We start from the raw sequence: 72,089 nt of genomic DNA on the forward strand, positions 1-72,089 counted from the left end.
GGCTTATGGCTATACTCTGCCCTGTCAATCCTGGGATGACAACCCAGTTCTTACAGGCTTATGGCTATATTCTGCCCTGTCAATCCCGGGATGTGAACCCAGTTCCTACAGGCTTATGGCTATTGTCTGCCCTGTCAATCCCGGGATGTGAACCCAGTTCCTACAGGCTTATGGCTATTGTCTGCCCTGTCAATCCCGGGATGTGAACCCAGTTCCTACAGGCTTATGGCTATACTCTGCCCTGTCAATCCCGGGATGTGAACCCAGTTCCTACAGGTTTATTGCTATACTCTACCCTGCCAGTACTGGAATACAAACCGGGTCCTACAGGCTTATGGCTTATTCCTTGCCAGTCCTGATATATAAACCACTTCCTACCACTGAACAATTGAGACTGGGAAAAAAAATAGCTAATATAATAGTAGTAGTTTACTTTCTTAGTTGATTGTTTTGTTGCCGAGTCAAAGTTATTAGAGAAGCAATGGTACTGTGTGTGAGCAACATCTGTAATTATTAAATCTAGAACTAAACAAATGAGCCCGATCACACATTACACATTTAATCAAATAATCATGTATTGTCAAAATTGTCTTAGTTGAACTCGTTTCAAGATCAGACACAAAGTAATGCATTTAATAATGCACATATTTAATAAAAATTATAGTTTTGTAAAATTCTAAATTAGGACAGCCCATATGTAATTTTACATAAGGGCTGTCCTAATTTTGAATTATACAAACCTTCAATTTGCTGTTAATCATACAGCATTCTACCACATCTTATTTGTTTTGGATGATAAAAAAAGACATCTGAATTAATTATTTATTGAAATAATATAAATTCCAGAATTTTTCAGGAGTCTAAATAATTTATCAGGAGGAAAATCTAAGCTCTGTCAAAGGTGAACTCGGCCTCTAAGCATTGCCCATGATTTTGCAAGATGCTGCAAACACCGGTAATGACTAAATCACAAGATGAGAAGAGATCCTAAGAGAAGCCATCATCAATTGTTGATGAATGATCTGAGATCACAGAGACTCGACGTGTAGAGGTCGGGGAGAGAACCGGGATCAACTCTAGCGAGGTCCTGTTCCGTGGTCACTCCAGAGAGAACCAGCAGGGATTTGAGCTTGCAGCACTTGGCCAGACCTATATCTGTGTTTATTCTACAAACAAAATAAAACAATAAAATAAAACAACAGTGTTTTCACCAGACCTATATATGTATCTGTATTTATTTTTCAAAGAAAAACAACAACATTTTACCAGACCTATATTCAAACACAAATAATGCTTTGCCACACCTATAATATACATGCATGCTTATCCTACAAACCAAAGAATATCAATTTGCCAGAATTATATCAGCGTTTTACCAGACCTATATCTGTGTTTATTCTACAAACAAACAAAACCCACAATAATTTTACCAGATATACATGTATGTCCATCCGTGTTTATTCTACACAAAAAAAACAAAGAGTGTTTTACCAGACCTATATCTGTGGTTATTCTACAAAACAAAAACAAAGAGTGTTTTACCAGACCTATATCTGTGGTTATTCTACAAAACAAAAACAAAGAGTGTTTTACCAGACCTATATCTGTGGTTATTCTACAAAACAAAAACAAAGAGTGTTTTACCAGACCTATATCCGTGTTTATTCTACAAAACAAAAACAAAGAGTGTTTTACCAGACCCATATCTGTGTTTATTCTACAAAACAAAAACAAACAGTGTTTTACCAGACCCATATGTGTGTTTATTCTACAAAACAAAAACAAACAGTGTTTTACCAGACCCATATCTGTGTTTATTCTGCAAAAAAAAAAAAAAACCTGGACCATGACTCAAGATTAACATGGACCTCAATGCACAACATTGACCTTGACGCACAACATGTACCTTGACTCAATACTGTCATGGCTTTTGACTCATCACTAACATGAACCTTGACTCACCACAAGTGTTATCTCTGTATTGCCTTATAACAATGGACTTTGGCTCACAATAAGGGCTTTGACTCACCACTCAAATGGACTTAAAGACTCACCACAATAACGGACCTTGACTCAGCACACGACTCGGCACACGACTCACCTGTCTCCTACAAGACAACATCGACTTGGATTCAGATTGTGAGTTTCTCGAAGAACTTCAAACATTGGTTTCTCAGGTTTACCAAGAATGATGGGATCTCTCCTCGCAGGAATCTTCACAGCATTCACCATCGTCCCTGTCCCTGTGTGGGGTACAATGTAATCTTATCTTATATCTCAAAGGTAAAAACATTTTACAGTTAAGTAAAAAGCTAAATAAATGGACCAATAATATTTTGCACAGCTCAGTTAATAAAAAAAATTGTAATATCAGTTCAAACAGCAGCTGATTACAAACAGAATGGGTTGTTTTAATGTGGGGAGTTTTTGGATGGGTAAAATCAACAACAGAAAACAGACAGGCAGTTTATTAAGTAAGAAGGTCATAGACCTATAATACAATCAGAAACCTGTTATTCATCGAACAGAAAACATCAATTCTATGATCTGTTGTGAGATAAAAGCGAGCATCCTATCACTGAGTGAGATGGGACACAGCCTAATAGTAAAGTGCTCGCTTGATACACGGTTGGTTTGGGTTCGATCCCTGATGGTGGGCCCATGGGCTATTTCTCATTCCAGCCAGTGCACCACGACTGGTATATCAAAGGTGGTGGTATGTGCTATCCTGACTGTGGGATGGTGCATATAAAAGATCCCTTGCTACTAATGGAAAAATGTAGCGGGTTTCCTCTCTATGACTATATGTCAAAATTACCAAATGTTTGACATCCAATAGCCGATGATTAATAATTAATGTGCTCTAGTGGTGTCATTAAACAAAACAAACTGTTGTGAGATAAAAGCGAGCATCCTCTCACTGAGTGAGGTGGGACACAGCCTAATGGTAAAGCATTCACCCAATTTACGATCGATCTAGGTTTAATCCCCATCAGTGGGCCCATTGGGCTATTTCTCGTTCCAACCTGGGCTTCACAACTGGTCTAACAAAGGCTGTGGTATAAATACTCAGGGAACACTTTGTTTTCAAAATCTTGATTAGTGATATTTCTAGTCAATTGAAAATTGATTAGCAATTACTGTTTAATGCTTTACAATTGTATAGCAATCTCTGCAAGTTGTGTAACAATCTAGATGCAATACTGAACAAAATGTTCCATGATACTATCCTGTCTTTGGGATGATGCATATAAAAGATTCCTTGCTGCTAATCAAAAAAGAGTAGCCTATGGAGTGGCTGAAGTGGGTTTCCTCTCTCCAAAAACAAAAATGGCATAGTGATGAGTGCATCATTAAATAACTGTACATGATAAAGCTATACACAAAACAACAGCTCAATATCTCAAGGCATGCTATCCGAAAACCTATACAATGTATGTGGGACATACGGGCGGACGGACGGACAGACAGAAGGATGGAGGTGAAACCTATAGTCCCTTCCAGTTGGACCAGTTGGGCACTAATAATAATGTTTTCGTTCTATCTCAATTAAAAGACAACATTATTACTTTACCTGGCACAACTATTTTGCTGCCCGCCACAGGCAGGTGTGAATCTTCGTTAGTGGCTAGAAACAGTACATCAGGATTCTGTAGATAGCTGGCTGCCTTGGAGATTTTAGCTACGTTCAAATACATATCATAACCTACCAACACGCAGGTGACCTGGAACAAAATATCAAAGACAGTACAAATGTTTTTATTATAAGAAAATTACTTATCAAAGGAACACAAATCTGTACCTGACAAATAAAGTTAACCTTGCAATCTCAAGTACATAATTTGTTTTATTATATATATGTGTGTGTGTGTGTGTGTGTGTGTGTGTGTGTGTGTGTGTGTGTTTTTAACCATTTAGAACATGTCTAAGGGGTGGACCTTAAACCTGGTCATTATATGATGTACATGAACAGACAAAAACATGCTTAATGTAGATATAGGGTTGATTTTTTATATATCCCTCTAGACCTGTATGTGTTTGATTTGGGGTTATTTTGCAGTTCGGTGCAGTTTGAGGTGGAGAGTGAATGTCTTAAGACTTTAAAATGGAACAAATTTATAGGATTCTGATAATATTAGGGGGTTCGTTCAACTCTATGGGTACGTAAATAGATCATTAATATAAATTTTCTAAGTGAAAACAGTATTAACTGCCACTGCTTCAACTAACAACAAGAAGAGTTTTGTCCAATTATTAGGGAAGGGGAAGGAGGGTTTTGTCAAAGTGATTTTTGTCCAGGGGTGATCTGACTTGTTACCAGTAAATGCTAATGAATGTGTGTGGTAAATATCTATAATTAGTGTTTGAAAACAAACCTCATCATCAAGTTTCATCTGTAACATACTGGTGATTTCAGACGTGTCAAAAGTATCAGGCTGAAAACAGCACACACAGTTTACAATTACAAACATTTTTAATTTTCTAATCATTAAAATTAACACAATGCGTACCAATTAACTGACATACTGCTAAAAATAATTGTGTCTTACAGCAAACAACTGTTAGTTTTAAGAAAAGAAAGGAATGTTTGACAAAAGCACATTTTAGCTAGGATAATTTTTCGTATAAGGGAGGTAACTCACTTGTACCAGATAGGCTATTCTTTGAAGACAATATCTCTGCTCCAGATCTGGCCACAAGCCATGCCAGAGACAGGACCTTGGACAGACGTACCCGAAACCATAGTAGTATAGAGACACATTAATAGACTTCCAAGTCAGAGTCTGCATAATAGCTTGATAGGAATATAGAGAGACCCATTAATAGACTTCCAAGTCAGAGTCTGCATAACAGCTTGATAGGAGTATAGAGACACATTAATAGACTTCCAAGTCAGAGTCTGCATAATAGCTTGATAGGAGTATAGAGACCCATTAATAGACTTCCAAGTCAGAGTCTGCATAATAGCTTGATAGGAGTATAGAGACTCATAAATAGACTTCCAAGTCAGAGTCTGCATAACAGCTTGATAGGAGTATAGAGACACATCAATAGACTTCCAAGTCAAGAGTCTGCATAACAGCTTGATAGGAGTATAGAGACACATCAATAGACTTCCAAGTTAGAGTCTGCATAACAGCTCGATAGGAGTATAGAGCAGACCTGTCAACCTTTAGTCAAGAGAAAGCAGGAGGTGTGTGTTGAAAAAGCAGGCGATTTTGTCAAAAAGCAGGAGATTTTTTAAATTCACACAATTTAACCCAAAATCACAAGATTTAAAAAAAACATTATTACAATAAGTTATATGAATACTATATAATGTCATATATACTTCTTAACCTTAGATCTTGGCATTAATTTTTTTTTATAGTTTATAGTTTGCATAATAGTTTGATAGGAGTATAGAGACACATTAATAGACTTCCAAGTCAGTCTGCATAACAGCTTGATAGGAGTATAGAGACACATTAATAGACTTCCAAGTCAGAGTCTGCATAATAGCTTGTGGTCTTTTATATGTACAGTGAAACTCCTCTAAACCGGACACCCTCGGGACCAAGTAAAACGTCCAGTTTTAAGAGGTATCTGGTTTTGAGAGGTTATCTTCAGTACAGATATTTAAAAAGGGACCATGAAAAATATTCGGTTTTGAAGGGATTCTGGTTTACAGAGGGTCTGGTTTACAGAGGTTTCACTGTACATGCATTTTCCAACAGACATTCTTTGGTATATTAGTCACGGGACACTGGGTGGTACGAGGGGGTGAGGGGGTTACAGTCTATGAGCGATCATACCTCAGTCTCTACCACAGCACATATCTCAGTTCTGATGTTCTATAAAAACTTTAAAAGTTTGTTTCAGCTACTGCATGTGAAACAGTTTGGTAATTCTGATACATAGTCTTCAGTGAAAACATGACACAATTTTCAGTTAAAACCAAGGGATCTTTTGTACACTTTCCTGTAGACAGGACAGCACATACCATGAACTTTGATATAACAGTATTTGGGCACTGGTTAGTATGGAAAGACCAAATGCATCCTCCAAGGACATTTAATCCTATGACCCGAGCACCTCAGGCCCTACGCTCTACCAACTGAGCTAGCTAAATCGCAGAACTTGGTATTCTAAGGAAGACCAAGACCTCATCATAATCAAGCCAAATGAACCTACCTACCACTAGAGCCCAACGTATTCAAATTATGCAAATTACACATGCTGCAAAAGTAAGTACGCTTCTATGCTTTTTAATCAAAGTAAACAAACATCGATACTGTAAATGGTTAATTAAACCGACGTACACCGATACCAAAATGTTTGATGTTTAACTTGTCGAGTTCCACTCCCATGGATGGGTTCCCCACGACATACACTTTCCCTTTGAACTTGATGTTGTGGAGATACAGAGCTGCTATATAAGCTGTACAGGCAATCTCTTCCTAAAACAACAGAACAAAAAAAATCAAAGAAACAGAAAACAATATTAGAGTTTTACGGAAGTAATAACTAGTTGATTAATGGTAAACCCAATGCTCACCCTGTCCATTGCTAAATTAGCCAAATGCTAATTTGTATACAATTAGTCTTTGGCTAATAAAATATTTCTTAAATTAACCACATTTTCAAGGAAATACTCTACATTAGAGCTGAAACGATTCACTCATGTATTCAGTGCACCAAATACAGGCTATCCGTGATACATATTCGTTATTTGGTACCCAAAGAATCAAACATATTTATGGGTTTTATTTTTATTTTTTTGTATCTTTATTATTATTATTATTATTAATTATTTAAATTTAGAAAGACTAAAGTTTGCAAGCTGTATGTACACACATAAGTATTTTAAGCAGTCTACTATCCTCTACCCAATGTACTCACAATGGCCAATTTATGTTAGTCAACGATAACGATAACTGGTACATCCTCTGTGTATTGTTGTTAATCAACCGGCCTCGGTGGCGTCATGGCAGGCCATCGGTCTACAGGCTGGTAGGTACTGGGTTCGGATCCCAGTCGAGGCATGGGATTTTTAATCCAGATACCAACTCCAAACCCTGAGTGAGTGCCCCGCAAGGCTCAATGGGTAGGTGTAAACCACTTGCACCCACCAGTGATCCATAACTGGTTCAACAAAGGCCATGGTTTGTGCTATCCTGCCTGTGGGAAGCGCAAATAAAAGATCCCTTGCTGCCAATCGGAAGAGTATCCCATGTAGTGGCGACAGCGGGTTTCCTCTCAAAATCTGTGTGGTCCTTAACCATATGTCTGATGCCATATAACCGTAAATATAAATGTGTTGAGTGTGTCGTTAAATAAAACATTTCTTTCTTTCTTGTTGTTAATCATTATTAACAACGTGAGAAATAAAGTAACATGCGATAGTATACACGGCAGATATTAATAATAATAATTTGTTAAATCGTTCGTCATTGCTGTGTCTTAAACGCCGGCAATATGGGGGTTTTGAAAATACTTCAACCAACTATTTATGAAGAACGAATCCCACCTCTAAAAAACACACAAAAAACAAACAAACAAACAAACAAACAACAACACTTCTGAAACTTTCGCAAATAATAAAAATTATGCACTTTGTCGTTAAACATTTTGTAATAACATGATGGAAGAGTAATTATTATAATTATATTATTATCAATGGTCAAACTAGCTATACACATCAAAAAAGGTCGCGACATGTTATATCTAGGTAATCATATAACCTGCGGGAGAATTCTTCAACAGCAGTTACTGTAACAGCCTAAATTAATGTAGTCTAAATAACATATAAAATTTAGTTCGGCAAAACAATGTGCAATGCTCAATGAAATAAGAGTTAACTGTCTAATGCAACCTTTAAAATTTAGCATTCATTATTCTTATAAAAAAAAATAAAAAATCCAACATAATTTTGAAGATTTTACCATGTGTTTATCAGACTTTAGCCATATTAGTCATGGACTAATTTTTACAATTTGGAAAAGGTACCAGCTATCAAATTTTTATTTGGAAAAAAAAAGGAAATGAAAGAAAACCAACACAGTCCACAAACATCCATGCACATCTATATTGTGTATGTTCCATAATTTTATTGATAGTGAAATGCTAACAAATATTTTTTTTTTTTATTTTGGAGAGGGTGTTCAGCACAGCAGGAGATGTGGTCACTGCCTAAAGAGCCTCTGTTTCTTCTAGACAGTGTTTACATGCTGGTTTTGTTTTTGCGTCTTGTTAATTTTCTTTATATTATAATTTTGTTTTTATAACCAACATTTAATTATTTAATTTTCAACATCTAACATTCCAAAGTTTAATGTTAAACACATCCTACTATTTAAATGCTATTTTTGACAGTTTATGTTCACTGGTGGGTTACTTCATTCAGCAAGTCAGTAGTACAGTATTGATAGATTCACTGTAATTATTGGTATTCATGATACGTATCATATTCTGAGACCCCATATTTGTGATATGTATCGTATTCGCCAGCTCTAATCTACATATCTGAAAACTGGCTAAATCAAAATCTAAACCTTTTTACTGCTAACATCCAGACAACAGGGGACAACATATTTCAAAATGTTAGGTAACAGGAAATCAGTTCACATGATTTCTACCTAGACAACAGATTGCTCGTTTAGGTGAATTATATTGTGTAAACTAATTCATTACCTAAAACATACATTGAACTTACACTTTTTTGACAGAAAATTGATACTTAAGTTTAATCAAAATAAACTATAAAATAATTTTTATTATGGCAAATCATTAATGAACAGTTTTTTTTTTACAATATCTAAATGGTTCACCATGTAACCAACTGATAGTTTGTGTCAGTTTAAAGTTTAAAAAAATTATCTGTGTGATATACAGATGGATGGATGGATGGATGGATGGATGGATGGATACATGAATGTGTGGACAGATGGACAGATGTATGAATGGGTTTGGGTAGGAGGATGGATGGATGGATGGATGGATTGATGGATGGATGATCTGTAGGTGGATGGACGGACAGATGGATGGATGGACGGATGGATGGATGGATGGACGAACAGACGGACGGACAGACGGTTTCGGTGGGTGGGAGGATGTTTAGGAAGATTGATGGATGTGTGGATTGATGAATGGATAGATGGATGGATGGATGGATGGATGGATGGATGGATGGGTGGGTTTTTGGGTGAGGGATGGATGGATGGGTTTTGAATGGATGGATGGTTAGGTAGGTTTAGGGTGGATGGGTGGCCAGGTTTGATGGATATTGTAAAATGAAAATTGAATTCTGTTTTTATGATGAACATTAGAGAATGACATTGAGGAACATGTATTTGAAATATTGAAAATGCATTTATTATTATAAAATTAAAAATGTATTTATTACTACAAAACGAGGACTATTATCATTTCATTTCCAGCATTCCAATATATATATATTCATATTATCACTGTGCAGTGACTGAATTACAGTATGAATCTATAAGAAACACGGCATAATGCCAAGAAAGGATTAACTTAAAAGAAGGACGTTCAAACTGATTGTCCGGACATACTGTCTGTGCCGGGTACCCAAACTTGTGACACTTCTTCACGTAATTATCTCTCGTGTTTGTGCTGTTGTTTGTTACATAGAACACACGCTTTCCCTGCAATAAACAAAATGTTTTTAGGGCTAGCTCTGGGTTAGCAAAACAAATCGGCAAATTATCTTTAAATATGCAAAATCCACTGTTATTTTTCAACAGAATACCAATTATTACATGAAATGTTTTCACCAAATCAAAATAAAATTCACCAATTGTTCCTGAAATTCGCAATTGGCGAATTTGGCGAGTGGCAGAACTAGCCCTGGTTTTAAAAATCAATTAATAAACAAATCGGTAAACTACAGTGTATTAAGAAGCAATTAATAAACAAATCGGTAAACTACAGTGTATTAAGAAGCAATTAATAAACAAATCGGTAAACTACAGTGTATTAAGAAGCAATTAATAAACAAATCGGTAAACTACAGTGTATTAAGAAGCAATTTTATCGTTACAATTCTCATAAAATTTGACAATCACTTTTTTCAATTATACACTTAAAAATTATTATTTTATTAGTTTTACAACAAAGAAAGGAAGTCAAAATTGAAAAATAGGGGGGTGGGGGTTGTCATCTTCTTAATAACTGTAAATTATGATGAATGATAGTCTTAAGATCTACATGTAATTTGCATATGTTGAAAACTTAGTAACTGTCATATGCATATGAAAGCTCAGTTCTGATTAGTTAATATAAGCAAGCTGTCTTATCAATAAAAATATTATTAAAAAAGTAAAATTATGCCTGTCTTCAGCTTTACGACCATCATAAACAAGCTCGTTTATATGCCCTTACCATGGATAAAAGTTTCTGTATGGTTTCCAGACTTCCATCAATTGCACCTTTTCCATCCCACAATACTCCTAAAAAGAAAATCACAGATCAGTTGTTTTAGCTAGCACTAAACCAAATAACTTCCAGTTGGGTCAAAGTTTGAGGTGCACCGAACTTTTGATGGAGAAGTTAACACCACAAGTCCTGTGATTGGTTATAAATGTGAGTGTGTTGGTTGCAAAAAAAAAATTAGTTTTATCTGGGCTTAAAATGTATGCAATTTTATTTCATCTAGTACCACTGTGTCAAGTAGCCCTGTGCTTAAAACATGTATGAGGTACCTGTAAAACAAAAACATCTGGTTATACCAAAAATAAGCCATGAAAGGTACCATTTTCTGCAGTTAATACTTTGAGGTAGGGGTTATAGTACTGATATTTATGGGTCATAGTTTGGTTGATATATAGTGTTTTTAAGCACAAACGTTAAAATGGTCGCCTATGGGATTTTATTTGATATTTTACAACCTATAGAATGAGTGGATGGATGGATGGATGGATGGATGCATGGATGCATGGATGGATGGATGGGTGGGTGGGTGGGGTGGGTGGGTGAGTGGATGGGTAGATCCATAAAAGCCCCCTAATAACTTGCCCTGGGCAGCAGTTGGTCCAATATGTGTAGTCAATTCACTCCTTAAAAGTTACAAATGTCCAAGTGTTTCGGTCAAACGGATTGATTGGTCAACTTGTCCTAATCCTTTGTTTTTGCTTACAGATCGTTTCAACCAGTGCACCACAACTGGTCAAAGGCCATAGTATGTGCTTTCCTGTCTGTGGGAAAGTACATATAAAAGATCCTTTTCTGCATTAGGAAAAATGTAGTTGGTTTCATCTGATGACTTGTGTCAGACTAACTAAATGTTTGACAACCAATAGCTGATGATTAATTAATCAATCAATATGCTCTAATGGTGTCGTTAAACATGCCTACAATGTCAGGGCCGTCCCCTCCAGAACATAGCATACACATCTCAGAGTTTAATTTGTAAAGTGTTTCATTTGTTTATAAAAAGTAGTGCCCCCTCCCCCCCCCCCCCCCCCCCCCTCTTCCCCCAGGTATTTTGATCAGGGTACGGCCCTGAATGCAGATGTAAAAACCAAAATATAATCATCACTGGTGTAGGAAGCAAGGGGGTGGGAAGGGCGCATGTGCATCCCCACTTTTCAGATATTTTGCTTTATAATAGTGTAAAAGTGTGTAAATATAAAAATGTGGCCCCCCACACACACACACTTTTTGGCACCTTCCTACGCCACTGATCATGGTGCCCATATAGTGGCACAAGATAACCAAGCATTGGTGTGAGTTAGTAACTTTTCTAGGGCATGTTGACTGCAGGTTCTAATAGATCAAATCAATTCCTATTGCCGATAATGTTATAGTTTACTAATAAAACTGATTAATACACCCAGGAAGTACAGGATTAAAAAGTGTGGCACCTCACATCTAATTTACCTGTAACAAAATGGGGGGGGGGGGGGGGGGGGGGGGTGTGGTCACATACCATTTAAGAAATTTAATTAATGTTTTTAAATAGCAACCATAATTTTTGCTGAAAATTGCAGTTCCATTTTTGGGGGTACCCCGCATTAGTTTCAACCTCTGGTTTATACTGCATAACAACTGTATAACAAATAAAAGTGTATTTATTTATTGTCAATGGAAAGAAATGTGTTATTTAACGACGCACTCAACACATTTTATTTACGGTTATATGGCGTCAGACATATGGTTAAAGACAACACAGATTTTGAGAGGAAACCCGCTGTCGCCACTACATGGGATACTCTTTCCGATTAGCAGCAAGGGATCTTTTATTTGCGCTTCCCACAGGTAGGATAGCACAAACCATGGCCTTTGTTGAACCAGTTATGGATCACTGGTCGGTGCAAGTGGTTTACACCTACCCATTGAGCCTTGCGGAGTACTCACTCAGGGTTTGGAGTCGGTATCTGGATTAAAAATCCCATACCTCGACTGGGATCCAAACCCAGTACCTACCAGCCTGTAGACCGATGGCCTAACCATGACACCACTGAGGCCAGTATATTGGCAATGGATAACAGTATTTGCATAAATAATCAATGTCACATATTACTACCAATCACACCCACAGCTGCTTTTACTCTGTAAATATTTTACGGTGCACATCAAACTTTGACAGGGATCTCTCTTCTTTGGTACTATGCAACCTGCATAGAATGGGGTGATATGAGGCATGATAACCTGTCAATGATTTCATACTGGTAGATCTATCCAACACATTTTGTTCTCTATACATACAGTATTCAGTTGATTTTTTTTTTTTTTTTTTTTTTTTTTTTTTTGTGGGTACGGTGTGTAGGCTATAACAAAACAAAAATCGAAAACAATTTTAAAATTGGCTCCCATCTATCCTATATAAACTTCAAATAACAGTAAATAAACAGCCGACACAAAATACATAAAAGACTGAGTTTCCGTGAGCACGTGAAACGGTCCAGTGCAGTTGTATTATAACTGTAAAAACCACAAATGTACAAACCGTCGCAGTCAAACAAGAAATTGTCTACCGAATTAACGAGATCTTTCGCTGATGTCTTATCGAGTTTTGTACACGCCATGGTCGTAGCTGATCTCTGGAGAAGCGGTGTTAATGTGTGAACGACAGAAGCACGTACTAGATTAATCACTACAGATGTGAATCTCGCCATGAACATACTATACTTTAGTGCCAAAAGTATTTGTTTTTAGCATATCATTTTATTGCTTTGAAATAGTGTTTAAAACGGCTGCAGGCGTGGTTCCAGTATATTTTGCAGGGGGTCAACATGCAAATAATTAAAAAGGAAGTTATATTATTTTGTCGTGAGAAGGGTGTTCCAGACCCCCTCCACCCCCAACACCTCCGAATCCGTATTTTATGTCGTTTTCATCAAGCAAGTAGGCTAACCAGGGGGTTGGAAGATCAAATGATTCCCCACAAAATAGGGAATTGAGAGAGAGGGGATGACACCGCAAGAGAGACGGTGAAACAGAGAGAGTTTAAAGTTTGTTTTTGTTTAGACGACACCAAAGTTTAAGAACATATTGTTGTAATCATCGACTGTTGGATGTCAAACATTTGGTAATTTGACATTTAGTATCAGAGAGGAAACCCTCTATCACAGACAGACAGCACACACCACGGCCTTTGATATATTAGTCGTGGCATGATGCACTCCAGCCATCATTAATTGCTCATCAGTTGCAAATCACTGTCAAAACTAAGAAACCGACCGATAGCATACAACGTCCGTGCACGACCCATTCTGATACAAAGCCACCGTAAGCTATGTCTGGACCAGAATTTGTTGGAGAAATGTCCTCGTTAGAACCGAATTGAGATTGGGCGTATCAGAGTATACCGCAGAAAGGATGAAATATACTAGAATTGTTTTGATACGGAAGTGGACAGGTTTGGCGGAGTTGGCGCCATGGTGTGTGCTGAGAATTCTGGTAGAGGTTAAACTGACCTTCATGTTGTTCATGGTAACTTCACAGGTCAATCCGATTAAAATTAGCTCTACCTGGCTACCAGTAGATCTAACAGCATTGCGTGGACTCGCATGTCCAGGTGACATTTCAACAATTACACTTTGCCTTTTATAGCGTTATTCGGGTGCATACAAATTCTAAAAATATCGGGCGAGACTATTTTTGCAATAGGCGAACTTGTTGGTCTATTTCAACATTGAAAAAAACAGGGGGAAAAGTGCAGTAATAAACTCTGGATTGTATTCTAGTATAAACAGATTTTATGACTATACTGTCACGGTTTTTTATTCGTCTTGAAACGAATTTTATATAAAATTTTATATTGAAATTAATTTCCGGCATACTTCGTAATTCACCCGAATCATTTTGTATACCCTCGGCATAATACCGAATGTTTTCAAATTCTTTTCAAATAAATGGCATGATTTTGCAAATAAGGTTTTGATTGGTCGAATGAAAAGTCAACTTGACATGAGTTCCAACGGGGTGCTGTTAGATCCACATGTAATAGCTGAGCTAATTTTAATTAGATTGCTTCACAGGTGTTCGTTACAGAGACGAAATCCTTGCTCCTTTTGTTGTTCCATATCTTGCACAACATCCGCATATGGCCTTTCAACACGACAAGGCACGTCCGTATGATGTTCGAGTGTATGCAGACTTTCTGAATCAAAATCACGTGGACGTATTGCCCTGGCCAGCGGTGTCACCGGATCTCAATCCCATAGAACACCTATGGGATGAACATGGTAGACGAGTTCACTTGCGAAATCTTCAGCCAGTAAACACTCAGCAGCTGCAGCAGGCCAAGTTGTGCAGGGATGGAACAATGTGTTAGTTATGTTGGTGAACAGGCTTATTGAGTCTGCGAGACGACGGTGTCAAGCCTGCTTTGACGCCCGCGGTGGTCATTCCTCCTTCTGACCTGCGAGGACATTTAACATTGTGTTAGTCGTTGCAACTGACTGTGATTAGGATTGGTTTTAGGCATAGGCGTACGGGCTCCCTTTTTTTTCTTCTTTTTTTTCTTTCTTTTTTTTTTCGGAGGGGCAAGCTGGGTTTTGTCCGAACTGACGCAAATACCTGAATTTGGCTAACAACATTTATTGATATTAATAACATTACTACCAAACAGCTATATATAGGGTTGCAAACAAATCAGTACGCATTTTTATATGGATTACATCTAATTTTGAGGGAAGAATAATGGAAATACATGGTAAAAAGGTATTAAGTTAACACATTTTTCCCGAATATCTCTATCGTTTTTGCCCGAATTTGAGGTTTTGCTGTCTCAGACGCTTATGGTTTTATGAGGTAGTGGTGCTGATGGTCAATGTGAGGTGAATGCGAGGTCAGCATAGATACGCAATGTCACATTTAATTACAAAACCTGTGTAATGGTGCATAGATTTACCGAAACTTATCAAACTTTCATCAATGAAGAATGATGATTTTTGGAGAGATGGGGGGCTCAATCTCTAATGGATTGGGGTGCACTAGCCCAAGTACTCTGCCCTTCGAGATCTAGACGGACACTTGGACGGTTATGGTCGCTCTCTGCCGTCAGAAATAACTGGTATCCTTACTTGTTTCGTGAAATAAATGGTATTGCGTGTATACTTGTATATACAACAAAACACAGTTTTAAGATTCTGTTTAATGGGCATAGATCGTGTTTTGGTGGAAGAACTACTGTCACATTGATGAGTTATATTCATATCAGTATACCTTCACTGCTAAGTTGAAGTTCTCCAAAATTTGGAAATGAGCTCTTCACATATTTGGCTCTCATGTGTAACTATGTCTAATTTGAATTATCTCCCTTAGAACACAAACAAAATGATGTTTCAACTCTTATGCGCAATGTTTACATCAATTTTTGCTGATTGAACTGATTCAATTGTGCCTTATTTGCTTGCTTCACAATGTTTGGACTGGTTGTAGCCGGAAGACTTGTAAGTGCTGCACATATTGTTCACTGTTATGGGTCCTGACAAAAATAACAAGTGCGAGTTTTATGGTCTCAAGCACCTGTTTTGTGAAGTGACGCTTAGCCTATACATCGGAATGTTCTATATTTAAACCTTGGAGAAGACTGTTTATTTTTTTAAATGTATTGTTGTTGTTGTTGTTGTTGTTATTATTAACAGGCTTTTATGGATGATTTTTGGAGTGGAGGGGGGCTCAATCTCTATTGGACTGGGGTGCACTAGCCCGAGTACACTACCGTTTGAGAGCAAGACCAAGTACTAGAAGTAGTAGACAGACATTTGGATGGTTATGATTGGTCTTTGCCATCAGAGAATAAGTGGCCATTCAAATATTACATAACGTTCGAGAGGTGGGTGGGTGTAGGCTGCATAGTACCAAAGAAGAGAGTTCCGTGTCAAAGTTCAAGGTGCACCGTAAAATATTTTCAGAGTAAAAGCAGCTGTGGGTGTGATTGGTAGTAACATGTGACATTGATTATTTCATTATATTTGTGCAAATACTATTATCCATTGACAATATATAAATACACTTATTTGTTATATAGTTGTTATGCAGTATATACCAGAGGTTCAAACTAATGCGGGGTACCCCCAAAAATGGAACTGCAATTTTCAGCAAAAATGACGTTTGCTATTAAAAACATTAATTAAATCTCTTAAATGGTATGTGACCCCTCCCCCATTTTCTTGCAGGTAGATTAGATGTGAGGTGCCACACTTTTTAATGTACTTCCTGGGGGTGTTGAAACACTGCTTATATCAGTTTTATTAATAAACGTTAACATTATCGGCAATAGGAATTGATTTGGTCTATTAGAACCTGTAGGTCCAAACATTATGTAGCGTTCCAGGATATTTAACAACATTATGTAATGCACTTTTTAAAGTTTTTATTACTAAAATTTTGTTTTGTGTTTTTCATAAGTGCTCTGTCACAGCGACAGTGTTTACGTAGGTAGTTATTTCTAGGCGTATACATACAATATATAAGGATTATAAATGATAAGAGTTGAAATGCGTATAGATCTGCGCTTTCCCAAATGGCAAAACAGTACGTTGAAAGTATATTATACCCATCGCATGACTTGTTTGTGAATGGGAGGGGGTGGGGGTGTTCTCCAAGCATTACACAATATATCGGGGGTGTATGGTCTAGCATTATGGAGCATTACAGGGGGAGAAGGGTGTCTAATTTTGACAAAAATAGCGATACGTAATATCTGAACGGTTCCTAATACTACATATATATAATGAAAACATGGAATGGTTGTCTACCTGATAGCCCGCTCTAATACAACAATAACTCTATGTTTGATGTTAAATATCCTCGCAGTATGGGTTTTAGCACGGATAAGCAACGATCTCGCCTAGTGTAGATCTTATTATTGGCAGAGACTTAACCTAATGTATATATATATAATTAAAATATAAACATTAAATTCTATGTACATTGTGGAAGTTTTAGTTTACTTGTGTATATTGTAATATTCTTGATGCGCGGTCAGTTTGGGACTGATCCCTGTCAGTGGGCCCATTGGGCTATTTCTCGTTCCTGCCAGTGCACCACAACTGGTATTTCAAAGGCCATGATATGTGCTATCCTGTCTGTGGGATGGTGCATATAAAAGATTCCTTGCTGCTAATCGAAAAGAGTAGTCAATGAAGTGGACCTTAGCCATATTTCCAACGCCATATAACCATAAATAAAATGTGTTGAGTGTGTTGTTAAATAAACCATTTCCTTCCTTATTATAATATTCTAACCTTTAATTTTGATATGGGTTTTGAAGCGGGACATCCAGATAAGTTCTGAATGACCAATATTCAAGAATAATAACTTCAAACAACTGGAAACAATTTGTGTAATCCATAAATTCCATATTAATAATACATATAAAAAATAACACCATTAAAATAAATTTTAACCCTATCGTCACATATGTGTACATTGATAGGGTGGGGTAAATTTGACAGCCCTTCAAGTTTTTTTGTTTGTTGATTATTATTACTACTATTATTCAAATTATTTAAAAGACACATTTCATGTTGAGTAAATATTATTGTAAGTATGTAATATGCACTTGAATGTTGTTTAATCCTGACCAAATATAATCATATGCGGTGCGTGTAAAATAACGACATGGGCCTCATTCGGACATGTATCCCTAAAAATAGATTGATGTAGGAGTGGTCTAATTGTCTTGTGTTTATTTCACTAGTAGACGACAAAATGTCTCGTGCTGCAGGTGAGTAAAATTAATTGTGAAAATGTGGAGATACAGGGATGCTTATGTACATGTATATTAAAAAAGTGCCTTATGGAAAAATAGTACTTTTAGTTACATGGTATTTTTAATCATTTATACTTACCGCAAACTGGCAAATTGTAAACAGCTTTATTTTTATCAATAAAAAATACTTGCGTCAACAAAAACTTTTGCATTTGACGTCATAGCTTTTCTTTCACGCACAATTGCTATTAAAAGATAGCGTGCCAAAACACATACCATGCCATAATACATACCGAGATGATACCATTACATTGATCTAATATTTGAGTTCAACAATAAAAAATATTTTACTTATTATTAACTAATAATACACACACTACAGGAAGAAGCCTGACAGTATCCTCTTTCAATAATGTTCTGATTAAATACGTAGGTGCTGACTATTGATTACTCCATGATGATTATAGTATTACAATATCAGGAGCAACCTGTTACAGTGATCGCCTGATGCACAGTCGGTCTGGGATCGATCCACGTCAGTGGCCCATTGGGCTATTTCACGTTCCAACCACCGGCCTCGGTGACGTCGTGGTTAGGCCACCGGTCTACAGGCTGGTAGGTACTGGGTTCAGATCCCAGTCGAGGCATGGGATTTTTAATCCAGATACCGACTCCAAACCCTGAGTGAGTGCACCGCAAGGTTCAATGGGTAGGTGTAAACCACTTGCACCGACCAGTGATCCATAACTGGTTCAACAAAGACCATGGTTTGTGCTATCCTGCCTGTGTGAAGCGCAAATAAAAGATCCCTTGCTGCTAATCGGAAAGAGTAGCCCATGTAGTGGCGACAGCGGGTTTCCTCTCAAAATGTGTGTGGTCCTTAACCATATGTCTGACGTCATATAACCGTAAATAAAATGTGTTGAGTGCATTGTTAAATAAAACATTTCTTTCTTTCTATCGTTCCAACCAGTGCACCAAGACTGGTATATTAAAGGATGTGGTATATGCTATCCTGTCTATGTGATAGTGCATATAAAAGATCCCTTGATACTAATGAAAAAATGTAGCAGATATTTGACATCCAATAGCCGATGATAAATAAAGCAATGTGTTGTTAAACAAAACATACTTTAACTTTACTTTAAGCAGTGATAGAAATAAGAAGACTTTTTGTTTTTACTAGTCCAACGGACAAATACATCTAGAATCTACTTGTCTGCCAATATTTTCATTTGTCCAAATAACTGGTTTGTTTACAAGGATGATGTTTTTGATTGCTAAAAAATGAAACTGCATTGAACATTTTCACTTGTCCACAGGACAACCACCAAGGTACATTTCGCTTCAAAACACAGGTTACATATGTTGTCCAAATAGATTTTCACTTGTCAGGACAAATGGACAAGTGCTTATTTCGATTGCTGTGAAGTGGCTACTTAAATTCCTCTAAAATGATTTTCAGTATTAAATGGCCTGTATTAAAGAGACTGTTTAATGCAACCAGTAAGTCACCTAAATTAAAGCTGCAGTGTCTGGTTTCAATCATATACAATCAAGTTCTAAGTTCAAATACAAGTATAACTGCACTTTTAACTTGGAAAAGCCAGTGTAGTGAAACCAATTCGGAGTGTGGTGTCTTATATGCACCAAACGTAATGGGATTTTCTGTTCTATATGCTTAAATAATAAAAATATTCCAGGGAATGCTGCTTTAAATCTCAAATTGCTGAAATACCTGTGTTACGGTCGCATACCACCATTAGTTACTCCATGCAATTCAATACTATGTTTATGTCACAATATATTCTGCGAAAAATACAATAATATTGAGAGGGGTTTCAGGGGTTGAATTTTTTTTTTTTTACCACTATCACAAAGGAATAGTGAATTTCAAAAAACACTATTCTGTCTAAAAATGTACTATCCCTTCTATTATTAATGTACCACTAGTTGCATACCCGCACCACCAACACATACTGACACTTTAATAAATGAAAAACGCGTAACTTTAGTGTTAATAAAAAAACGTGATTATTCCTGGTAACTGGGGGAAGCCATTTTCTTTTCTTTTCGAGGCATCCAGGGCAGCTAGCTTGGGATGAAGTGACGTCAGCTACTGACCATCTCCTGTATGTACAGTGTAAACAAAAGCAGTAATTTTCGACAAGGTGCTTCTCTTTGATCAATCTGACTTGTAAAACAACATAAATGACGTGATAATATAATAAACTATTTAACTAAATATATTTCAAGTTGCATTAACAGAACAATATGGGGTTATAGTATTTTTCTCTGTTAAATAATCCAAAGGAAAAATGTACACTATTAGGCCTATTGATATGCTACGTTCGAGTGAAAACGAAAACCACGATACCCAAGTGATGATGTTCTTTTCTTTGGGACTACGTAATTGGTCAGTTTTGTGGTTTTAGATGGGAAAGTGTACTTAGTAGTTTTACAGAACTATTTACAGTAATAAACCATGTTCATTACCATTTTAGGGGTGACAGGTAATATTACACAATACCGGTATGTATTTTTGTGTCTAGACAGCATCAATTAATTGGCTCATTTGGTTACCAATCAAATACACACCTGCCAATCGGGAATCACAGGTAGAAGCAATTAACAGCATTGACCAATTAACTAAGAAAACACTGTATATCATTTCAGTACATAGGTTAATGCATGGACAAAACATGGTTAATTATTTCAACTTGTTAAGTTGTTGTGTAGCTACTTTGACAATGGTGTTTTATTTTGTATTGAAAAATAATATATACATTGTACTTATTGCTGGCTTACTGGGATGTATATTATTACAGAACATTGCAATGTATGACTATTTTATCATCCTGCAAAAACCAGGTAGACAGGTAGATTGTGTTTCTCTAGTTTTAAGGCTCATTCCTGACGTTACGCGTTAAGTATTACGTAACCACCAGCTCACCAGAGGGCGTATTCACTGGAATGGAACAAAATGGCTGCACCTGTTATATCTAATGGCCATCACATTTAACCGTTTTATTAATTAAATATAATAATATACTTGTTGATATTAAGCAATAATGTGCATTATATATCTTTGAATATGCATACCAGTCCAAAAGCCTTGCTTAAGCATTCCTTTAAAGTAAGATTTCAAAAAGCATCTCTAAAATTTTTATTATTATTTTAATAAGGAACTATTTCCTAAATCGGACAATATTAACCTGTTATGAGTTTCGACACAACAACTGGTAGTGTGGTGTATTAAGTGGCCACAGTAAACTTTTAACTGTTCTATAAAACTGAATTGATGTTGTATTTTGAAGGTACAGACTGACATAAACTGTATTGATGTTGTATTTTGAAGGTCTGGACTGACATAAACAGTATTGATGTTGTATTTTGAAGGTCTGGACTGACATAAACTGTATTGATGTTGTATTTTGAAGGTCTGGACTGACATAAACTGTATTGATGTTGTATTTTGAAGGTCTGGACTGACATAAACTGTATTGATGTTGTATTTTGAAGGTCTGGACTGACATAAACTGTATTGATGTTGTATTTTGAAGGTACAGACTGACATAAACTGTATTGATGTTGTATTTTGAAGGTCTGGACTGACATAAACTGTATTGATGTTGTATTTTGAAGGTACAGACTGACATAAACTGTATTGATGGTGTATTTTGAAGGTCTGGACTGACATAAACAGTATTGATGTTGTATTTTGAAGGTCTGGACTGACATAAACTGTATTGATGTTGTATTTTGAAGGTCTGGACTGACATAAACTGTATTGATGTTGTATTTTGAAGGTCTGGACTGACATAAACTGTATTGATGTTGTATTTTGAAGGTACAGACTGACATAAACTGTATTGATGGTGTATTTTGAAGGTCTAGACTGACATGTAACCTGTGTTATGTTGTTTTGAAGGTACAGATATGTAACCTGTGTTATGTTGTGTTTTGAAGGTACAGATATGTAACCTGTGTTATGTTGTGTTTTGAAGGTACAGATATGTAACCTGTGTTACGTTGTGTTTTGAATGTCCAGATATGTAACCTGTGTGTTTTGAAGTTCCAGATATGTAACCTGTGTTATGTTGTGCTTTGAAGGTCCAGATATGTAACCTGTGTTATGTTGTGCTTTGAAGGTCCAGACCGATGTGAATCAAATCTCAGAGACGGAGTTCCTCTTCAACATCCCCGATGCTGACAACATCAACCACGTAGTCATCTTCATGACGGGTCAAGCCCCGTTCCCACAGGAACTGGGAGGAGCTGGTATCTGTTCTTTTCTCTTCTGTTTGTAGCCTTAAATCTGCAATCTTGTATCATCATCAAAGGTTGAAATTAATTTTGTTAAGTGAGAATCAATCTTTGCTTGGCATATTTGGAAGCAAATGTTTGAAACTTAGAAGCAATTGAATATTAAAAATCTTCTAAATTGATGTCTTTTAACACTAATGTTTTCAAAATTTATAGTAAATATACAGTTCAAACATATAGTACAATAAAAACATTTTTTATATATACACATGTATATATATTTTTTTATTAGCAGCTGTCACATATTTACATTGTAATCATCTGTAAATCATCATTGTCCAAATCACTTTGGTCTCCGTCAGCTTTTTTATCTTTTCTTTTCAACACTTTCATCATCTTCCATCTTTCTTTTACTTTCATACCTATACCTCTTCTGGTGTGCTGTGTTTCCACCTTGGTCATCTGTCAGTTTCCTCTGATTCTGTCTTCAGAGGTGTCCACACCATCACCTACCTGTCTCAATCGGTGCAGTCTCTTGTGTACGTCCCTGCACCCACCTGGCATCCTCATCCTCTGTCGTTAATAAAGCTGGTCTGACCCATGATACTTAACTAATAACCGTCGGTAGTAGGGGAGCATAGTAGGTGGTTAAAAATAAGTGCCTCATAACAATGCCATAAGTAATCACCATACACTCTACAAAGTGGTTAGACTAAGCCCACAGTTAAAGCTGATAGGAATGGCAGGCAAATCTTTCCTGGACACATTTCTTGACATGCTAAGTTAGTTTTCTATCAAGTTTTAAATGCCTTGACATAAAATCCTTCCATTCTTGGTGTCTGCATCCATACGATCTACAGAAACACAAATTCTGCAATTTAAAAAAAAAGTTTTTTATTGTAATTTTTTTTATAAGAAAGTGTAAGATTTGAGACAAACATGGATGAAAGCTATACACGTACATCACTCCTGAACATCAAGAATTCTGGTTTGAATATTTTAAAAATAAGACTAAAAGTAAAAGCTATACTTGTGAAGCTGATCATCAAAAAGATTAGACCTCACATTAGCCATCAATTGTCGCTCCCCTGAGACTAGTTCAAGGAGGTTAATGTTTAGGTCCCTATAGTATATGGTATCAATGTGGTAAATATTTTAATGTCTCCTCATAACCCAAGTATGGGGACCAATTAATCACTCCCCTCTATTTTTTTTACAGTGAAGTCTGATATATATTGGGTGTTTTGACAGCATTTGTCATCTGCCTTATCAAGCCTTGATCATATGTTTATAACTTCAACATTATTATAACATGATTTTCAAAGTACCATTCCCACATGCCTAGGGGGAGCTTCTTGTATCTATTTTATCTTCTGTTTTTTACTGCAAATGTTTGTAGCCTTTAAAGGTGTAGTCTCACCTGACATTTTTTGTCAACTACCTTTACACAACATAAAAGCTGTGTTGCCATGTTTTTAATACTGGTACTTTAAATTTGAACACAAAACAGTGTTATTTCATAACTTTCTAATAATAGTAATCTGTCCTTCCTATCTGAGGTATGTAGTCGCGCTTGCAGCCCCACACACACCATAATTGTATCTTAGAAGCTTTTTTATGGTCCACCTAAAAATAATGTAACAGCGCACCTCTCACTGGTTGTAGAATAGAAATATGATTGTAATTGTTTGAAACAGGAATTAGAGTGAAGTAATTTTCTCGTTATGATTGGCCAGGGGTCTTTGCAGTAGGCAGAGTTCAGGTATGAGTAGTTATGTAGTTGCACGTGCTGTGACTTAATGTTTCAGTTTAGACAACACACTGGGTTAAAACACATAGGTTTTTGTGGTTGGTTTTGTTTATTTCGTATGGTCTTAAAATATTTTGAATGTTTAGGTTGTGCAAATTTTTCTAATAAAAGGCCAGTGTTAAATCCAGTGTTACCATGTGAAATACATTTCATTGTGTTGTTATTATTTATGCCAATTTGGCCAGAACGAGAAGTTGCTTAAGTGCAACCAGTCCTAGTGTTTGAATATCATATGGATTCAGTGATAATTCAGTGTGTGCTATTCATAACTTTATATTGTCCATATGTGCAAGCTTTACTCTAGATTCTTCCTATGGAACGCAAATCACTTGCTTGGACCTTATGAGGAGAGTTATTCATCACTCGCCAGAAATTTTCAAACGTGGAGGACTGAGTAATATAGAACAAAATAAATATATCTCCAAAGTTTTTGGTGTAAATTGACCAATACTTGTGAGTTCCCAGAAGCACAATGTACCCTTGTATGGTATCTCTATCTCAGTGAGATATTTAGAAATGTGTTGTCTTGTTTCTGCTTCTAGTGTATTTCTTATGGCCTAGTTCAGACACCCTAGTCTTTCATAGTAAGATATTTGGAGATGTTATATATATAAATTAGTGTATTTCTCATGGCCTATTGTTCAGACACATCCTTATATATCTCACGGCCTAGTTCAGATAATCCCTGCCTATAGTAGTGAGATATTTATAAATGTTTTGTATTTTATGTCTATTGTATTTCTTGTGGCCTAGTCCACACGCACACACGCACGCATGCATGCATGCACACCTGTCTATTTTGTGGTCTAGTTGAAAGATGCCTGTTTATCAAATGTTTTTGGTGAGACACATATATTTAGAAATGTTTTATATCTTATTTCCAGCGTATTTCTCATGGCCTAGTCCACACACACATACACACCTGTTTATTTTTTGGTCTAGTTGAAAAATGCCTGTCTATCAAATGTTTTTAGTGAGACACATGTATTTAGAAATGTTTTATATCTTTTTTCCAGCGTATTTCTCATGGCCTAGTCCACACACACATACACACCTGTCTATTTTGTGGTCTAGTTGAAAGGTGCCTGTCTATCAAATGTTTTTAGTGAGATACATGTATTTAGAAATGTTCTATATCTTATTTCCAGTGTATTTCTCATGGCCTAGTCCGGAGGGTTCCTCCTGGTTACTGCTGGGACACATCACAAACTCCAAACCCAGCGCCATATTCAAGATCTCAAAATTGAAACCAGGTAATGTATGATGTGGGGTTTTCAGAATTTCATTTTTGAAAAACTGAGGATAGTGAAAAATTGCTCTCCTCAAAACAATCAATGAGGTTTATTTGAATGAAAAACACCCTGTTTGCACCTCTTAATTTTAATAGACAGCCATGCAAGGGTGCTGTCCAGCTCCTTATCATCAAAAACCGTCATTTGAATATTTTTCTTTCTATCTTGGGTTTCTTGGGCACGAAAATAAGTTGATATGAAATGAATGAATGCCGTGGCAATAAAAGCATTGATTAGTAGAACAAACAAATATTGGTATCCAGTCTAATGTATAAAATTAACAATATATCATTTATGCAATATTCTTCAATACCTTCTTATGGTCAGATTATAATTCAAACATTTTTATTTTAAATGTCAAGGCTAATTTAAAACATCTATGCTTTACCAACAATGTGTGAAATGTAGAGACAGTGGAAGTAATTTGTTCCGAAGATTTAATACAAATTAACCATTTTGGGCATGCAGTCATTATTTATTTTGTCTAAATTCATTATTTAAATGGTCCTATCTTATTGGGTTGTTTCCTGTTCCAACTTTGCCAAGCAATTGATATATCAAAGTTTGTGGTATGTGCTGTCCCTTGCTGCTAATGAAAGAATGTAGTGGCTTTCCTGTAAAGACTGTTTCCGAATTATCAAATGTTTGACTTCCAACAGATGATGATTAATTCACCAATGTACTCGAGTTATATGTAAAAAAACACACCAACTTAACTTTACGTTTTTTTTTCTTTCAGCTGACAGCAAACTCCAACAGAATCTGTTTGGCCAGCAGCCGTCGCACCTGGCTCAGATAGGCATATCCGTGGAGCCCCTCTCTCAGCTTGCTCAACAAACCCCCACAACGCTGGCGGCAACGTCGACGCTGGAGCCCTTCCTGGAGTTTTCTCAGAAAATGTTGGAGAACTTTGTCAACTACTGTTCGTCTTTTACGATCAACCAGTCACAGATGGCGCCCAACCCCACTGAGACGTACATTCCTCTCAGCACACTACAGACATGGTTCCAGAACTTTCAGAGACGCCTGCAACAAAACCCCTATTTCTGGAGATCGTAATGTAGTCCATTCTTCTGTTGATAATCACACAACCCATGTTTCTGGCGATTGTAGTAATCATCACAGGGAATGTTTCTGTTAATTATAACATAATCTGTACTTCTGTTGATAATCATACGACCCATGTTTCTGTTAATTATAACATAATCTGTACTTCTGTTGATAATCATACAACCCATGTTTCTGGTGATTGTGAAAAATCTCTTATTTGTAGTAATAATCACGGGGAATGTTTCTGTTAATTGTAACATAATCTGTACTTCTGTTGATAATCATACAACCCATGTTTCTGGCGATTGTGAAACATCTCATATTTGTAGTAATCATCATGGGGAATGTTTCTGTTAATTATAACATAATCTGTACTTCTGTTGATAATCATACGACCCATGTTTCTGTTAATTATAACATAATCTGTACTTCTGTTGATAATCATACAACCCATGTTTCTGGTGATTGTGAAAAATCTCTTATTTGTAGTAATCATCACGGGGAATGTTTCTGTTAATTATAACATAATCTGTACTTCTGTTGATAATCATACAACCCATGTTTCTGGCGATTGTGAAACATCTCATATTTGTAGTAATCATCACGGGGAATGTTTCTGTTAATTATAACATAATCTGTACTTCTGTTGATAATCATACAACCCATGTTTCTGTTAATTATAACATAATCTGTACTTCTGTTGATAATCATACAACCCATGTTTCTGTTAATTATAACATAATCTGTACTTCTGTTGATAATCATACAACCCATGTTTCTGTTAATTATAGTATAATCTGTATTTCTGTTGATAATCATACAACCCATGTTTCTGGTGATTGTGAAACATCTCATATTTCTAGTACTCATCACGGGGAATGTTTCTGTCAATTATAATATAATCTGTACTTCTGTTGATAATCATACAACTCATGTTTCATCTCTGTTTGTTCGTCTGTCCGACTAGTGGTTTTTTGGATGTAGATGCCTTAAGATATTGAGCTGCAATTATAGCTGTGTATAGCTTTATCATATATCATTACAGATCAAGTTTGACTTTCGAGATGATTTACCCATTTTGACAGAGTTATGGCCCTTGAGATTTAGAAATGTTTTTTTTCATGCTTTTTGTCCCCCAATGCCTCCAACTAACTGAGCTGAAATTTTGTGTATGGCTTTACAGTGGACTATTACAGATCAAGTTTGACTTTCATGATTTACCAATTCTTGATTGGCCCTTGAACTTAGGATATACGAAAAACTAAATTGCTAAGTTTTTTTGTGTGCAATGCCTCAAGATATTGAGCTGAAATTTTGTGTGTAACTTTATCACTTTCTGTTAAGAATTAAGTTTGACTTTTATGGCAATTTAGCCATTTATGACAGAGTTATGGCAGTTGAACTTAGGAAATATGATAATTTGTTTTTTGGCCTCTTTTGGGGGGTTTTCAGTGCCTATAAATATTGAGATGAATTTTTGTATATTGCTTTATTTTTTACTGTTACAGTTTAAGTAACTTTCGTGGTGATTTACCCAATTTTTTTACAGAGTTATGGCCCTTGAAGTGAGGAGATACTAAAATGTGTTAGGCTCGGTAGGGGATATGCCTTGGTTTAGCAGAACTGTCTTCTTGTTTCTAGTAATCATCATACAGATCATATTTTTATTTATGTAAAACCATATTTCTAATAGTTGTAGCAAATCATTCTGGTGATTGTGTATTATCTTTGTTTTAGACAATCTTAATTATTGATAGATTCATTAAAACATATTTTAAACTGCAGGTTTTACAATTCACTATCCTTCACTCATGATACAAATGTCAATGATAATGTATGGATAGATATAAAGGCGTCTCCATACAGTGGCGTAGGAAGGTGCCAAAAAGTGGGGGGGGGGGGCACACTTTTATATTTACACACTTTTACACTATTACATTTATAAAGCAAATATAAAGCAAAATATCTGAAAAGTGGGGGCACATGTCCCCCTTGCTCCCCCACTTCCTACGTCAGTGCCACATGATACAAGTATTCTGAATTGTCAAACATGATGATTCAGCAAAGTGTATTTGAAAGGTTCATTTTCAAAATGCTATATATCCATTTATAATCCAATCTGTTTCTATTTGATTATGATGACCCAGTTAAAAAGCAAAAGTCATAAATGTATACCAGCAGATTATGACTTTTGATGTCACGCTTGTGATGTCACACGCATAGCTACATTACAAAATCGCTCATTTGAATTCTAGGTACAATGTAGCTCGAAATAAAATAAATCATAGCTTTTCCCCTTAATTTTATGGACTGCAGGATAAATAATAATAGCTCTACAAGCCTCGCAGAATTCTCTATTCTTACCTTCGCAGGATAAAACTGATATCCTATGTCATTAACTAGTTATTTTCTATTCTTACCTTCGCAGGATAAAACTGATATCCTATGTCATTAACTAGTTATTCTCTATTCTTACCTTCGCAGGATAAAACTGATATCCTATGTCATTAACTAGTTATTCTCTATTCTTACCTTCGCAGGATAAAACTGATATCCTATGTCATTAACTAGTTATTCTCTATTCTTACCTTCGCAGGATAAAACTGATATCCTATGTCATTAACTAGTTATTCTCTATTCTTACCTTCGCAGGATAAAACTGATATCCTATGTCATTAACTAGTTATTCTCTATTCTTACCTTCGCAGGATAAAACTGATATCCTATGTCATTAACTAGTTATTTTCTATTCTTACCTTCGCAGGATAAAACTGATATCCTATGTCATTAACTAGTTATTTTCTATTCTTACCTTCGCAGGATAAAACTGATATCCTATGTCATTAACTAGTTATTCTCTATTCTTACCTTCGCAGGATAAAACTGATATCCTATGTCATTAACTAGTTATTCTCTATTCTTACCTTCGCAGGATAAAACTGATATCCCATGTCATTAACTAGTTATTCTCTATTCTTACCTTCGCAGGATAAAACTGATATCCCATGTCATTAACTAGTTATTCTCTATTCTTACCTTCGCAGGATAAAACTGATATCCTATGTCATTAACTAGTTATTCTCTATTCTTACCTTCGCAGGATAAAACTGATATCCTATGTCATTAACTAGTTATTTTCTATTCTTACCTTCGCAGGATAAAACTGATATCCTATGTCATTAACTAGTTATTTTCTATTTGCGTCATTTTGAGAAAATGTCGTTTAGCTCCAACATGAACTAGTGTATATCACATGAAGAACAGTTTTAACATCCTGCTCAATGGGCACAGATCACATTATCACATAAACTTTATTGTCAGATTGTTGAGTTGTGCTAATAACAATATACCTTCACTGCTAACTCCAAGATCTCGTCCATAGTATCGAAGCGCTCTTAGCAATATGAAATCGTAAGAAAACATTGTAAGTTATGACATCACTGTGGCATGTGCTGTGACTATGAAATCGTAAGAAACCATTGTAAGTTATGACATCACTATGGCATGTGCTGTCACTATGAAATCATAAGAAACCATTATAAGTTATGACATCACTATGGCGTGTGCTGTGGTGACATCACAGCCTACGATGGTTTAACGATTTTGTATTACTAAGAGAGCTTCAAAACTAAGGGCCCTGGAAACTAGTGTGTATCGTGATTTGAAAATGAACTCTTCATTTCTAAAGTATTCTTTTAAAGTAAATTCAGTATCATTATATTTCTGACGTGTCAAACATTACAGCATTGTACACCCAATAGCCGATGTGTAATTTTGTGTTATGGGGTCTTGATAAATATTCCACACATTATATAAAGACATTTAGGACAACTGGTAGTACAGAAATGAACCAGCAGTACCCTGCAGTGTTGTAAGAGCAACATGGATCTTTTAACCTATCTGGGGGGGGGGGGGAGGACACATTGTATTTAGAACATTATTTACACAGGGTTCGTAGCGGGAGGGGAGTACACATTGTATTTAGAAGATTATTCACACAGGGTTCGGGGGGGGGGGGGGGAGTACAATTTTTTTTTGTTTTACAGGCCTCTGAAAATTGAGGTGACAATAGTTTTGTTTGTGCAACGTTCATGCATCTGGTTTTGAGTAATCCAGTTTTTGTTCACACATTGTATTTAGAAGATTATTTACACAGGGTTCGTAGGGGGGGGTGGGGTGTTCACACATTGTATTTAGAAGATTATTTACACAGGGTTCGTAGCAGGGGGGGGTGTTCACACATTGTATTTAGAAGATTATTTACACAGGGTTCGTAGCGGGGAGGGGGTGTTCACACATTGTATTTAGAACATTATTTACACAGGGTTCATAGCGGGGGGGGAGTACACATTGTATTTAGAACATTATTTACACAGGGTTCATAGCGGGGGGGGGGGGGTACACATTGTATTTAGAACATTATTTACACAGGGTTCATAGCAGTCTATAAATTCCTTGAAAGTCTTTGAATTGTAATAAAAGTCTTTTAAAGGAAGGAAGGAACTATTTTATTTAACAATGCCCTCAACACATTTATTTTATGAATATATCTCTGTAACAAAGGATTGTTTTCAAGATTGATAAGGACACACCTTCAAAGTATTAAGACTGGTCCTCCCAATCTTTTCTCGGGAAAATGGGCGTCACTGATGCTGACATTTTTGTCATTTCATTCATCACTATCCCTCATGCTGTAGTGTCTGTTCAGTAATGTTTGATACATAAACAGATTTATTTCATTCTTGTTTTACGAGTACAATGTATGCGTGTTAAGCAGCCATCTATCAAGGACTGCCCTCTTAAGACACATGGCTGCTTAATATAGGTGTAACTGGTACTATGTTAGGTTCTGTGGGAGAATAGTAAGGTGGCCTCTTGAAGCAGATGACGGCAAGCTTTTTCAAAAGACAATGACTAGAGTTATGTCCCTTGAATTAGTTTTTTTGTGTGTTTTTTTTGCATAACTTTACGGAGTTCAGTATCTACTTATTTGTTGTGTCACCCAAGTTGAAAATAAAATTAATAATTGGCTTGGCTCAACATCCCTAGGTAGCCATCATCTTTCAATGCATATGAGACTATCCAGTGTTAACCAAAGGTTTAGAGAAGTTTTAACAGTGACTGGATGAATGTATGGTACAGTAGGAATATTATATGCATGGATGAACAAATATGCAAGTAGATAATCTGGCCACTAAAAGTTGTATGATTGAATCATATTGGAAGCACTGAAAAGGTGAAAGGTTATTTTAAAGAAATAAAAATGCTGTAAAAAGTCATTTGAATATCATAATATCTTCCCAAAAAAGTAGTTTTTAATCTTTTTTTTAAAATTGTATTTGTTAAAATTGTGTGTTTTGGTATGTTTGAAAGTTTTATAAAATCCTGCTTCCTGAATGGATATGTGTATATAGTTTTATAGGAATTTCAACAATAATGATTTTGTTTTATTAGAATACAGAGCTGTATCTTTTGACAGCTATTGGTCTTGTATTTTAAAGACTAAGTAGAGATTGTGGAGCAGATAATCATGTTGGTACTCAAAATACTTCCATAGTGGTTTCTAGTGATAATTCACATATACATTGTATTCAGATTTTGTTAAAATATTATTTTGTAAGAATATGTTTAGATCGGTCTTACTTTACATAGGTCTGATACAGAAACAAACAGTAAAATTAACTACAATTATAATTATTTTGTGATACAGAAAACAGATTACCAAGATAGGACATTGTCCAGTCAGTTATTTTTCATTGTAAAACAAACTGCATACAAAGTGATAATTTAAACCAAAAAAACAAACAAAAATTGACATATTTTTAAATCATTAATACACACACTACAAAAAGAAACTGATTAAGATGTTGAATACATTTATATTTGTTGTCAGTAAATTCGAAAATGATCAGTGTAAAGGTACATGTATGTACTGTCAAACAAAGGATTATTGTTGTATTAGAGCAGAAATCTTTGCCGACTCGGAGCTATGCAAAATCCCACATATTCATTACAGAGTTGTCTTTGATGTCAGTAAGTGATTATAACTTTTCAAAAATTGTTGGTCTTGCTCGGGAACATACAGGGTGGTAATGTGAAATCATCATTTGACCTCCTAGCTGTAAAATAATAATAACATTAAGACAAATATTAAAAAAAATTCATAACGATTATGACTTCATTCCATAGAAATAGTTTTGGCAGAAGAATGTAATGAATGTCACCTGACTGGTAAATCAAAGGAAGTGGTATGTACTGTACTGCATATATAAAAGATCCAATGCTGCTTTATGCAGGCATATATTCATGAAATTGTGCAGGGGAGGGAGCAGGTTAGGTTTTGACCCTCTCCCCACATCCCCAACCTCCACCTCTGCACACATGCCTGTTAATTATCAAAATGAGCATACAGCAAATAGCCAAGTTGAAAATGTGCTCAGGCTAATAATAATAATCTTGTCTTTTCATGTTGGTTATAAAAATAATGCTAATGTAGTTATTAAAAAAACAAAATCAAAGTGTTAAATAAAATGTCTGAGTGCTAACAGAAAAAACGTTTTAACAAAAATGTAATGTTTAGATCAAGTTGTTCTATCATGATTGTTTTCATTGCCTATACATGTGTACAATTATGTTTATTTTATGGTTCTGTTTCAAGAATTACTTGTATATATACACTCATTTCCATCGAATTTCCACTCAAGAATATTTTTACTGTAGTTAAATAATAATAGACTAGTGATAGAAACATTTGCCTATGCATGACAAATCTGTAGTGGGTTTTTTAAAACAGACCATATGAGAAAAGTGATGTAATCATATATTAAATAATATTTTTTAGTTTGACATAGATCTATACTGGCTTTCTGTTTTGTCTTTGTGAGAATTATTTCCCTTTGGTTGTTTCAAAAACCAAGCAGAATTACTTCCCTTACTTGTAGATTGGTTGACTTACTTTAGCATTTTCTATCATAGATTTTCACTCCATTTGTGTGCATCATTCGTGTTTAAGGTGCAAAGTATTTTATTATCAATAAAAGCTAAAAGCATATTTTGAATGGCTGTGTTTTAATGTATAATTCTCATTCTCTCGGTCTCTAACTCTCTCTTTGTGCTGTGGTATCATTAATAAGGTACATAATAGATGTAATGTGGTGTTGAATGTCAGTTACACACTTAACTTCCTGATACTCTACAGGCACACATGAATGTCCGATCAAACAGCCGATATCGAAGAAGTCATTAATGTGAGGTACCTTTAATATCCGATGTTCGTGGATTTTTTGTGTTGGGGGAGGGGGTGTAGATGAATTATTGGGACAAACGAGCATAGAAGGCGCAAGACACAAGGGGGTCTGGGGGTATGCCGCTTCTCTCTCCCCCCCCCCCCCCCCCCTCCACCTCCTAGGGAATTTTTTTTAATCTAGAGTGAAATACCATTTTGCAGCCATTTCGGGGAGGTTACATACTTAAAACGTCAGTAGCAATAACCAGTAAAAACAATAAAAAATGGGAGGGCTACTGTCCCACCCATAGAAGAAAAAAATGGGTGGGCAACTGCCCCCTTCCGCCACCCTCGCCCCCGCTAGCTACAGCCCTGGTGGTAATGGGGACGTTGGCATCGGTGTCGGAGGGGAAAAGCTACGGGCTACCATTTTTGTAGTGTGGGGGAAGATTAGCGGCAGATTGCTTTTTGCCCAAATCTGGTTGACATTTATTCATTTTAGCATTACTGTCAAGCTATATGAAAAGAAAGAAAGAAATGTTTTATTTAACGACGCACTCAACACATTTCTTTTACGGTTATATGGCATCAGACATATGGTTAGGACCACACATATTTTGAGAGGAAACCCGCTGTCGCTACTACATGGCTACTCTTTCCGATTAGCAGCAAGGGATTTTTTATTTGCGCTTCCCACAGGCAGGATAGCACAAACCATGGCCTTTGTTGAACCAGTTATGGATCACTGGTCGGTGCAAGTGGTTTACACCTACCCATTGAGCCTTGCGAAGCACTCACTCAGGGTTTAGAGTCGGTATCTGGATTAAAAATCCCATGCCTCGACTGGGATCGAAACCCAGTACCTACCAGCCTGTAGACCGATGGCCTAACCACGACACTACCGAGGCCGGTAAGAGCTATATGAGGTTGCAAACGAAACACAACGCATTTTACATGAATTATAACTACTATTGTGGGTAGAATGATGGAAAAAAAACATGGTGAAAAAGTGTTAAGGCCAGCTGATTTGAAATCGACGTCGTGGAGATAATAATACCGAGAACGAATTTTGTCTGGCCGACTTTTCAACCCTACGACGCTGCTTTTAATCCAGAAGGTTTGTTTTTTGTTGTTTTTTTTAATAAAAAATTGTTCCGAAAAAGAAAACAAATGTCAGTAGAAAAAAGACGTTTGTGCGCAAAAATAACTAACAATTAACCCACTGTCCTGGACAGACAGCCCAGATAGCTGAGGTGTGTGCACAGGACAGCGTGCTTGAACTTTAATTGGATATAAGCACGAAACTAAGTTGAAATTAATGAAAATGTGCGCAAATATTAAAGAGATTGAGAACTCTCGTCGGACACGACTGCCCCGATTTATTCGTACCAACACTCGACAATTATCATACGACAAAATCACAGATATTATTTCCCCGGCTTTAATTAGTGTCGGTGTCATTCTGTTTTGTTTTGTTTGTTCTTGGTTTGTTTTTTTCCATTGGTATACAATTGTGTGCGTGTGCGAGCATGCGTATGTGTAAATGGTGAAGAATCCTGTCATTTATCAACGCCATCGAACAACAGTGCACTAATGTTACGAGCCCCGTTCTATTAAAACATTTTGATCCGCACCTGGTTCTGTACACGCAGTTTGATTTACATATATTTAATTGCAAGGTCTTGTAAGCTAAATACGATTTACATTTTTCGTATTCTGGGGGGTAACTTGATTCCACGAGGGGCTTAAACGTTTATCTTGGAGCCAAAGAATCTTGGCTATGATGCAAACTAGTCTTTCTTCCATTGAGAATTAATTGCTTCCACTAATTGTTTTGTACACTCGAGGCCCACAATTTAGATGCAGTATTAACCAATCAGCTTGTTGTTAATGGGTTAAACCTTTGTTTTATTCGATAGGCACATATCTGCAAACGACGTTATCTGACGTTCTGTCACTGTAATGGATTCACTTTATTTTCAGTTGACGTACACATTTCTCATTTCAGTGATGTACCTGAATTATAGTTTCTAAAGGGGTTCTATAGATCGAAGTACGTAATGGCTGCTCTGCTAATTTTATTTATTTATTTATTTATAAGTTTAAAGATTATACCATTAACTACACTCCTATAATTAAAACAAAAATTTAATAAAAATTTTTTAAAAATACTACCAAATAATTACATTTACTAGTATAAATGTTTTGCACTATTTGTGTTTATTTATGGATTACCGAGGAAACATCTATTTACGCCCATAGGCAGCACGTTATATTATGAAGTTTGGTGAAATATGGCGGCCATATTGAATTTTAAATTGGCCCCAAAATAACAAAAAGTTCTCTGACCACGAGCTTCTTCAAAAGCCAAGGTACCATTCCATATTACTTCGAAATGCAGTAGTTATATTATACGGAATGGTACTGTCACAGTGCTAAAACGTCACTTTATAATAATTCTGATTATATTTCTATTTTTACAAGTGCGTTAATTAGAATTAGTTAATTGGTAATCTGACGTCCGCCGTGGTATCCACTTAGTGACTTGTCAATCAAACCAATTAGTGTCAATCACTAATTAAATCTGTAACGAGCAATCGCAGTCACAATATAGTTTAATTGTTGTGGCGGGTATTGCAAGCGTCTGAATGAGTACACCATGACAACTACCTATTACATGCATACATGTTTACTATGTGTGTTATAAATAAAGATAATTTACGCATTAAACATAGACTCGGGAGAACAGATTCTGTTCACACGCCTTGAAGTTCTCTGACACTTTGGAAACTCCTTTATATTTTGTTCTACCACCTTGATGTATTACACCACCTAAAATTGTGTTTAATATTGCGCATCTGAAGAAAGGTCGTACAGATGCTGTTGTATACAAACAATTTTGCATGGAAATTCCCGACGGGTACTGTGATTACATTCCTGTTTATACAGATGGATCACGGATGGGAATTATGTGGCTTGTGCTACAGTTTTTCGTTCAGACACAATACTTTCCATGAGACTGCCTGACTCAGCATCAATTTTTAGTGCTGAAGTTTGGGCAGTCATTAAAGCCGTGGAAGAATAAATGAATGAATGAATGAATGTTTAACGACACCCCAGCACGAAAAATACACCGGCTACTGGGTGTCAAACTATGGTAATGGAAACAAATAAGGTGATGATCAACATCAACAGAAAAATTCAAGATACAAACAAAAACAGTGTAAAGAACTGTGTAAAAATACAAATACAAATATCACAGATAGATACTGACTTTTACTCTAAACTTCAATTTGTGCAATATTGGCCATTCTCAAAGAGAATGTTACACCCCTGCATCACAGTGAGGTTACAGCACGCGCAGGGGCCTTGGAAGAAATAAAGGCTTCTAGTGTATCTAAATTTATTATTTTTACCGAAACTCTTTCGTGTCTCCAAGCTTTACGTAATATGAAGCTGGACCATCCCTTAATTGTACTGGTGATATGAAAGTGTGTCTTTTTATCCATTGCCAAGAAAAATATGTATTTTGTTGGGTGCCTAACCATGATGGCATCAGGGGTAATGAAAAGACAGATTTAGCTGCCAAGTCTGCTTTGGATTTACCTCATGCCATGGTTGGTATACCGTATACTGATTTTATACATAATATCAACCTATTTATCTTTTTGACGTGGCAAAATAATTGGGACGGTGCGGTTGCGAGAGTGGTAGTCCTTCTATAGGCAATGCAGGAAAGATGAAACAGTCTTGTGTCGTGCTCGCATTGATAATACTTATTTAACCCATTTATTTATTTTGAAGAAAGATCCTCCATCTCAATGTGAGCACTGCTAGTGTACTCTGACGGTACGCCACATTTTGGCGGAGTGTCCTCATCTGAAAGAAACTCGAAAATATATATTTGGACAAAGAACTGTGATGGAATCTTTTCGATTCCATCTTGTGTTTTTATTACAATTTCTTCGAGATACTGACTTTTATTCTAAATGTTAATTGTATCTATCTGTGATATTTGTATTTTTTGCATAGTTCTTTACACTATGTTATAATTTAACTGTTGAATTTTTATATTGATGTTGATCATCACTTTAATTTTTTGCATATTGAATTCTGAATTGGCCCCAAAACAACAGCACTTGCAGGGCCATAAGAGTATGATTTGGACTGCATTTGGTTGAAATCTGCCTAGTGGAACTTGACAAGAAGTCAAAAATGTCTCAGCCAATCGAATGATTTTTAATCGGATTGAAAAACAACGACATAGCCAAGTGAACTAATTATACCCCACGTGTTTTTGCTTAAAAGTCATTAAATTGCCCTAAATAAAAACTTTAATAAATACAAATAACAGGCATAACGAACATCAAAATGTTGCTCTGTATAGTTGAAAAATTACAAATTGCATAAAAATGCTTTTCATTTTGAAACAGACCATGAAAGTGATTGCTACTGGCTTAATTTTTACACCTAGCAAGTGTGATCACACCAGGGGAGATATATGTCCGTAGTTCAGTTTCTTAATAAAATTTATGATCACTAATAAAAAATATGCAACAAAAGCAATAATATGTTTTACATTTGTGTTATCGTAACCAACAACAAATATATTTGTCTTGGCAGATCAGAAAAAAGGCTGTTTTCGTTTAAAAATACCACTGGCGTACAGTAATGTATTCTTTATTATTGCATTTTGGCTATTGGATGTCAAACATTTGGTAATTCTGACACGTAGTCTTCAGAGAAAACCTGTGGCCTAATTCATAAAGGTCTCTTAGGCTCTACTAGACAACAAAGCATCCTCTTTGTAAGTCTTTTAGCATTGCATTGCGAGATCGCAAAGTTGTGATAGTTTAGTGAATTAGGCCCTTGCTACATTTTTCCATGACTAGCAAGGTATTTTTTATAATTCACTTTCCCAGGCAGGGCATCACATACCACAGCTTTTTGATATACCAGTCGTGTCGCACAGTTGGGACGGAGCAAACAAACAAGTAATAACCAGAGAATGGGTCCACTAAGGCGGTTCGATTCTACGACCACAGCATCTTGGGTGATCCGTCTATCGACGGAGCTAGATCCCACCCATTGGCAGATCTGAATATCTGCGATTTGGAATAATGTACATGAATATGGGTTACTGTTACTTCGGATTATGTAAATGGATGCGATGCCGTGGTATGGTGGTTTAAGAACTCAGAACGGCAGGACTAAGGGTTACTATTACTATGAACAGCTAGAGCTGTTTGTAAGGCAGGATTCTTAATTCTGTTTTCACAAGCAGAATCTATAGTGTATCTTAAAAGGGGTCTTGACCCACTTAATACACAACTTTTATAATTTAGCATTTCCCAAGGCACAATAAAGATATCATTACAGTTAGAATAAACCCCTTGTAATTGAGGCACAACGTATCGTCAATTAACTGTATGATATTTAAAATGATATTGCTGACTTTGTGGTCATCGCATGTTTCCGGTTATCAACAGTTGAACGTATTCAACGATTGCAAGTGCATTTAATTATACCATGTATACTTATTTTCTTGTTTAGGTTGTCAATAACCTATACGTCAAATGTTGGGGGTTGGGGTTTTGTTTGTTGTTGTTTTTTTTTTTTTTTTTTTTTTTTTTTTTTTGGGGGGGGGGGGGTATATTTTAATAGAGCTCTTAAACTCAAACTGCATTCAAACTGAAACTATATTTTCCCACAAAGTAATTTTGTCACTGACGCCCCATGACATGTGTAAAAGATAGTGTGGTGCCCCTAATGTTGGTGCACCCTTCAAAATACAATCCTGGCTACACCAATAAATTTTGCTCTAGTCAGCGTCTTTGACAATATATACTCTCCCAAAAAAGAAACGCACAATGCTTGATTTTATTAATTATATATATGATTTTTATCAATAACGATGTACAAATCGTGAATATAATGCCATTTGGTGATCCAAACATATTGCCTTTGTTACAGTCGACAAAGCGCAGCCATCATAAAACAGAACACAATCGTGCTTTTTTGAAAAACACCTACCCCCATGTCCGCCCCTATCCCCGTCCACTTTATCTGTGCACATGCGTGTTCCGCACGAAAAACATGAATACCTACGGTATAAAAATGCAGGGTTTACATATATATATATATATATATATATATATATATATATATATATATATATATATATATATATATATATAATAGTAGTCATCATTATTTCGGTAAGTCCACAATATCAAACACATGTCGGGATTGTATGTACTATGAAGCATAACAAAACAACGTCATTGGTCGTTTATCAGCATGCAAATCCAGGTCGGCCATAGCAAGGACGTTCCATGTGTCCCCAAGCACCAAATATATCGAGATTGTGGTATAGGTTCCAGCAACAGTAGACAAGACGTGGGCTCTCCCAGATCAGATAGACCACGTGTGACCAATATGGCCCAGGACCCCTACATACGGGTAATTAATCTTCGACAAAGGACCACCACGGCAACCTCTACTGCTTCCGCAATACCAGATTTCCGTAGGATATCGGCTCAGGCGGTGCGAAACCGACTACGCGAGGCAAGTATTCGAGCCAGACGGTCTGAACGTTACGCTGCAAACTGCATACAGAGCGTGGATATTTGGTGGTGGTAGTGTGATGGCGTGGGCAGCAAGTTCACACACTGGCCGGACCAACCTGGTTCACATCCAAGGCAAATTAACGGCACAGAGATATCGAGATAAAATATTGCAGCCACACGTCTCTCCAACTAGTGCACCACAACTGGTACACCACAGGCCGTGGTATGTGCTATCTTGTTTCCTCTCTCAATATCTGTGTGGTCCTTAATCATATGTCTGACGCCATATAACCGTAAATAAAATGTGTTGAGAGCGTCGTTAAATAACATTTCCTTCCTTCCTTCGTTCCAATTACGAATAACGCAAACGTTGTATTCCAGCACGACCACATACAGCTAAACAACAACATTCAAGTCCTGCCCTGACCTTCTCGATCTCCGGATCTGAACCCCATAGAACATTTATGGGATGAGTTGGATAGACGACAGAGACGGCATCAACCACAGCCATATAATCGTCCACATCTGTCACTGACACTATTGGAAGAGTGGGCCTCCATTCCACAAGGTGTAATTCATAATCTCATTGCTTCCATGGGAAGGACATGTTAGGCATTCCTGGACTCCCATGGTGGGCACACAATATATTGACTGTATACCGTTATGACCAACTGTTTAAATGTCACGACAACGACAACTGTCAACTGCCAATATATGTGTAACATGTGAACATTATGTTTTCAGTTTAGCTATTAAATAGGCCTACACCTGTGTAAACAAAATCAACTTTTGCATTTTCTTTTTTGGGGAGTGTATATATAGCGACTGCAGGATACATCTGGAAACATGTTACATCTGCTTATAAAAGGTGTGCCCCTTTAAGCAATGCATGATCAGAAGACTCTGTTGGGAAAATAAAACAAGTTGTTATTTATTCTCTCTGAATCAGAGTTAAATCCAAATCAGAAATCTTTTTTTCCATCCACTTCTATAATGACTGTTGACGGCGGGAATTAAAATCAATTTATAGACTAGAATAGCACGTGCAATATGCATGCACCGTGCGGAATGTAATTGCTGCCAGACTAGGAGCAGATAACGCACGGGTTGAGTTTGATGGCCAAGGCTTTTAGATCGACATCATGTAAGCCTTTTATAGTACTATGTTATAGGTTATTATTATTAATAGACCTTTGAAATTGTATTAGGCTATTCACTTTTTAATAAAATCTCTTTATTTTTGTCCAATATTTTAAATATATATTGAAATCAAGATCAGAGGTGAGTTCGTTCTGCCGTTGTCGCTAACGCTTGCTTGTCTTGCTTTTACAAATTACATCACACATTAAACCGAATGACCTCATCGGAAACAATAATTAATCGTTTTCAATCGTTTAGTGGTAGTCCGAACGGAGAAAAGTACTGACTTAATGTGTGCCGTGCACTAGTTTAGTGGTAAATGGCTGGCAGAAAACAGGTAGGTCAAGCTCTGTTCAGCGACAGTGAGCAGACACTAACGTTTGCGGACTACCCCCAAGTTCAGCCAAATCTAAACACTTTTGTTATGCTCATATCTTTCAAGGTTGAGGCACGTGCATCCTGGCCCTTGACTTGGTTACGGGTGGAGGCATCTTTTCTTCTTCTTTTTCCCTTTGTTTTCTCTCACATTTGTTGCCGATGTGGAGACTTCTATCTGTCAAATTCTTTTACTGTTCATCTCCACATCCCAGTCTTTGTTTTTCCAACCATGACAGGGCCTTCTCTCTTGTAGCCATCTGTGCCACACACCTGCCATTTCCCATCAGCGTTTAGCTGTGGTCTTATGTTTGACCACTTCGGCAAGTGTTCAGTGGTTACTTGTGGCATTGTTAAGAGGTGGGGGAGGACGTAGCCCAGTGGTAAAGTGTTCACTTGATGCGCGGTCAGTCTAGGATCGATCCCCGTTAGTGGACCCATTGGGCTATTTCTCATTCCAGCCAGTGCTCCACAACTGGTGTAACAAAGGCTGTAGTATGTACTATCCTGTCTGTTGGATGGTTCATATAAAAGATCCCTTGCTGCTAATCGAAAAGAGTAGCCCATGAAGTGGCAACAGAGGGTTTCCTCTCTTAATATCTGTGTGGTCCCCAACACCATATAACCGTAAATACAATGTGTTAAGTGCGTCATTAAATAAAACATTTCTTTCTTTTTCTTTCTGAAACTAGAGAAGCGAATCATGATGTGATGCTGACAATTTTTTTACCTGAGTAGTATAGATTAGTTGCATAATTACTAGCAAATCAGTTGTTTTTAGCCTATTCAAATCTTTAGAGGTGACATTTGAATCTTTAGAGGTGACCGACATGTAGGTTATTGCATTTTTCCCCCCACCCATAATGCTTTAATAGTGAAGCTTTACCGTATTTGTAAAAAAAAAAAAGTGTTTAACTTCACTAATTGGGTTTCTGATTTATACTGAACAGAAATAACTAATGTAAAACACTAAATCTGGCTACAATATTGGTTTAAGAAAAAAAATGTTTTAAAAACTAAATTGATTTCAAACATGCCATGAACTGATTTTATTCAGCAGGTCAAAAATCAAATATCTGAGTGCTTTGTAGATGTCACAGAAAGTCAGATTGAAAGTGATTTTTTCTTGGTGTCTTGGACAGAAATGCATTTGTGTTTGCTGATGTCTTTGTTCCCTGCACGGTTTGTACCAACATGATTAGCGTGTGATATTACATCATATTGACTCTACATTTGTGTGTGATATTAAATCATATTGACTTGCCATATTCTCATCTGTGGGATATCATTCAATTGTTAATTTATTTTCATGATTATAGCCAGTTATGGTGCCAGCATGCTGTCCTGGGCATACAACGTAGCTGCCCCATGACTGGTATATCAAAAGCTATGATATGTGCTGTCTTGTCTGTGGAAAAAAGATTCAAAAGATTCCTTAATGCTAATGGTTAAAATGTAGTGGCTTTCCTCTAAAAACTACGTCAGAATAATTACAGACATCCTAAAGCTAATGATTAATCTTATGTGCTCTAGTGTTAAAAACAAAACAAACATTAAAGCGACAGACCCTAGTTTCAACCCGTGAAAATCAACAGACTGAGTGACATGAAATCTCAGGAGTGGTTGATTGCCAAATGTCATGATGTCAATTTGTATGACAGTAGTAGAGAAATTTGGTTAGATACATTTAGAGTGCATATTCGAAACGTTAATGTCCCATTTTAATAATGTACAAATTATACATTTAGAGTGCATTATTCGAAACGTTAATGTCCCATTTTAATCATGTACAAATTATACATTTAGAGTGCATTATTCGAAACGTTAATGTCCCATTTTAATAATGTACAAATTATACATTTAGAGTGCATTATTCGAAATGTTAATGTCCCATTTTAATAATGTACAAATTATACATTTAGAGTGCATTATTCGAAACGTTAATGTCCCATTTTAATAATGTACAAATTATACATTTAGAGTGCATTATTCGAAACGTTAATGTCCCATTTTAATAATGTACAAATTATACATTTACTCAAGTAATGACACCATTACAGTACAGGGCAGGATGTAGCCCAGTGGTAAAGTACACGCCTGATGCGTGGTTGGTCTAGGATCGATCCCTGTCGGTGGGCCCATTGGGCTATTTCTTGTTCCAGCCAGAGTACCACGACTGGTATATCAAAGGCCATGGTATGTGCTATCCTGTCTGTGGGATGGTGCATATAAAAGATTCCTTGCTACTAATGGAAAAATGCAGCGGATTTCCTTTCTGACTCAAAAAATTACCATATGTTTGACATCCAATAGCCGATCATTAATAAATCAATGTGCTCTAGTGGTGTCGCTAAACAAAACAAACTTAACCTTTAGAGTACATGTACGGTATTGATTAATTAATTATCAACATTTGGATGACAAACATTTACCATTGTTACATGTAGTCGTCTGAGAAAACCTGCTACATTTTTTCATTAACAGCAAGAGATCTTTTAAACGTACATCCCCACAGACATGTCAACACATACCACAACCTTTAATATACAAATCATAGGAGCACTTGATAGAACAGAAAAAGAAACCAGTGTTCCATTGAGGGGTTTTGATCCTAGTACCCAAGCAACTTAATTCAGTGGCACCAAATGCAGATTTTAGTGGGTTTTTTGTTTGTTTGGTTTTGTTGTTTGTTGGGGAGTTTTGTTTGGGTTTTTTTTTTTTGGGGGGGGGTTTATGTGTGGAGGTTTGGGAGGTTTTCTTTTAGGTTGGTGTTTTGTATAATATGTATATGCTGATGATTTTGATTTTGATTGAATTTAAAAGTGGAATACCCTAATTTTTAAACTCTATGATATATTGTTTACTATTAAAGCCATTTTTTATATTTAAATTAGAAGTACTGACATTTTATTATTTTTAATATTAATTTCCGTACACCTAAAGTAGTTCTGGTCTTCCAGGTTTTTGCAATACTCCAAAATGCATTTTTTATAATTCTATAAACTCTTGTTCATCTGAGAAATAATGGCAATTGAGACGAGCTCTAGTTATTCTTATATGGTATTGCCCTGTTTAAACACCACAAATTTTAGCTTCTCTGTGTTATAAACGTATTCAAATGTGTCTTGCAGGTTTGTAGATTAACTAACCTTAGATGATGATGATAACTAGTTTAACGTGCCCATATACCACTAGGGTTTCGAACACGCCCATCCCGAGTCCGACCTCCAATAAGATCGGTGGCCTGACTCGGGATGGAGGGGGGGGGGGGGGGGGGGTTGAAAATGGGCAGAATTTGGAAAATAGCAATTAGTAAAAAAGTTAATAGAATTAAAAAAAATAAAAAAAATAAAAAGGTTACAAGCCAAAAATAAAAAGAATTGACTGCTCGGCCGAATATTTACATAATTTGGAGCATTTTAGAAGGACAGTCCAAAACTAAATAAGAGAAAGAAGAGAGGATCGGACTATTTAATAATATTAAAAAAAGAAGAAGTAATTTCGACATAAAATTTTGAACGCAGATCTAAAAGTTTAAAGTCCGATCGATATGTCCACGCGAGTGGCCTCGTTAAGGCCGTTTGGGTGCACAGCTTAAAGGGACGAGATGGGTTGCATCCCATCAAGAAAACCCCTAGATTGACAGTCGATAGACGTTGAAGGTTTAGTGCTGTGCTGAAATAGATCTTGAGAAGCCGGATCCGTCTGAACGAGAGAGAGATTATCAGACTAGGGTATAGTCCAGTCGTCATGGGTTGGTATAGTGGTGCGGACGGGCCCGACTCCGGAGGATACGAGATGGTATCACTATAAAGCAAGGTAAAGTCTAGAAAAAGAGTAGTAGGGGCCGACCCCGCTTCCTATTTCTTCTTAGAGTGGGGCGGTCAATCTTCCAGTGCTGCTAGGACAGGCTCGGACATGTAGAGACTAAACGCGAACAACCGTGGCGTTCTGCAGAATGGCCGTCATACAAGTCACGAAAAAAAAACCAAGTCGACAGTCAGACGGAGAAATGACGTGGAGGCAAGGAATCTCGCTAAAAAAGAATCCATCCAGGTGGTGCAGACTGTCTAAACGAGAAGCGTTCCAGCGTTCAATCAGTTCCAATGGCCGCATACATCCCAGTAGTAAACTTCATTTCGCTGACAAAAACAACGAAATGAAGGACCCCTAAGTCGAGCACACGAAAGCACGTGCAGTGTGCACAAGCGAAACAAACACGTCTTACTGCGTGGAGCTCCAGACTGGGAATCCTAACCTTAGTGTCCATTTTCATGGGCTGAAACTAGGGTCTGCACCTTTAAAACAAATGTGAACAATTTTAATTGATTTGAAAAGTATGCTCTTAATTGTACTTTTTTTATTAAGACATAAAAAAGAGAGTATTTCCAGGAACCTGATCAATTTTATTTTATTGCATCGCCCCCACACACCCCCCACCCCCAATTTTTAAAATTAATATATAGGTGAAAAGAGTGAAAAAGCCAATCAATCCATCCTAATCTGTTTTTAGCATATTATTGGAAACACAAACATAATTAATCAAGACTATATGTACCGATACATATAATGAATTAATGCCATATTACTCTGGAAATATCACGATACAGGTACATGTAGCTTAGAGATGGCAATATGGGAAACCAGTCTTATTTGTACTGAACATAGGTAGAGTGTATCCTTCATTAAATAAACCGGCCTTGGTGGCGGCGTGGCAGGCCATCGGTCTACAGGCTGGTAGGTACTGGGTTCGGATCCCAGTCGAGGCATGAGATTTTTAATCCAGATACCGACTCCAAACCCTGAGTGAGTGCTCCGCAAGGCTCAATGGATAGGTGTAAACCACTTGCACCAACCAGTGATCCATAACTGGTTCAACAAAGGCCATGGTTTGTGCTATCCTGCCTGTGGGAAGCGCAAATAAAAGATCCCTTGCTGCCAATCGGAAGAATAGCCCATGTAGTGGCGACAGCGGGTTTCCTCTCAAAGTCTGTGTGGTCCTGAACCATATGTCTGACTCCATATAACCGTAAATAAAATGTGTTGAGTGCGTCGTTAAATAAAACACTTCTTTGTTTTCTTCATTAAATAAAGACTATTATTATTATTATGAATGGTACATGTACATCAAAGGCTGTGGTATGTACTGTCCTGTCTATGTAAAACTACATTTAAAAGTTTCCTTACTGTTTTGTTCAAAATAAGAAAATTAGCCTTTGTGGCAGCAGTGAGTTTTCTCTTTTTCTCTCTGACAGCTAATTGTCCAAATAACCATATGTTAGACACTAAATAGGCCATAGTTTAAAATGTGCAGAGGTACTGTTATTAAACTAATATTCCCTTCTTTTCCATGTCACGTCTGTAGTACCACTAGTTAATGGTACATTAAGAAAATAGACAGAAACCAGCCCCCAGCAAGGCAGCAAATCTCAGTCAGTCAGTGTTTATTTTGAGTGTGTCTATTTCAGCTGACAATAATTTCTCTTCCAGGAAAAATGATGTGTGCTTTATCAGTACTTCTGCTAATACGGAAATTATGTTCCTTCAATTGGTGGACAGATGGTTTAGTTGGTATGCAGCCTCAACCAGCCTTCAGAGTGTGTGAGAGTACAGCTTCGGCATAATCACGGTGTTGCGAGTGGGGAGACTTGTAAACAAGTTATCTGCAAGTTTATTGTTGCCATATAGTGTTATGATGCAATCATAGGAAAAGGTGGGTGTTCTTAATTAGTGAGTTTTTCTTTCTTGTTTTATAATGAAGTGTTTATTAATTTCAAGGTCATGCTTTAATTTTTTTTTAAACTTGGTTTGTGATACATTTTTATAAATTTCAAAGTAATGTTTTTATTTTATGCTCTTTGTCATGTCATGTCATACTCATAGGGTTTCATGTGCACATTCAGAACAAGCTGTTGTAGCGCATGCCTGTCATGGGCACAAGAGCCGGCCTTGGCCGGCTCCTCTATCCATGACAGGTTATGCTCTTTTTTTTTACTTGGTTTGTATAATGACAATTTTTATAAATTTCGAGGTCATGAATGAATATATATATTTTTAATACTTAGTTTGTAATAACATTTTTATAATAAAGGTTTTATGGGTTTGTTTTTTTAACTTTGTATAAAGAGTGAAACCTGTCTAAACCCGATCATGCCGTGGACCTAATATTTATCTGATTTAAACAGGATCCGGTGTTAAGAGGGTTGCATTTTAGAATGTAGAAATTTCAGTTTGAAAGTTGGCCAGTTTTGATAAGATTCTAGTTTGTTCAGGTCCGGTTCAGACATGTTTCACTGTATGTACATTTTTATAAATTTCCAAGTAATATTTTTGTTTTATTAACAGTGTTCTCCAATTCTGAACCTGGTTGATGTCTCAGGCATCACAATAAGTCAGCAGGATACCAGGAGTCAAGTACGGTACTTCGTTCTTCACCAACACTTTTCAACAAAAACTACGTACGTACCATCTAAATTTTTATCAATTGTGTGCTGTTTAAATATAACACACACACACATGCACAAATGCACGAACGCACGAACGCATGCACACACGCATACACGCATGCACGCATGCACCCACGAATGCACACATGCACACACGTTCACACACACACATAGAGAGACACACACACAGAGAGACACACACTTACACAGAGAGAGAGACACACACATTATTACAACATATATGTATGGTTCATATGAAAAAGTATCAATATGTTTGTGAAAGAATAATCATGGGTATTATAAATTTGATGAGTTCTAATTAACCTTTAGGTTATCGGGCCCATAGTTTGTGGTAACCTACCAGTATATACCTGACATTTATTTTCAAAAGCCAGCGCACACTTTTGCCTATGATCCCACCATGACATTTGTGAAACCTGCTATTTTACAGACAATGGTTTTCTGCAATAACAGAAAAATTTACCAAATCAAGGAATTCACAAACTGAAATGAAATTCCTACTTTTTAAAGATTTTTTTATATACAATTTTTATTTCATGCTCAAACACAGTTATAAATATTTATTGTGTGTTGGCATGTATATACTATTATTTAACAAAATACTGAAACATTTTTGTATGCTGATGCTTGTCACATACTGATGATCCTGCGAAACTTCAGGCATTATCTTTTATGTTAACCACTTAATTTATATTCATCAAATGGGGGGACGTAGCCCGGTGGTAAAGTACTCACTTGATGTTCATCAAATGGGGGGGACGTAGCCCGGTGGTAAAGTACTCACTTGATGTTCATCAAATGGGGGGGACGTAGCCCGGTGGTAAAGTACTCACTTGATGTTCATCAAATGGGGGGACGTAGCCCAGTGGTAAACTACTCACTTGATGTGCAGTCGGTTTGGGATCAATCCCTGTAATAGGGGGCCCATTGGGCTGTTTCTCGTTCCTGCCAGTGAATATACGACTAGTATATTAAAGGCTGTGTGTCATCCTGTTTGTGGGATGGTGTATATAAAAGATTCCCTGCTACTAATGGAAAAATGTATCGGGTTTCCTCTCTAAGACTACATGTCAGAATTACCAAATATTTGACATCTAATAGCCGATGATTAATAATTCAATGTGCTCTAGTGGTGTCATTAAACAAAACAAACTTTTTTATATTCATAAAAAAAATATGGTGTATCAAGTAATTTATACTGGAATAATTTCACATTATTGTCGAAAAAACCCCTAAAATTATCACTTGACATTAAAGAAAAACTATACAAAAATGTTTTTAAAAAACAGAATTTACCAAAATGGAAAACAGAATGTTCCAAAATTTGAAATAGAAAATCATCCCCTCTAGTATTTTCTTTAAAATCCAGACTATATCATGAAATAAAAGTGCGGTCTGTGACCAGACATAAGAAGATCCCAGATTGTGTAATATCATTCATATTGTGTATTACCAATAAATCATAATTATGTGTGGTGCCGCATTGTCTTGAATTTTATGTATACATCATGAATAGATTATTCACTTAATGTACATGGGGGAAAAAGATTTGATGGCATAAAGATTTATGAAACCTAACAATAGTACACATTGACCAGCATCACCATTGCCTGAGGTCACTTCTAAAATGTCTAACTTACCTATCTCACCAAGCCCTGTTAATTTGGAGCTGCCTGTAAGCTACTTTTTTGGTGTCCATATTATCTGTAATTTATCTTGGAACATCAGTCCTGAACTGGGTTATCTCCAATTCCATACAAAACCACTTTTAAACTAATATTATCATCTGTCATGGTATGTGGTGTTCTGTTTATGTGAAAGTTCATATTTAAATGATGTTATTTTAGGAGTAGTTGGTTTGTTGACCACAAGCCTTGTTGGTGTGATGATTGAATCACTGGAGTTAAAGGTTGGTAGGTAATGAGTTAATGTCACAGTGTGGGCTCTAGTCCAATATATCTTCTGTCAAACTGAATGTGGTCCAATATTGTTTGAGGGCAGATTAATCAAACTCTATGGGCTTTAGCCAATATGAGTTTTAGCAGATTAGTATGTGAGAGATGTAATGTCACTACACTTGCGTTTCTGTCACTAAAACCTAACCATTAACCCACTGTCATGGACAAACAACACAAATATTAAGGTGTGTCTAGGACATCCTGTTTAACTCTGAATGACAAAAGCGTAATACATGATTAAGGCTGAGAACATCCTGTTTAACTCTGAATGACAAAACTGTAATACATGATCAAGGCTGAGGACATCCTGTTTAACTCTGAATGACAAAAGCGTAATACATGATCAAGGCCGTATCTCTGTGCATTGCAGAGGCGAATGAGCATTTGGCAAAATAGTGAATCTCTATTTAGTGCCTTATCTATAGTAAGACAGGGGATCTATTAGTGGAGATTTCATCCTTCTTGCACTGCCACAAAGAGGAACTTCAGCTGGGTGAAAAACAAGCTAAAATGAAATGAACACTGTTGACCAGTGTCACAGTTGATTACCATTTGTTTGACACCTCATTGTTGATTAAGCAATGTGCAGGACAGGCTGTCTGCTGGGAATTCTGTGAGGGTACAGAGTTCATTTTATCACAATAGTCCAAGGCAACTGAAGTCATTGCATGTTTTATGCGAAGATGCAAAGCTTTGGACATCGGGTGTATGAAAAGTTAGTTTGTTTTGTTTTAATAACACCACTAGAGCACATTGATTTATTAATCAAGGACTGTTGGATGTGAAACATTTTTGTAATTTTGACATACAGTCTTAAGAGAGGAAACCTGATACATTTTTCCGTTAGGAGCAAGCAGGGGTGAGGAAAAGGCCCTGTTAAGTTTCTATTACTGGAACAAATTCTTATGTGTTTATTGCCAGTGTTTCTGCACATGTTTATTTGTCTATATCAGTCAACTGGTGTGCATTTTCTTTCTCAAAAGACTTGAATCGGTCGAAAATTTAATAAAAATTGGTCAGTTGCATGACATATAGTTTTTGTTTTTTTTATCTATCAGTAGGCAGTAATAGAAATAGCGAATATACTATTTGTGCCATTTTTTAATTGGACCTGCTCAGGTATCAGTATCACATATATGATTTCAAAAAAACAGTTTTAAAAAGTGGTCAGTATATGGCTTGTATTTCAGATGTATGTGATTTTAAAGTCGGCCATAAGGATATATCATTGGTCACTGAAGTCGGACTTACAGTAATAAATCCACTGTCACAAGGTTAGACATTTGTCAAAGTCACCGAGCCAGTCACAGGATTAAACAGTTGTTAACAATAACATCATTCCTGGTGAGAAAGCTATCAATGTATTACACTCCAGTTAAAACAAAAGACCCAGGGTTTGCAACTGGTTACATTCATTGTCCTGTCTTAATGGAAGTGTCGTTGCAATCAACACCTCTGTATGGAGCCCTGTCGGGTGGAGTGTCTGAGTTTGCTGGGATTGGCAATAGGCATTTGTAAAATAAACACTACTTTGAAACTGCAATAATCTATTAATGTATTTAGTTAACTGGCCTCAGTGGTATGGTGGTTAAGCCATCAGACATAAGGTTGGTAGGTACTTGGTTCACAGCCCGATAACGGCTTCCATCCAGAGTGAGTTTTGTCCACTCAATGGGAAAATCTCTGTTGGGGTGTCTTTGAACAAACATCTTTTTTTTCTTGTTTATCACCAGACTAGCACCCAACAGCTATGCCTATCCCAGGTTTAAAGAGTTTCCAATCTGCTTCTTCCATCAACTGTTAAAATAAGCTATCATGAATGTTAAACACAAATTTGTTATCTACACTTACAGCTATCTGCTGACAGGAGGCACTGCTGTCTGGTACTGGGACAGGGCTGGCCAGCAGATACGACCACTCGTCACTGCGTGGATCCGAGATAACTGCTTACTCAATTAATTGGGATCACTTGTCAGATGGTACATGTAACCAGATAAATCTTCTGTCAGCAGTGACAAAAAAGTTTTGTGAGTTTCTTCATGACTTCACAAGTTGGAGTAATTTGTGGACAGAAATAGAAAACTGTGCTGTAAAATCAGCGAGGATCCCATGTGTGTGATGTGGCATATCAGATTGGAAGAACAGATCATTGAGATTTGAGAGCTCATCAAATAAGGTATTTTTTTTAAAGTGTTTTTTCTTAGTTTTTAGGTTTTTTTTACACATTTTATTTTGGAATGTCAAACATTGCAATTGTCTAAATGAATAGAAGAGATACAAACTGAGGACATGTGTTGACACAAGACACATAAAGATAATCATTAAACCTGTCATTAATTTTTTTTAATTTCCTTTTGTTTGGTATATGACATACGTCTTCTGACAGCATAACACTTTATCAGTTAATACTTTGCAAGGCTGCAAAAAGTAGTAGACTGTTTGCCAAAAGCAAGTCAAAATTCTGACAGATGAGTTAAAAAATATAACCACAAATCTATCAAGCGAACTCCCATTTTTTGACTAAGCAAATAAAGCATTTATTTTTGGTATGGTTATTTTTTATACTTTATTAGGCCCTACTCTTGTTTCAGTTATTCATTATAAAACAGTATTGATATAAAGAGAACAAAAGCTGCAATAAAAAGGTGAGTTCAATATGTTTAGTTTTATTGAATGATAATTTGGAGTTGATATTATAACAGTATTATATTGCTGAGGTCAGGTCAGGTCATAGGGCTTAACATGCATATTCAGAGCAATCTCTTGTAGTGCATGCCTGTCACGGGCACAGGTGTTGACCCAAGCCAGCTCCTCTGTCCAGGACAGGGCGGAACGTAGCCCAGTGGTGAAGCGCTCACTTGATGCCTAGTCGGCCTGGAATCAATCCCCATTGGTGGGCCCATTGGGCTATTTCTCGTTGCAGCCAGTGCACCACGACTGGCATATCAAAGGCTGTGGTATGTACTACCCTGTCTGTGGGATGGTGCATATAAAAGAACCCTTGTTGCTAATCAAAAAGAGTAGTCCATGAAGTGTCGACAGCAGGTTTTCTCTCTCAATATCTGTGTGGTCCTTAACCATATAACCATATAACCGTAAATAAAATGTGTTTCCTTCCTTCCTTCCGTCCAGGACAGGATATATTGCTGTGTAGGCAGTTGGACCTGTAGGGAAATTCTGGCACATTTCATTTCATTAGTACAGTTTACACTTTCATTTCTGCATCAACAGCAAGATTCGTTATTACATTTATTTTGTAGCATTTAAAAAAAATTGTTTCATTTTGAATAAAAAATTAAAAACATTCACAGAAATTGTATAAACTGTTTTTCATTACCAGAAATTTAGGTTCCCACATGTTTTTCATTCTTTCTTAATGAAGGCAATTCTTTAGTCACAACAGATCCACAGTTAATGGTTTGTGAAGGCAGGGGTAAAATCCCTAACTACACATACATGTGCTTAGTGAATGTATGTCATAGCATAACAGCCACCTAAATTGTGCTTATTACAGAGGTTGGGTTTGGGTTTTTGTTTTTGTTTTTTTCAATAAACCCTGCAAAAATCAAGACCATCTGAAGTTCAAATATATTTTAGATATGATGAATCTTATATTGACACAGGTGCATATATACTACAGAATAATACTTGTGATTCTGAATACTAATCATTTGTACTGTTGTTTATATTCATGGAATAAGACCTCAGTGGAATATTACATGTACATGGGCATGTTGGTCAGTACACTTCTCAAATGAGATTGATAATTTCAGTGGAAGTTTGTTTATAATTTTGTTTTGTTTAATGACACCACTGGAGCACATTGATTAATTAATCATCAGCTATTGGATGTCAAACATTTGGTAATTCTGACAGTCATCAGAGGAAACCTGCTACATTTTTCCTATGCACTTATATGCACTTTCCCACAGACAGGAAAGCACATGGCCTTTGATCAGTTGTGGTGCACTGGTTGGAACAGGGAAAACCCAAATCAGTTGAATGGACTCACTGAGGTGGTTTGATCCTGCGACATAAGCACCTGAAATGAACATTCAACGGACTGAGCTAAATCGCACCCCAATGAGATTAATAAGTAGTCACACAACAGGGTTTGTTTTTTCATGATTGATGACACATTGTTAGTAACACATTTCCAATCAATCATGAGAGGACTAGTGATGTTTTATGAAGCTAAGCAACTCTTCTAGCTTACTAGTCCTCCAGACCAATGGAAATGTTTTTTTAATGTCCAGTCCTGGGGCCTTATTTGTTAAAGTCTCGCAATCTTGCAGTGTAGTGCAAAAGGACTTGCAAAGACAGTGCGATGTTGCTTAACTCATTCCTTCCCATTCTCGACTGCAGTTGAGATGCACAAAACTAACGTAAAAACCTATTCTCGACTAGTCGAGATGCGACCGGTCTTCGTAAACACAGCTGTCGACATTCACAGGAGTTATCTATTTTGGATCAGTGAACGCTAGAACATAGTAGAATGACAATTCAATGAAACTCGTTACGTGTATTTTGTTGACTGGTATTTGTATTTAATTTGTTATCGCAATATTGAAAAGAAAACTCAATAAGATGTCCTCCAAACTTTGACACACATCAAAAGAGTTTTACTTTAGTTGTTATCTTACAATTTGAGATTGAAAAATTATATATTTCACATTGGAAACTTGGGTCAGTGATGGCGTTTTCTGGTTGTAAAGCTGGGTGGATAAGAGTTAGGAAAGCCTAAAAGCGTTTTGTGAATTGGACTCCTGATTTAGTTGATATATTTTTGGTGCATTAATGCAAAACATTTTGTTCAGTATCTAGTCATGATTCGCTGTGCAAGTTTCAAAAATTATAACACAATTCTAAAATGTTAAATAGTACAAAATGTAGTTGCTAATCAATTTTCAACCATTGCTAATAAAAAAAATTGAAAACTAAATATTCCCTGAATGAATGGAATTTTGTTTTGTTTTAAATGATCACAAAACCCTTCACAAACCTGAGGTTATATCTATCTGATTCCCATGCACTTTTTAACAGTTGTTCAGAGATGAATGTATGTTGTCATTGTTAAAAGTCAATCTGCTGTTTGATTATAGTCATGTTACAGATGGGGTTGAACGTATCTTGGTCATATGGTATTTGTGTTGTCGGAAAAAAACCTGAAAGCACTGAAATCCACTGCATGATAATGTCATATTTTGCTCAAAAGCACTGATCCAGTTGCTTCATTAGGCAGTGTAAAATATTTTTGTCTGTATTCCAGCTTTGATTCCTTTAATTCTAAAAGGCAACATGTAGGTGTTACGTATTCTCAGACATTGCTGGCGGCTTCATCATACATGTATGCATTTAGCTCGGTGTTAATAATAAAAGAAAACCTGGAAGTTTAAATCAAGTCTTAAAGAAACATAATGATCCTACAGCATTTAGCACTGTTATATGAAGACTATACTGATAATTTATATTTGTTAGGTGATCACTTTTAAAGCTATACTGAAAATGGTTAAAATTAATCTCTTACACCATTTGTTATTTACCGGCCTCGGTGGCGTCGTGGTAGGCCATCGGTCTACAGGCTGGTAGGTACTGGGTTCAGATCCCAGTCGAGGCATGGGATTTTTAATCCAGATACCGACTCCAAACCCTGAGTGAGTGCTCCACAAGGCTCAATGGGTAGGTGTAAACCACTTACAACGACCAGTGATCCATAACTGGTTCAACAAAGGCCATGGTTTGTGCTGTCCTGCCTGTGGGAAGCGCAAATAAAAGATCCCTTGCTGCTAATTGGAAGAGTAGCCCATGTAGTGGCGACAGCGGGTTTCCTCTCAAAATCTGTGTGGTCCTTAACCATATGTCTGACGCCATATAACCGTAAATAAAATGTGTTAAGTCTGTTGTTAAATAAAACATTTCTTTCTTTCCATTCGTTATTTTTGATAACAAATACTGTTAACACATATACATGGGATAACAATTTAAAATCATATGACTGGTTACTTCAAGGTGATGACCAGTTTTTAGTTCAGCCAGACCGAGCAGACAAATGTCCGCCAGACTGGTTTATGTGCTTCATGTTAAAAATAATAACCACTTCGGAATCCAGTCAAAATAGTTTGCAAACGTTAGCAAAAAACGGCTGGCTGAACTTATAGCTGGTCGCCACTGCATACTGTCCAATGAAAAAAAAAAAAGGCAATTGAAATTGATTGCTTTGTGATGAACATTTATAAGTTATCCTGAAATTGCTTTGTCTGTGACACATAAGTTAACTTCAAGATTTTAGTTGGAAAAGACATTGTAATATATTTTAAAGCTGGGTTTTTTCTTCAGAATATGTAAGAAATAGAACATTACATTCATGTCTGTTTGATTCCATTTATCTTACAACTTATCATTTAAAACCGTATCTAACTCGCTTTTGCTCATTAATAACATTTTAAAATGACTTGTGAAATTAATGGTATCTAATGGCCACTCATGTAGTATTCTTTATTCCAGACAAGAAATTAATAATGGTAATATGTTGGTTAGTATGTGGTCTGATACATCTAATTTGACAGCAGATGTAACCAGACTAGTTAGTATGCTGTGATGCCTACATTGTAAATAAATTAAATTCTGTCCTTGCAAATGTCAATAGCATATAGTACAAAGAAAACCAATTAAAAATACAAAATTACCAATACACCGAAATATCCAATTATGGTCAACAATGAGTAGTCCTACTATCTGGGGTAATTAAATTGAAGAAGATAAACAGTAAATGGAGTTCAAGGCCAGGGACAGTTTTAAAATAAAGATAAATCTCTAACATACATTTCTAAATCTGTACTTTTAACAAACAGATTAACAACAGATCTAGATATTGTATTATTTTTACTGGTGCAGAACATGTGTTCTTGTAAACAATATCAATTTCTTCAGTCCATAAAACATGATATTGCCCTCAATGATGGTCAATAATAGATAACTAAATGCTATTTTTCTTATTATTTAAACATACAGTTGTGATTGGTCTAATGGCCACCTGTATATAAGAGCCACCTGTCCATACCAACGGCAATAAAACCCACCCAATGCATTTTCTTCTTTATTTGATCTGTATATAATAGCCACCTGCTCTATGAACCAGCAATAACCGACTCAAAATACACTTTTATCATTAACTCGTATTAACTCGTATTGACTCGCCATAAAATATTTATTATGCTGTGCATCATAAAAATATGTATACATTGAGAAAATGTACATGTATGTCTTATATGTGCACAACATAGCTTTTTATAAAATCAATTTGCTAATTACATATTGATTCTGTAGGTTGCTGTCGGCCATTTACAGTTCTGCATTATTATCCAAAATGTTTTATTACTACTAGCAGGTGCATGTCCAGGAAATTCTGCAGGGGGGTGTCTAGACTGTGGCAGGCAGAATTTCTAGGGGGTTTTAGTCAATGCTTCCATGGTAAATATATTAAAAAACAAACAAAACAACAACAACAAAACCCACCAACAACCAAAAAACACCTTAACATGCACCTGGCTAGATAAGCATGCAGCTATACACAGGTTGTGTATGCAGGTTGTTGTAATCACGAGTGTCTGATCAACCACAGCTCGGATACATCAATACCAAACCATTGAATTAACAATAAAATATCACCAAAATGAGTTTGCTAGATCCCTTGAGTGGCTGTTATATACAGGTTTAAGTCAGACCTGTCAACCTTTAGTCAAGAGAAAGCAGGAGGTGTGTGTTGAAAAAAGCAGGAGATTTTGTCAAAAAGCAGGAGCTTTTTTAAATTCACACAATTTAACCCAAAATCGCAAGATTTGAAAAAAACATTACAATAAGTTATATAAATACTATATAATGTCATATATACTTCTTAACCTTAGATCTTGGCATTATTATGATTTAATACATATTTAAAAAAATAATAATATTTTATCCAAAAATGTTAAGAACATGAACAAGAAATAAAAAATTTAATTAGTACATTTACGGTATTACACTTACAGCCTTACAGGTTGCGTTACATTATCATTTGTGGGTACCTAAGTACCAAAGACAAATTTATATAAATCTTATAAATTAATATTCAGTTTTTACTATAATGAGGAACAGTGGCGTGGTACTTATTTAAAATCAGTATAATGATGCAATAAACATTGTATTTTCATTAATCATAAGTAAAACCTCATTACGGACATCGTGTGAAATATACCGGAATTATACCCATTTCCATGAGTAACTTTATGTCAATGTCAAACACAACATTTTTTAATTGTACAAAAATAATTTCTTGAAGAGTACCCTTATAACCAACATTTTACTGCACAAACATACAAAATTAAATGACACAAGTATGTTTATACAGCTAATTGGACTTTTCGTTGTCTTGCTGTGACGTGATTTTAACATGCATCGTGTGTATCGCTGTCAACTCGGAGTCTGGCAGTTCAGATTCGTCATAGTTGCATTATGTAATCCAGTGGGAAGACATTTTACAATTCAGAGGTGTTATTAGAACTAAATTGGATAGTTTTTTTTACGCAACACTGAATGTCAATACACAGCCTGTTGAATTAGCGGCAACACGCTTCGTAGCCAATACGATGACAACAAACATAATAACACGTCATTTTATAAACTCCATGTGCTTTTTTAACAATATAAATAGGCTATCCCACAATTCTCACTTTGGCAAAGGTTAAACAGTCGGGACAATTCGGCCTGTTACATTCTCAGAAAACGAAAGTAGTCGACATTTTCAGAATGAGAAAAAAAAGGTAGAGTTACTTCCCTTATGTTATTTTGACAAAAGAGGATCGATTTTTTTTTTATGCTTACAAAAATGTCATTTAACAGGAGAAACTGTCTCCCGCACAGGTGAAAGGAGATTTGATCAAATAACGGGAAACTCCCGCGGAATCCGGGAGGGTTGACAGGTCTGGTTTAACTGTACTTTTAACAACAAAGTCTTAACATATTTAACTTTTATATATAAATGTACAGATCAAAACTGATTTCAAAAGAACATTAATCTAATAGATGTATAAGTTTATCATGAAACTCTTGGTAAAAGATTTGAAACTCTCAGTCAAATAAAAGTGTGTTATAATTTACTAGTGAAGATATAATACCTTTTTCACTTTTAAAATGTGTTGGGGTTTTTTATATAACATTTTAAATATGGATATAAACACCTCATGGCAAAAAAACATGCAATATGTGCTGCCGTCTGACTGCAGTCAACATTTGGTTATGATCACATATTACTTGGTTTTTTTTTATCTTTTCTTAAAGGCACCATTCTAGTTTAAGTACCCTTCCTGTGTGTTTTTTATGCCTGTCTTTGACTGGTTGTATTATGGCATGGTGTTGGTTATCCATACATGCATCTGCCCATGCGTCTGTCCATAAACTTTTCTTTTCCAGAGCATAGGATCATGATAACCCCATGCAAGTACAACTTGGGGGGTGGGGGGGGGGGGGTGTCACAAGCCATAACTAAGTGACCGCAACATACATTTCATGCATTACCGCACATTAAAGGAAATCCTTGTCTGGGCCATGTATATACCTATAAATCTCCCTTATCAAATCAGAGGATCACCAAACCTTGAATGCAAGTACAACTTGGGATAGTGGTGTGTTGCGTACTATAACTAAAGTACTGTTGGAAATAGAATAAAAATTATTTTCGTCGAATATTTCTTTCATATTAAACTGACAAGTAAATATTTTGTAAATACCCATTCAATGATACTCTACCTAATTTAGCATTTACTTGTTTGGGCTCTCATTGATGTACAAGTTGGTGTTTACTCTTGAAATTAAACTAAAGATGTCAGTAAACAGGAGATTTGTGACCTTTATTAGAACAGACTGTAACACATTTTGATATGTGTCAATTTCATTGACCCTTAAACAAACTTTTAATTTAAAACTGCAAGTTAACTGATTATTTTGAATTGCAGCATAAATTATTAATTATGACAAGCATATTTATTGAATATAAATTCAATATAAGTACATTAGAAATTTACACAATCTAGCAACAATTTAAAGGTGCTATATCATAGTTATATGCGAGCTGTGATAAAGATTCTCCAATAAAATGTATTTTTTACCAGTAGATGAAATTATTTCCTATAATCGTTTATGGTGTTATTGTTAAAGGTGTCTTCTTTAAATGTTAAATCAAAATTTTATATACTGTATATAAAAAAAAGAAGAATTTTTGGCAATAGCTGTCATTGTGCAACATTAAGATAGCACCTTTAATACCGGTATAATGGATCACTCATAATGGTTCTTGGCAGTTTGGCTAAAAAGTTACTTATAAATGACTACAAATATTTTGTTTTGGAGAGGGATAGGGGTAAACTATCATCAGAAACAGTCCATCACATATTTTAACAGCAATGAAATTGACACATGTTGACAAAAATTTGTTACAGTCTGTTCTAATAAAGTGCACACATCACCTGTTTACTGACATTTTTCTTTTAATTTCAAGAGTAAACACCACCTTGAACATCAATGAGCGCCCAAAGGAGTAAATGCTAAATTAGGTAGACTATCATTAAATAGATATTTACAAAATAGTTACTTGTCAGTTTAATATGTCAGTTTAATATGTAAGAAATAATCGACGGAAATCATTTTTATTCTATTTCCGACAGTACTTTAGGTCACTACAACCTACTTTTCACGTATTACTGCATATTAAAGGAAATCCTTAAAAACCTGGGCCATATCTTCTTTATCAATCAATTCAGATAGGATCATCAAACCTTGCATGTAAATGCAACTTGGGATAGAGGTGTGTTGCTTACCATAGCTAGGTCACATGTAAATGCAACTTGGGATAGAGGTGTGTTGCTTACCATAGCTAGGTCACTGTGCTCTACTTTTGATAGCCGTATCATGTATCTCCTCACGTACTCTTGTTTAAAACATGACTAGTACTAATATGGATTGATTTTTCTCTCATCCTTGCATATATACAAGATAGAATTAAATCGTGTGAGAAAGCCATGTGAGATACATATTTCTCTCATCCTCCAGTACCGGTAACCTGAATTAAAAAATGGCTATAGTATAATCTATTACTATGCTACACCACAAAGATAAAAAAAATCAAAAGAGTTCCATATTGAGCAAACAACAACCATTTTCATGTCAGTATGTCTTTATTTTTCATAACATTACACAAAATGTTAACTTAAAAAAAATCCTATGCAAATGTTTTGAACTTAAGTATGCAGATTACATACCAATAACATGGAACTGTGCTTACTCTCAGCTGTCAAATATGTCTACAAACAAACATGGCCAGTTTTCATGTTGGAGCAGAGTTCATGCTAATCAGATCATACAGTTAAATGAACACAGAAATATTCATTCAGTTAATGCATACTGTCATGTAAATCATGATCAACATCAGCAAGCATCAGGAAGTATCACACGTTCTGTCTGTGCCATATACATGTACATCGAGTGAATCTGCAAGTTGGGTTCCAGCATCACATTCCAATCAGATCCTGTGTTGACAGAAATAACCTGCATTCAGCACCCTTGCAAATCATCAAGGTTTTCCATAGTGTGAACACCGTATTTGCAGACAACATATCAGTGCTGGTAATGTAGTAATCAGTGTGGCTCAGTCTAATAGTTCTGTGGTCCCCAGTAAATAAAGAATAGAAGTGTTTATTTTGACAGCAAATCCAAATCAAGGTGACCTTGTTAAATCATGTTGTATCTGCATGGTGCCAGCAAAATATTTAAATGTGTTTTTGTCAGTAATTCCAATTTGGCTAAATGTTAAAAGAAAAGAAAAACAGTGTTGGAAATAATAATGATCTATTTTTATGTTCAAATTAAAAAAAACAAAAACATTGCTAGACCAACTGCACATTAGACAAATGCTTTACCGGTAGGTTGTGTCCCACCCCTTCCGATTAGTATAGTTTTTTTGGGGTTTTTTATGACACCGCTAGAGCACATTGATTTATTGGCTATTGGATGTCAAACATTTAGTCATTATGACATATAGTCTCAGAGAGACATTTTTCCATTAGTAGCAAGGGATCTTTTATATGCACCATCCCACACAGACAAAACAGCACATACCACGGCCTTAAGACATCCCAGTCGTGGCGTACTGGCTGGAATGAGAAATAGCCCAATGGGCCCACTGATGAGGATCGATCCCAAACTGACCATGCATCAAGTGAGAGCTTTACCACTGGGCTACATCCCGCCCTTCCAATTAGTATAGAGACTGATTAATAAAAGAATAATCAAATGTATAGTTTAATAGGCTAAACAAATTAACAAAATATAATTTCAAACTGAGCCGACAGCATTCAATCAATCTCCACTATGGGTTAGTAATGCTGTTTTATTTATATACTGGCCAACGTTTGTACAAATTACACATAAAATAGAACATTTGTGTTTTCGAAACCATTTTCCTTTTCCTTTCAGCCAAACTCTTTCCTTTCGCAGCATAGATGGCTATAACTATGTATAGTAACGAACTATGGCTAAACTTGCTAAACTGTTGCAACTTTGCGATTTTGCAGTGCAATGCAAAAAGACTTGCAGAAAGCCTAAGAGAGCTGTGTGAATTATAGGTCCCTGGCTGATTGATATCATGCATGTGTATTCCTATGTTATGACAAGCAGGGTCTAAACTGTCATTCGCCTAATGGCCAAATGTGATTTCAAGTTGAATATGGCAAAGATATGTCATTGCCAGTTTGCAAAAACATTAATTCGAAAATGGTTCATCATTTGTAGGTGTATAGAGCAATTTGTTTTTTTTGTTTTTTTTGATAAATGTTACTTGAATTTGGCTACAGATTTTCTAATTAAATTCATCAAATTGCTATGGATTGTTGACATCCAGGTTAAACCCTAAATGAGTTGTTACTTTTGAGTGTTGGTGATTATTAATTGTTTATTAATCATTTAAGTCAAAAAGAAACAAAATTGACAGTTATGTGATAAATACAATTTGTCACCTGTGTTTTTTATGTGGAAAATATCAACCTTAGCCTTTTAATCTGTGTTTGCAAAAGACTTGTCAAAAAGTACTAGTGATGATACAGTATGGCATAACATCATTAACATCATTAACTTGTGTCCTGTTACAAGTTGTAAATGTCAGTGTTGATTGATATTTACATAATAGGTTTTTTGAAAATAAGAATAATTCATGAATGTTATGTAATTAATAACATTTCATGTGTTCTCTCAAATATGATTTCTTGCAGCCTGATTTGGATTCTACTTTGTGCTCGATTTCTGGTATCATATGGCAGTATCATACATACATGTATGTTGGTAATCAATTTAAAGACATCTGATTCGCTGATCAGTCTATCGACTGAAATTAACACGATCAAAACTGATTTCTATCTGTGTATAAGTTAACTATCCAAGTCTGTCACCATAAATCTGGCTTTAGAGAACATATAATAAATAAAGAATATACTGTGCCCATTTTCATTGGATACATCTTATCTTACAATTTCTTTTAAAAATATAAACATCTAGCTTTCACTTATCAGATACATTTTGAAACACCTCCCTGTGAGATAAATGCTATTTAAAGGTCGCTGTTATAATATTCTCTACATGCAGTCTCAATTACAGATTTCATTCCATGAAATATTGATCATATTTTTATAAAACCTAGGAATTATTCTCTACATATATGTACTGCTAACAAGAAAGTCTTGGAGTGATTTGAAATAGGATAATTTTTAAATAGTGTAATTACCTGTATCAGTGTGTAAGATATCTGTTATTGATTTGTGTTGGGGACAGTCAAAGCAGGAACGCTGTGTGCCAGGAAGCCATTGCAATACAGCTGTCAGACTCGCCGAGCAGACGGGGAATTCGCTGATAGTTTATTATAGCTAGCCTATTGAAGATGCCGGTGAGTGGAAACCCTAATATTGTAACATTAATTAAGGAATCATATCTCTGTATGGTACCTTAATTCCTCCCAGGTTTTTTTTTTAATGCTGTTTAAGGCTGTACTATTTTAATATTGAATCATTTACTGGTACTAATGCTTGATATAGAGCTTGATTACATTTGGTATTACAGACCTCTGAAAATTATCAGTTGTCTGAATCTCATTCTGTGCTATTGTTGTAATATTAATTAAGAAATCATATTTCCATTTGGTACCAGCCTTGATTCTCCCAATTTTTTAGGCTATACTATTTTAGTCATTTACTAATGCTCAACACAGAGCTTTATTAGGTTTGGTGTTACAGACCTTTGAAAATGATCATCTGAATCTTGTTTCGTGTGATCTATTTCTTATTCACACGTTAAATGTAGGACATGATTTACTTGGTTAAAAAGGATTACCGTATGTAAAATAAAATCAATTACATGCAAATTTGAATTATCGGTTCTCTGTGGTCTGTATTAGTGATGTCTGGAAAGATATGTGTACGGTACTGTACCATAAACAATAGACCAGTTTTCGTAAAGTCATTGGAAACAATATTTGAGGCAGTATGTATTTATTAGAATTTTTCAGTCCTTATTTTAACTACTTAATATTATGTAAACAAAATTTGTTTCAGATTTTGCTGGCTTCAATTTGGTTACAGGCAACAAATTTTAAATAATCCATTTGCTTTTGTGTAATTCATTGTAACCATCCAGTGCTAAAGCGCTAGCTTGATGCACGGTCGGTTTGGGATCGATCCTCGTCAGTGGGCCAATTGCGCTATTTCTCTCTCCAACCAGTACACCATGACTGGTACATCAAAGGTCATGGTATGTACTACCCTGTCTGTGGGATGGTGCATATAAATGAACCCTTGCTGCTAATCGAATAGAGTAGTCCATGAAGTGGCGACAGCGGGTTTCCTCTCTCAATATCTGCATGGTCTTTAACCATATATCTGACACCATATAACCGTAAATAAAATGTGTTGAGTGTATCGACAAATAAAACATTTCCTTCCTTCCTTCCATTGTAACCATAAAACAAAAATATTCTAAATTTAATCAGCAAATGGAAATGAGGTTTTGCATCGGCAATATGTGAACAAAATTATTGTTGCAGACTTTCACATGAAAAACATTGAGGGGAGTGATTAATTGCAGCCTGAGTTTGGATGGGGAGTTATTCAAGATAAATTTATTACCATATTGATGCCATTTGAGTTCGATACCATATAAATTCACATGGGGGCGGGACATAGCCCAGTAGTAAAGCGCTCGCCTGATGCATGGTCGGTCTGGTATATCAAAGACCATGGTATGTGCTATCTTGTCTGTGAGACATGGTGCATATAAAAGATCCCTTGCTACTAATGAAAAAATGTAGTGGGTTTCCTCTACATGACTATGTCAAATTACCGAATGTTTGACATCCAATAGCCAATGATTAATAAATCTATATACTCTAGTGGTGTTGTTAAACAAAACAAACTTAACTTTTACTCTCGTTGAACTAGTCTCAGGAAAGTGATTGGGGGGGGGTGGGGGGGGTGAGAGTGAAAGCTCCACTTAAACAGTGAGGTCTGATTGTTCTAGTAATTTTTAGACCTACATATCAGTGTGAACTGTGGATCGATTAAATGACAAAACTCTGGTCTCGCCTGTTCCAGTGAAGGTTGGATCTTGTGGCTTTAGGAAATCAGCACCATGACTCGATCATCATCTATAAGACGGCTGTGTAGAAAATTGATAGTTGGACAAATTGATTATTTGTGTTCAGTCCACCTTTGGTCGGTGAAGTAGCAGGACTAACTGTAAATACAGAAGATAATGTTAGGATGGGCCAGTGAGGCGCCAAGTCTCAACAATGTAAAACTAATTGTTTGTCATCTTGTGAGTTGGCGTGCTATTTCCTTAGTAATCTCATTTGAGTCAGGTTTAATAAATATTCCAGCACAACGGTTCAGTCAGAGACTGTGGCATAAAACAAATTGTCTCCAGACTACTGAATGATCACATATACATGTGTATATGTATATGTATATGTATATGTATAGAGATAGAGATAGAGATAGAGATAGAGATATGGATATGTATCGAGATATGTATCGCTTAGTGATTTATATAAAGTAAAAAAGAATTTGTTGAACAACACCACTATATAGACCACATTGATTTATTAATATCGGCTATTGAATGTCAAACATTTGGTAATTCAGATATATAGTCTTAAAAAACAAGCCAGCTTGGTTTATAGATCTGCTGACCCAAAAAATTTCAAAATATAGTTTTTTTTAAAAATTAGTGTGTGTATATAATATTTTTAAAAATCAGTGAAATAAACTATAATTGTAAGTTGTCTCTGAATGAGGGCTGCCATGTGTGTTATTAAACTGTTATGGCACTGCGATGAAACCGATTTGATGTTTTATGGAGCTAAAAAAGTAATATTGACTGAGGCAGGAGACCATTGCAAGGTCTATATTTCAGGGCTTCTAGAATTTTTATAAAATCCACTAGCCATGGGATAAGTGATTTTAAAAATTCACTAGCCCTACTTTACTTTAAGTTAATCAAATTTTACTAAATAATAGAAAAAAAGTCAAATATGTCACCTAAGGAAAGAGAGATAGCTTAAAAACACTAACATTGATAGAAGGGGTTGGATGGGGGTGGGGGTGCGCAGGATATTCATATTTAAAAAATAGACTGACAAATAGAGGATATTTCATAGTTTTTGTCAAATACGATTTATATACTCTGTCAAAAAAGAACTGCATATGCGAAATATTCATGGAATTATCTCTTTAATACAAACCGGCCTCGGCGGCGTCGTGGCAGGCCATCTGTCTACAGGCTGGTAGGTACTGGATTCGGATCCCAGTCGAGGCATGGGCTTTTTAATCCAGATACCGACTCCAAACCCTGAGTGAGTGCTCCGCAATGCTCAATGGGTAGGTGTAAACCACTTGCACCGACCAGTGATCCATAACTGGTTCAACAAAGGCCATGGTTTGTGTTATCCTGCCTGTGGGAAGCGCAAATAAAAGATCCCTTGCTGCCAATCAGAAGAGTAGCCCATGTAGTGGTGACAGCGGGTTTCCTCTCAAAATCTGTGTGGTCCTTAACCATATGTCTGACGCCATATAACCGTAAATAAAATGTGTTGAGTGCGTCGTTAAATAAAACACTTCTTTCTCTTTAATACAATCATATCACAGTCAAATTTAACATGAGTATGTGACAATGTTCATGCTATGGACTGAGAGTTTTTGTCACCAAACAGCGTCATACGAGGGTGCTGAAATCAGTACCTTGTGTGGCCACCACCAGCAGCAATCACTGCTTTACCGTATATCTTCGCCTGTAAGTCGATCTCGGATTTTTTTATTGACCCGTTTATAAGTCGACCCATGAAAAACAACTAAATATTGAAGTATTTCTTATTATCATCACATGAGAACAATAATGTACAATATTTGAACAAAAAAAATTATTTTACAAACTTCGGTTTTAACGTTTTTTGCATCGCAAACAAGTAACAGCATCAAAACGAAATATTCCCTTAGTAGATAGTGAAAGCTGTTTGGCTGTTACTGTATGGCACTGTTCAGCATGGTTTTGTGCACAGACAACAACTTTATTTATAAACACTGACAACAGATCACTACGATAAAACTGAAAGTATCAGTTAATCATGTTTTGCCGCCATATTAATACATGTAAGGAGGATAACTCTGGAAAGTACACTGTTTTTTATGTATGTTCCATTGCTCTAGTGAACTGTAGATATCAGTCTAAGCTGTTTTAAGGGAAAGCTAAGTAATATTCATGAAGTTAATCACCGACAAAACATTGTTTAAACAACCATTAATGCCAGTGACCAGATTTCAAAATAAACTCAAGCAACAGGTAGTTAGTATTGTTTACATTTTTGCTATTAGTGATGACTGTTATTTTAACTAAGTGGACTGTTCTCTTGGCATGCGAGTGAGATCGCACGCCTTTTTGCATAACCAAAACAAAGGTTATAAAAAACAAATGTGTCAAATTAACATATTTGAGTATAAATACAGGGCATACTTCAACAATAAAACTTGTAAAATAATCCCCAAAATGGTAATATTTTTGGGTTAAAAATTTTTTATCCTCTTAAGTTGACCCCCCCCCCCCCCCCCCCCCACCAAGTTATAAAATAATTTTTGGGTGAAAAAAATTCGACTTATAGGTGAAGATATACGGTACATCTCCTTGGCATAGACTGAATGAGTCTCTGAATCCGGGCACGTGGAATCCTAGCCCATTCTTCCTGCAGTGCATGCGACAGTTGCGGAAGTGTCTGAGGCTCTGGGTCACTGTGGCGTACACGTCTGTCCAGTTTGTCTCATAGATGTTCAATGGGGTTGAGATCTGGCAATCTTGATGGCCATGGCAGCACATTAATGTTCTCATTCTGTAGGAAATTCACTGTTACACGTGCCATATGCGGCCTGGCATTGTCCTACTGAAAGAGTTCTCACTGTCGATCCAAAATGGGAAGCATGTGACGGCGAAGAATTTCATCCCGGTAGTGTACAACTGTCAGTTTGCCTTGTACGAACACAAGTTCACTTCTGCCAGTGTATGAGATGGCTCCCCACATCATGACACTCCCTCCACTGAATCTATCAACTTGGGCGACGCAGTTGTTGGCAGAACGTTCATTGTGGCATCTGTAAACACGTTGTCGTCCATCACATCGCTGTATAAGAAAATGTGACTCGTCGCTGAACTATACTTGCCACCAGTTTCCCCAAGTTCCACCCCTGTACATTCGTGCACCAGCGAACACGTAAATGTCGATGTTGACATCGCAGGACAGGGTCAACATACGGTCTCCTAGCCCATAAACCAGCTTCTCAAAGTCTGTTCTGAATTGTTTGTGCAGACACCCTTCTCAAACCAGGTATGCGTCCAGCAGTGTTCCTTGCTGTGGCAGTTTCTTGACGCAAGTGCAGAACCCGGATGTAGCGATCTTGTGCTGCAGTTGTTATGCGAGGTTGTGCTGCAGTTGTTATGCGAGCTGATTGAAGCTGGTGGTACCTGTCCCAGAGATGTGAAATGGTGCTCTGATGGACGTTCATGTGGCATGCAACTGCTGACTGCAATTCACCTAACTGGAGGCGGCCTATTGCAATGTTTCGATTCAGCAGGCTTAGTAACTTGTCTACATCAAAATGGAAATGAGGCATCATTGCGAGCATTGCAGCTTTAAATACCCATCACTACCCCAATCTTTTCCCCGAGTTTCACATGCATTTGCCAAATTCTGACCATTTCATGCCGATTTCCTGCAATCGTTAAATTTGTTTTAGGGTGCATTTGGGCATGCTGTCCTATTCCAGGAACATTAACAAACATGGTCATTCAGCAACATTGTACAAAAAACCAATATTTTGTAAAATCAAACACTTTTCTTCTTTCCCTATCACCTATGCGTTTCTTTTTTGACAGAGTATATCTCGAGTGAAGTTTGTAATCATATCTTACGAGTCGCGCTTGCACGATGAGTGTGATATGATTGCAAACTTTACTCATTGAGATATAAATCATATTTGACAAAAAACATGAAATTTTCTATTTATTATATAACTTTTGGCAATTTACCTTTATTTTTAAAATGCCAGCAGAAAAATAGTTCCAGCTTTCTTACAGTGAAGATAACACTTTCTACAGTGACGATAACACATTTTAGAGTGAAATAGTAAAATTTTCACTCTAAAATGTTTTATCATCAATGAGTGACTGATAACACTTTTATTTCAGTGATATTTTAAGATATTTTACTAAATGTTGTATAATAAACAAATTTCACTAGCCGTCGGGCATGGCAATAGTAGTTATTTACTAGCCCAACATTGAATATCACTAGCCATGGGAGTGGGGCTACCATAATCTAGAAGCCCTGAATATATATATTTTTTTTGTACTCCATAAAGTTCATATTGGGCCATGCTCCATTTTACAAAGCGATCTTGGTGCTAAGATCACCTTAAGTATAGCTATGCACTTAATGTGATGTTAGCATTAAGATTATTTCATAAAACAGGGCCCTGATCACAGTGCCATATAATTGTTTTATTACTTCAATCAATTTAATTATAACAATTACACAAATTATATACAAGAAACCGAGCACCATGCAGTCGAGCAAGCACAAGTATTTTGCACTACAACATCATACACGAAAGAAAAAAAGAAAGAAAGAAAGAAAGACATGTTTTATTTAATGATGCACTCAACACGTTTTATTTACAGTTATATGGCGTCGGATATATGGTTAAGGACCACAGATATTGAGAGAGGAAACCCGCTGTCACTACTTCATGGGCTACTCTTTTCGATTAGCTGCAAGGGATCTTTTATATGCACCATCCCACAGACAGGATAGCACATACCATGGCCTTTGTTATACCAGTTGTGGAGCTCTGGCTGGAACGAGAAATAGCCCAATGGGACCACCGATGGGATCAATCCTAGACTGACCGCGCATCAAGCGAATGCTTTACCACTGGGCTACATCCCACCCCATCAAACATGAAGCAGAAATCATTATCTGTAACATGCTACAACTTCTGAATTCTGTCAGTCAAACCAATAATGCTTATTGGTCGGTGCTAAGGGGATTCCCTGTTTTATACCGGAAATAGTGCAATATCATGATTTATGAGTTTGCAAAACCACAGAGCAGAGCAGTATGATCTCAAATGGAAGCACACATGACTTAACATTAACCAATCGGAAGTCTCGTAGAATATGTATGAGGTAATAAAATAATAATGAGGTAATAAAATAAAAATCGACCTGCTGTATTTATAAATTGTACAAAGGTTTACCTCTGTAATGTTTATTAGTCCCCTACCGGTTCAACCGAAGGGGACTATAGGTTTCATCATCTTTATCCCTTCTGTCCATCCGTCTGTCTGTCTGTCTGTCCCATATATGGTTTTTCCAGACTTTGACTTTCACAGCGATTTACTATTTTCCACCGAGTTAAACTTAGAAGATATGAATTTTGTTTTCCAGACTTGTTTTTTGCAATGCCTCAAGATATTGAGCTGAAATTTTGTATATTACTTTATCATGTACTGTTACAGATCAAGTTTAACTTTCATGGTGATTTACCCATTTTTAACACAGTTGTGGCCCTTCAATTTAGGAGATATGAAAAAAAATTGAGGCCTGGTAGGGGACATGTATTGCTTTAGCAGTACTCTCAGACTGCTTTTAAAAAAATTAATTCTTGTGTGGTGGTATGCTTTCACTTGGAAAATAGTATATGTTACAGTAAAATGAGAGAGTGCTCTGAATTTGAGATATACAATGTAAGTAACTACCGATTTTTGTCATCAATCTAGATAAATGTCTGTAATGTCAGTTACCATGTAATTGTACTTGGTTTAAACAATATTTATTTCACAAAAGAAATGGACTGACAAACAGGCCTTTGGCCTATATTAATGCCTCACCAATTGTACTTCAATATGGCAGTATCATATCTTTCGTGATATTGTGACAGTTTGTACAGTTCATTCTAATATAGTGCATGTCTGTAGAAGTGAATTAATAGTGGTGTGCAACCTAATATAAATAAATTCTTTAATCTTTACTATTTTGATTTGAAAAATCATATAATAACATGTATTGAAAAAAACCCCAAAGATAATTTATTTTATATTTGTATAAAACACAAGCAGACTTTAAAATATATTTATTACACAAACATTCCTTCATTGCTCT

At 36.2% G+C, this 72,089-nt stretch overlaps 2 protein-coding genes and 1 long non-coding RNA gene across 4 annotated transcripts; 2 read left to right on the forward strand and 1 right to left on the reverse strand.

Annotated features, from left to right (window-relative positions):
• Window positions 1-808: 808 nt before the first annotated feature.
• Window positions 809-13,345, reverse strand: LOC121380969 (glycerol-3-phosphate phosphatase-like). Of its 2 annotated transcripts, none has more exons than XM_041510026.1 (8): window positions 12,950-13,184; window positions 10,384-10,451; window positions 9,555-9,647; window positions 6,303-6,440; window positions 4,377-4,436; window positions 3,575-3,725; window positions 2,102-2,243; window positions 809-1,166 (listed from the first exon to the last, which is right to left on the reverse strand). In XM_041510026.1, exons 1-8 carry the CDS (start codon window positions 13,122-13,124, stop codon window positions 1,004-1,006), a joined length of 990 nt encoding a protein of 329 aa, XP_041365960.1. In that variant the 5' UTR covers window positions 13,125-13,184; the 3' UTR covers window positions 809-1,003. The 2 variants fall into 2 exon arrangements, with proteins under 2 accessions (XP_041365960.1, XP_041365961.1); XM_041510027.1 differs by lacking the exon at window positions 809-1,166 and adding an exon at window positions 1,207-1,398 and having other exon boundaries at window positions 12,950-13,345.
• Window positions 13,346-14,499: 1,154 nt separating this feature from the next.
• LOC121382360 (protein OPI10 homolog) lies at window positions 14,500-29,062 on the forward strand. The gene is made up of 4 exons (XM_041511948.1): window positions 14,500-15,899; window positions 22,318-22,447; window positions 25,391-25,495; window positions 26,274-29,062. The coding sequence occupies exons 1-4, from the start codon at window positions 15,870-15,872 to the stop codon at window positions 26,591-26,593; spliced, it is 585 nt and encodes a 194-aa protein (XP_041367882.1). The 5' UTR covers window positions 14,500-15,869; the 3' UTR covers window positions 26,594-29,062.
• Window positions 29,063-41,466: 12,404 nt separating this feature from the next.
• Window positions 41,467-52,312, forward strand: LOC121380878. The gene is made up of 4 exons (XR_005959016.1): window positions 41,467-41,522; window positions 47,384-47,606; window positions 48,239-48,351; window positions 52,172-52,312. It is a non-coding gene; the product is annotated as an uncharacterized LOC121380878 (long non-coding RNA).
• Window positions 52,313-72,089: the final 19,777 nt, after the last annotated feature.

Source organism: Gigantopelta aegis, chromosome 9 (genome assembly GCF_016097555.1).
Source record: "Gigantopelta aegis isolate Gae_Host chromosome 9, Gae_host_genome, whole genome shotgun sequence".
Lineage (NCBI taxonomy): Eukaryota > Metazoa > Mollusca > Gastropoda > Neomphalida > Peltospiridae > Gigantopelta > Gigantopelta aegis.

Coding starts and splice junctions, on each gene's coding strand:
- LOC121380969 (XM_041510026.1), bottom strand. CDS start 13,124: ATGTTCATGGCGAGATTCACATCTGTAGTGATTAATCTAGTACGTGCT. Junction 9,648..10,383: donor TACAGAAACTTTTATCCATG/GTAAGGGCATAT, acceptor TGTTTATTGCAG/GGAAAGCGTGTGTTCTATGT. Junction 2,244..3,574: donor CAGCAAAATAGTTGTGCCAG/GTAAAGTAATAA, acceptor TACCCCACACAG/GGACAGGGACGATGGTGAAT.
- LOC121382360 (XM_041511948.1), top strand. CDS start 15,870: ATGTTTGGACTGGTTGTAGCCGGAAGACTT. Junction 15,900..22,317: donor TGGTTGTAGCCGGAAGACTT/GTAAGTGCTGCA, acceptor TGTGCTTTGAAG/GTCCAGACCGATGTGAATCA. Junction 25,496..26,273: donor GATCTCAAAATTGAAACCAG/GTAATGTATGAT, acceptor TTTTTCTTTCAG/CTGACAGCAAACTCCAACAG.